General features: G+C 33.3%; 3 protein-coding genes and 2 long non-coding RNA genes across 7 annotated transcripts; 2 read left to right on the top strand and 3 right to left on the bottom strand.

The window, feature by feature from the left end:
* The first annotated feature begins 2208 nt into the window (after positions 1 to 2208).
* Positions 2209 to 2965, top strand: LOC11441535 (dirigent protein 19). Its single transcript, XM_003629094.4, has one exon. The coding sequence runs from the start codon at positions 2289 to 2291 to the stop codon at positions 2859 to 2861; it is 573 nt and encodes a 190-aa protein (XP_003629142.1). The 5' UTR covers positions 2209 to 2288; the 3' UTR covers positions 2862 to 2965.
* Positions 2966 to 7834: 4869 nt separating this feature from the next.
* On the bottom strand, positions 7835 to 8661 carry LOC11444845 (uncharacterized). Its single transcript, XR_003007436.2, has 2 exons — positions 8256 to 8661; positions 7835 to 8177 (listed from the first exon to the last, which is right to left on the bottom strand). It is a non-coding gene; the product is annotated as an uncharacterized lncRNA (long non-coding RNA).
* A 218-nt stretch (positions 8662 to 8879) lies between these two features.
* Positions 8880 to 10321, bottom strand: LOC120577727 (uncharacterized). The gene is made up of 2 exons (XR_005643681.1): positions 10239 to 10321; positions 8880 to 9055 (listed from the first exon to the last, which is right to left on the bottom strand). It is a non-coding gene; the product is annotated as an uncharacterized lncRNA (long non-coding RNA).
* A 4085-nt stretch (positions 10322 to 14406) lies between these two features.
* LOC11437611 (disease resistance protein RPV1) lies at positions 14407 to 27070 on the top strand. 3 transcript variants are annotated; one of them, XM_039828928.1, is made up of 6 exons: positions 14411 to 15058; positions 15155 to 16259; positions 16636 to 16911; positions 17027 to 17803; positions 18857 to 19484; positions 19997 to 23060. In XM_039828928.1, exons 1-5 carry the CDS (start codon positions 14589 to 14591, stop codon positions 19481 to 19483), a joined length of 3255 nt encoding a protein of 1084 aa, XP_039684862.1. In that variant the 5' UTR covers positions 14411 to 14588; the 3' UTR covers position 19484; positions 19997 to 23060. The 3 variants fall into 3 exon arrangements, with proteins under 3 accessions (XP_024628465.1, XP_039684862.1, XP_003629138.1); XM_024772697.2 differs by lacking the exons at positions 18857 to 19484; positions 19997 to 23060 and adding an exon at positions 26378 to 27070 and having other exon boundaries at positions 14407 to 15058; XM_003629090.4 differs by having other exon boundaries at positions 18857 to 23060.
* Positions 27071 to 29211: 2141 nt separating this feature from the next.
* On the bottom strand, positions 29212 to 41563 carry LOC11421754 (probable serine/threonine-protein kinase PIX13). Its single transcript, XM_024772045.2, has 6 exons — positions 41324 to 41563; positions 40886 to 41172; positions 31166 to 31298; positions 30924 to 31069; positions 30316 to 30439; positions 29212 to 29767 (listed from the first exon to the last, which is right to left on the bottom strand). The coding sequence occupies exons 1-6, from the start codon at positions 41400 to 41402 to the stop codon at positions 29394 to 29396; spliced, it is 1143 nt and encodes a 380-aa protein (XP_024627813.1). The 5' UTR covers positions 41403 to 41563; the 3' UTR covers positions 29212 to 29393.
* Positions 41564 to 55415: the final 13852 nt, after the last annotated feature.

Here is a 55415-nt window from a genome sequence, read left to right on the forward strand (position 1 = left end):
CCAACATATTTGAGTGCACCGGTACACCAAACCTTTAAATTTATAGTTTAAATGAGTTGTTTTTTGAAGAAAAATATTATTTTTTTATCAATTTATAATTATAATGATTAAATCTTATTCACCAAAAACGTCAATGAAATAAAATTGAATTTTTTTGAATTTTTAATAGAGAACTTTGATTATTTTATATGATAATATGGCAAAAATTTACTATGATTAGTATAAACAATGAATGATGTGTTTTTCTTATGAAATGATATTTTTTAAAATATAAATGCCGGCAAATAACTATTTATTTCATAAAATTAATCGTTAATTTATAGATTTAGGAAGCAAGAGTACTGATACACCTCAATTTGCGAGTGTACCGTAGAAGTTCCCTACATTTTTTTACTAAAAAAATTATTTACATGGACAAAAACAACATGGGTCTCTTTTATTTTTGATAATAAGCTATTTTGGTCTATTCATACTACCATTATCCGTATTCTTAAATGTGAAATTATATCCGACCAAAATTTATAAGCCAATTTTATAATGCACAAATGAAACATATCTTACATTCTATACAAGGTAAATTCTATCATTAGATCAATAAATCACATCATTAAATTATGATGGAATTTATTCGTCAACTGATGCAATTTAACTTTTGCAAGATAAAACCAAATTTGTAACATCATTTTCTTTTCCATGCTTTACAAGAAAATCGATGGCCTCCCACAAGATATTTCAATTGCAGGTTATAATATTACACTATGGTCTAAAAAGTAGCTAATGGTGGTAGTTTTCAAAAAGAAAACCGTGGTGTGGACAAGGTTTTTTTCCCCTCTCCTTTAACAGTAGGAAAAGAAATGGAAATTTAAGAGTCGTGGTAGAATTTGCTAGTTTCTTGGTCAAGAGATTTGAATTATAGTTCATATGTTTTAAATGAAGTGTGAAAGTATGGTAGTGATTGATAGACAGCCAAAAAAGATAGAATAAAAATAAAAGAGGTTTTCTTTTTTGACAAGAAAAATAAAAGAGGTTGTTCTGTATAGTATTGTCCATGTAATTAATTTAGAGATTTAGAGTAATTTTTTTCTGGTTCAAGGTAAAGATTACATCTACATCAAATCAGGGCAAGACAATACGCCAAACCACTCATCATACTTAATGTGTCAAGAGGCACATAAATATAACATGCCGGTGTAGTAGAAGCCAAGGTAACCAACTAACATACTAAGACCCGTTTCAGATTTAGGATATATCATCAAGATATACTCAACTGATAATGTCGGATAGCACTTGAGTGACATAAAATTGGGTGACATTGATCAATCACAATATTTTTGTTTCTCTCTCTTTCACAAGCATTGTGACATTATGATTGGCGAATGTCACCAATATCACCGAAATGCTACCCGATAATGTCAATATTAATTGTTAAATTTATCTTCTTAATATGGATTTGAACTCTGAGACATTTTAGTTGTTTATGTTAGTTTCAAATGGTTTTTATCATATATTTTTTTTTTTTTAAAATGGTGATCTCGGCTTATGTCTAGTTTCTATACATATAACAAATTTTTTAAATAATTGATTGAAGTCAAGTAGTTAAAAAGTTAGTTAAAGACGAATTACTCAACATAACCGAAATTTTAACATAGTTTTTTTTAGGAAAAATTCTAACATAGTTGTAACAATCTTTGACCAAACTTATTTATCTTTGTGATCGAATTTTAAATTGCTATAACTATTTACAATAGGAATTGAAGATATGAGTGAGAATATGCATACCGATTAACGTAGGTCCATGGTCTAACCAACGTTGACGATATATATATATATATATATATATATATATATATATATATATATTTTAAAATATATAAGGCTAAAGATTTTATAAACGTCTACTTTGCCAAAGATTTTATATTATAGTATCCACACAAATAGTTGTCCAACAACTTTAAATTTATTAGAATTTATAATTATTACAGTACTATCGTTTTCCTTGACTTAATTAGCTGCAGAGACGGTTGGTTTTCATATCACATATTTAATGTGAACAAAAAAGTCTTCCTAGGGTCTTCCACTAAAACAAAAAGAAAACAAATATATATATATATATATATATATATATATATATATATATATATATATATATATTTTTAGGAGAATAAACAAATAAGAAAAAGAAAGAAAGAAACCAGCTTTTGTACATGTATATAATGAGACACCCACACCCTCGTTTGTTCAAATCATATCATAGCTAGCTATAACAATTAACACAAGCATAGTTAATTATGGCATCCTCATTAAACAACTATGTTATTAATGTTGTTTTATTCTTAGCAATAATTCACTTTAAAACCACTTCTAGCTCTTCTCATCATCACCACCACCACAACAATAACCTCAAATCCATTCACTTTTCACTTTACCAACATGAGACAATAAACAAAACAGGTTATATTATAGTGAATGGTATAAAAGGAAATGCTGGAGTCACACAAACAACAACACCTTTTGGAACATTATTTGTGTTTCAAGATCCTTTGACTCTAACATCAAATAGATCCTCTAAACTAGTTGGAATTGCTGAAGGTACTTCCATCACCTCTAGTCTTGATGGGCTTCGAAGCATTTCGATTGCGAAGCTAACTCTTCGTTTGAAGAATCATAAGGGTTCTGTATCTATTGTTGGTGGAACAAACAATGTTAAAGCTTCGGATCATCCTATAGTTGGAGGTACTGAAGATTTCATGTTTGTTCAAGGATATGTTACATCTTCTCCGGTTGATCTTAAGGGTCTTACTGTTGTTTATAAGATTGAGTTTCATATTTATTGGCCTCCATATGCAATTCAATCCTCATAAGGATATGGAGACTTGAAATGAATTTCAATAGTTTATGTTTTTATTGTGTAAACTTAGTAGGGTCATAATTATAAGGGTTTAATTAAGTTTTTGGTCCCTATAAATATCTGCAGTTTTGTTTTTAGTCCCTATAAAAATAAATTACACTTTTTAGTCCCCACATAATTTTTCGTTAGTGTTTTTAGTCCCTCTAAAATTTTCCGTCAGCATTTTTAGTCCCTATAAAAAAATTCCATCAACATTTTTTATCCTTAAAATGCTTAAGGAAAATGTCACAGGGACTAAAAAGTGTGATTTTATTTTGTAGGGACTAAAAACAAAACTGTGCATATTTATAAGGATTAAAAACTTAATTAACCCTGATTATAACATCGAAAATATATTGGGTGTCTGGTATATGTCTCTATCAATGCTTTATATATAGCCAATAAATATTACAATTTTTATTTGAGAAAAAATGTTGAGAACTATTTTGTAAGTTTTTTTTCTTTTTGTCATGAACTATTTTGTAAGTTTTTTTTTTTTTTTTCTTTTTATCATGAACTATTTTGACTGAACTTCTACCTATTAGTTACCGTTGTGAAAGTGATTTAAAATTGGAGTTTTGAATCTGTCGAAATTCGGGCCCGAATAGTGTTGTCTGGAGCCCGAATATGCCTGTGTTTTTCAGCCTGTTGGTACGTGAAAATTCGGTGGCTGAATGGAGGAATTCGGGGCCCGAATTTGCTAGCAGAAACATATTTTTGAGCTGAGATTTGTTCCAATTTTATGAGGGATACTTTTACTATAAATATAGACCTTGTATCATAGTAAACCTTGAGAAAGAGGGGGCTAAAAACAAAGGTTTAGAAACAAGCAACAAATTAGTGTTTGTATAAAGTTTGCTCTTGGCAACAAACACTAACGTTAGGGTTGATTCACCTTGGGAAACACTATTAGGATTGAGTCTCTTGGTCACCGGAAGAGATTGGGACTTTGGGTAGAATTAGGTGGAAGACTTATTCTTGTAACTCATTGATATCTCTTTTGTAAAATTACTCATCATTATAGTGGAACAGAGGGCTGCTCTCTCCCCCCCAGACTAGGTCAGTATTGGACCGAACTGGGTAAACAAATTTCGTGTGTTCTCTTTTTTCTTTTCTCTCGTTGTTTTCTACTTTTGGCTTGTATTTATAACTTCCATACACTTTGTTTTGGTTACTTAATTATTACTTGCTCCACACATCAAGTATTTTATTGGTGTGATTTTCATGAAATTCACAAAGGTTATCAATTTGAATTTTGTTTCTTAGATGTTAATTCTTATGGTTAAACTTTTTTGTTTTATAAATATAAGGTAAAGCTTTCATTTTGTTTATTTGAAATATTACTTTAATAGAGAAATGAAGATTGGTATCAAACTTGTTATTAACTTTATCATCATAGTCACCTATAACTTTTGCAAGTATTCGTTTAGACTTCAATGTGTACCCAAGCAAGATATAGATCTCACTTTATTTCTGAAATGATCGATGCTCCAATTGATATCAAGCAAAATAACAACTACAACTTACCGTGGAAAAATGATGAAAGCAATAAGAAATGACCAAGTGTGAGATTGATTCAATTGAGACCCTCTCCATTTAATTAAATAAATAAATAAATTAAGAGTTTTATATGGAGAAACATAGACACAAAATATATAGTAGATCACACTATAAGTGTCTTTCACTATCATAAATTTTTATTTAAACATTTCAATTTTCTTTGTTTATATCTCTCTAAGTAAAGTCTTATTTTTCTTTTTGAAAACGGAGAGGATCCTGGTCTTGTATCCGTGTAACAAAAAATGATTATGAGTAAATTGAATTTAAACTGTTGTGAAAATTGAGTCATCAATTAATTTTACTGTTGAAGTTGAGCCTTCTCCTGATGTGAAGAATGGTGCCAACATCTGAGGTGGAGGTGCAACCATCACCTGATGCGATATGGAGATTGGAGATGGCTGTCTATCTAGTATATGGTCAATCAATTGCAATGGAAATTGAGCCGTCAGTTACTGTGGAAGTTGAGCCATTGCTGAAGCCATATGAAATTCACATGACTTGCTAAAAGAGTTTTGCTGGAATAGACGTTCCAACATTTTGTGGTTGGGCGTACCTTTGTCCTATGTGTTTTCCAATATATACATAGAAGAGATTATGAATTATGTGGTTATTATTTGTTTTAATTAATGTGGCAATGAAATCTTGTTGAGTTCATTTCTCATTATTCAGGACCTCAAGATTGCTTAACTAGACAAGATGTGTTGTTGTACAATTGTTAAGACTTAAGAATATATTGGTGGATGCATAGTTGTGAATTTATGGCTTTAGTTGTGAATCATGATTTTTGTCTTGTGAGAGCCAATAATGCTGAACTTAGATCTTTTGGATGGTACCTTAAATTTTATATCAGTATACTGAATTAATGTCAAGTCTAGAGAAAGGTTGTTGGCTTATAGTGCCAGTTTACTGCAGGGTTATCTGTGTGAAGTGTAGCAGGATTGAAGACTTGGACTCTGAGTGATTTTTTATGTGAATATTAATGTCAAATTTAGAGAAGTTTGTTGATTAATAGGTTTTATCTATATTGATGATTATTTCATTATGAAATTTTATTTCTTTTTATTAATCTCTAGCACAATTTTCATTCTTTTAGTTCATATCACTGTTTATTAAGATTTTGAAATACAGGTAAAAGCATATTTCAGCCTAGCACTTCTGGAAGATATGCTAGAGCACTTTTGGACATTTTGAATGGAATGGGGATGGGTTTTGGTAGAAATTCATAAAATTTACGGGACAGGATAGCAGTGCAGTGCAACCATCACCTGTTTTGGATTTTTTTTCATGTTAAACTAGTTAAAAACCCATGTTTCGCACGGGTTGAATATCCCGTTTTTTAAATTATTTGTTATATGTTTGAATGAGTTGTATTTAAAAAAAAAAAATTGTTTATTGTTAAAACTTATTAGCATTTGAACTTGAAAGGTTTATATGATAAACTGTCAAATTCACAGGTTTATAAACTAAAAAGGAGAGGATAAATAGATTTTAGTATAGAGAAATAAAAGCATAGTTGACGCTTGAGCAAATTAAGACAAAATATGACACATCAAACCAATAAACAGAAAATTACCAAACAACAGAGACAAAAACCGACAATTAATAGTCTTAGCAAGTTTTCCAAAATACCAGATGTAATTGTTAATGAGGCCTTCTCATCAAAAGAGTATTAATCCCAGATGTTTTGGGGGCAGAATTTTTCCCTTACTATGAACAGCAGAAATAGCACAATTATTTTGGGGCAAATTTCTACAAACACTTCAATAGAATTCCAAAAGAGGGATCAAGAAATGACTAATACAATGAGTTCTAAAAATTAAAGAAAAATGTAGCTCCAATAAGCCTCCTTTTTCCTTTCTTCCAATCAACCTGTCATGGACCAACTACGGTGTCTAGTGTGCTTGAAGTTGGAGTTGCTGTCCTGTGATTCGAAAAGGACCCATGTTAAAAAGGTGACAAAAAAAACAAAAACATGAGAAAAATGAATGCATAATTCTCAAAAGTGCAGCCACATTTCTTTCTAAAAAAATAAAGAAATCAGCTCCAACCATGATGCCTAAAAGCCAGTACCAGAGGTGATCACACAATTTATTCAATTAGAAAGCAGTTGGTACTCATTCCAATGCTCCGATCACTGATAAATAACAAATAAGTAGGTTAACAAACATACGTCCAACCAGCTGGTATGAATGTTAATACAATAATACAAACACACTCATTTTATATGTTATGAAGTAAATGGAACTGATATAACTTTGAAGAAGAAAAAAATTGTTTTTCTTTTTCTCATTTATGTAAAGATCTATGAATAGTAAAGCTGTCCATGTCCAAAGATACGTGCCACTTGCCCATTGACATGTTACTCGCTTTAACCTTTCACTATACAAATTTTACGTCTTTACCTTTCATTTATGTACTGGAGACCGACCAAATAATGATCATTCATGAGAGATTGAATTTTCTTTTCCATGAATCATCTTTTAGTTATAAAAACAAAAACAAAACAGATTCATTTAAGCTTGATATTGTTAAACACTTATAAATAGATAAGCACTTTGCAATATAATAACCAAACTTAAAGAGTACTCACATCAAACTATAATTATGAAATGACAAGGATTTTTAAACAACATATTGACCTACATGAATTAACATAAATTCATGCAAGTAAATCATTGAAGATGAACTAACTTTCCACTCATTGAGACCAAACTTTGAACATATTCCTTCACAAAAAACCAATTTATTCCATTGAGAATTTCAGTCGGCTCTAATCTTTTATCTCTCCAATTATAAAGATATGCTTCACCTCCTGGAATTGCCTGCCAATTTGCAAGCTTTAGTTCACATTTTTAATATCAGAAATCATGAATTATGTCATAGTCTTGGATTCCTTAAAAAAATCATATAGTCTTGGATGATTTCAAAAGGAACCAAATTGTTAGAAATAACCACATTAGTATATAGCAGAGACCAGATGTGCAGGCCTGCTACTTTAAGTAGATTCGATTGTGAAAATTGAAAATTAGATCAATTCCCTCGTTAAGAATCAATAAAATTAATAATGACTTTTAACTCATTCAAACATATAACAAAGAATTTAAAAAACGCGGTATTCAACCCCATGATAACACCTACCTATGTGATTGCAATGTAAACTTCAGAAAGTTCATATGTATTCACTGCCAAAGCGTTGTTGTCATAGAAGTTTCTGGCATCTTGCTACCTCAAAAGATTGCATGTCACCCTACGCCATTTCGTATTAATACTCTTGTGACAACAACTTAGGAAACGAAAGCATCTGAACCTTTGACGGTAAAGAATGCAGGCAGTACTACAACAGATATCAGCCTGCAACTTTCTTTTCAGCAAGAGTAATCAATTAACTGAATATAAATGAATAATTTGAATATATTTCACAAGCCCTATACTTAGTCAGAGGATGGATGTGAATCCATGCATAGATGCACCAATTTTCTTTGGTATTGCCCAAAGTATTCATCAACTGCAACTACATCTTCATTTTCAGGATATAAAGCATGCAAGTTAGTATCCTATCATTAACCGATGAACTTTATTCATCGCCAGTAATACCTAAGTCAGAAACAATCTCTGCATGGATTTCACGGCATGCAAGGATAAACATTGCACCTGTATCGGGTAGCTGAGCCTCACGAAGAGATGCCAATGCTTCTTGTAGTGCACAGCGGCAACATACAAAATCAGAGCCCTGCATTGGGTCATTTGAGTTAAAATGGAGTGAATAGTGGTAGAGTTAAGATAAAAAGGATAAATTAAACAGTGGTACCTCCAGATATTATGTTCACTGTGCAGGACATATCCAGCCCATCTTTGCAACACTCTGCAAGAATACTAAATATAGGAAGATCTCCTCGTCAAGATAGTGTACAATTCAAATAACCTTTTCATTCATATAAATGCAGATAGTAATCATCTTGGAAAGTCATTTCAAAATTATTATGTAGAACGGAAAATGGTTCAAGAAAATTGGCCACGTGCATTATGCCGTTAACTAAAAAGGAAAATTCGGCTTGATTAATATAAAAATATGGAATAAAGTATAGGCAGAAAAGGTGTAGACACACATGAAGATCATTTAACCCAGTCGAAAAACATAACTATCATAATAATGTTTCTAACAGCACAAACTCTTGCATTGATTAACATCAAGCATTCAAATACTTATAATTACACATTATCTAAAATGATTCTTAAAGGTTATAATATGTTTCGTTAAAGAACAACTTTGAACACCAAAAGCATACCAAAAGGATCAGAATATTATCAAAATGATTGAATGACCAAGTGATAAACTGGAAGTAGGTTCAAATTTGAAATTTAGTATAAAAACATATTTAATATCTAGCAGCTACATGAAAGTTCAATCAAACTGAAACACCGAAGATCGCATAACAAAAAAAAAAATCCAAAATAGACATGTAAGGCCTCCTCTTTGCTAGTTTAAGCCTTGGTCTCAAGAAGCTTGTCAATCATTTCAGTAGCTTCTTGAATGGTAATGATCGTCTAGGCACTTTCTTCTTCCACACTAATGCCAAATTCCTCCTCAAGTACCATTACAATCTCAACCTGCACAATTTGAAATGTAAATCTACATAATCGGGCAAAAGATCGTAAAATATAAACCAAACACTGTTCTGATTTTCCTGCTATGAATCAAATACATATAGCATGCCATTTGATCATATAGCTCAAGCAGTAAGGGTAGTGTGACTGTGATGTAAGGGTATATGGTAATATAGATACTTCACAAAAAAGTAACATCTTTAAAAAAAATCATGTCAAGCAGGATACAGACCAAGACTCTGTTTGGATAAACAACTTAATTAAGCACTTATCATATTTTGTAAAAAAAAAAAAAAAAAAAAAAAAAGGTGTTTAAAGCACAAATGCTCTTCGTATAGGTGTTAATGTATATGATCTTCCTATAACACGTCAGTCCATTTTCATGTAAGCTATAAGTTATTTGCATAAGGTATCTAGAAGAGCTTATGAAAGTAAGCTGAAAAAAGTTTATGAGCATGTCATAAGCTCTTTCAAACAGTCACAAGTACTTATATGCCTGTAGATAGGTTCAAATAAGTCAATCCAAACATGCCCTAAGACAACCACTGAAATAAAAAAAAAAAACTAAAATTGCTTAAACAAACTAAGATGTTTTATAATTGACACAATAATAGTAAACTGTTAACTAAACTCGATTGACAATCAGTGGCGTTTTATCTTATCATTAGACACAATAAATATAGACCGTAGATTATAAACTAAATATAGCTTGCTTGCATATAGTTAACAATGAACACATGTAGTTACTTGTATGTATTTCCAGTTTATTTCAGTACTTAAGTGCAGCTTAATTCTTTCTCTTACCAGAACATCAAATACTTATGTTAGAAGAGAAACTAATAACCACTAAAAGGATGGTCATGGATTTGAGGAGAATCCCATCACAGTATGCCACAGTTAAATATGAGGGCTTAGAAGCGCTTGTTTTTTATACAATGCATCGACACTCTCATTGTAAAAAACCTCTTGCTCCAACAAATCATGAGAAGAGAGACAAAAACAACAGGAAGGGAAAAAAATATCTAACTAACATCAAGACATATATGTATAGTTCAAATATCAAGTGGCTAGTAAATAAAATCAACAATAGCAAAAACTGAAAAAGCTAAATTTTCTTCAATGATTATGTATTAAAAATTCGCAATTTTCCACTACAGTAATTAGTAGATAATAAATATAAATATACCGTGTCAAGAGAATCAGCTCCGAGTGCGGTAAATTTTAGACTCTCCTGTAACGGTTGAACCTTCTGACACACGGCCAATAATTTTGTTTTAGTTCTCTGCATTAGAACTGTCCAGTAATTTTGTTTTAGTTCTTTGCAATTCTAAGCACGTAATCAATAATAATTATTAGGGTTAATTAAATAAATGGTCCCTATAAATATTTAGAATTTTGTTTTTAATCTCTACAAAATAAAATTACACTTATAAAATCATACTTTTTAGTCCCTGTAAAAATTTTCATCAGCATTTTTAGTCCCTATAAAATTTTTCCATCAGCATTTTTAGTCCCTATAAAAAAATTTCATCAACATTTTTGGTACCTAAAATCCTTAAAGAAATTGTCACAAAGACTAAAAAGTGTAATTTTATTTTGTAGGGACTAAAAACAAAATTGTGAATATTTATAGGGACTAAAAAACTTAAATAACAATAATTATTATAGCCATAAGGCATCATTGATAACTCCAACATAAATGAAAATCTTGAACAGATAACATTTTGACGATTAAACGTAACATTTTGACACCTGAGCTTTTAAAAGATAACGTTTTGATCCAAGTCAACAACTTAATGGTCACATCAGCATCAGTTAATTATTAACTGACATCACGGGTAACGGTGAAATATTTTATCAACTAAAATGACATATTTGAAACTTTTAAAACTTAAAGGACTAATTTGAGAATTTCGTCAAACTAAAATGATCTATTTGAAACTTTAAAACTTAAAGGACTAACTTGAGAATTTTGTCAAACTAAAATGACCAAACGTGATATTTGACATTTTTATAATAATTTTATGTTATATATGATTATAGAGATTTATTTATATCATATACAAAATAACATTTGTCTCTATTTTTTTTTTTTTTTACTTGCATTACATGTTAACATCTGTTAGCGCAATATGTTTATATTTTAACTAAACATGAAATTTTTAACAATGTTAGTAACATACTAAATTTGTTACGTGAGTTTAAAGGTGACAAATGGGTTGACCTGGACCACCTCAACCCTACCCGAGAGGCATAAATATATAAATGGGTCAGTTCGGTCCAATCCATTTATAATTAGGCTGTATATTATTGAGCTCGATCTGGCCTATGTGGGTAATAGCTCAGCCTGACCCATGTGAGTGGTCAGCCCGACCCGTTTTAGTTTTCTTTTTTTATTTATTCGCTCCTTTTTATGTATTTTTTATATATTACTTGCTCACAATTATCTTTTTGCTAAAATATGATTTGATGGACAAAGAAGTGTAAATAATTTTTTCATTAACAATGAATATTAATTAAACTCTAAATTATTCCTTCTATTGAATCAAATTAATAATTTATAAAATTTAGAATTTTAAAATTTTGAGCTAAATTCATTCATTTTTATTAAGTTTACTTATTTAAATATTTTTTTTAATAAATTTTGAATTAATTGATAATTTTTTCAAAAATAGACTTTTTCAACATAAAAATCAATTGAAAATATTGATAATGGGCCGGCCCAAAGCTCGATGAGTCAGTTCGACCCCATTTTTATATGAAAAATGATGTTTCACACTTCTTAAAATGTTGAAAATCACCAGTAAATGACTGAAATGCTCCGGCGGCAGTTAACTGCCGAGGAAAGAAACTGGCGGCAGTTAATTGTCGATGCTCTATTATGAGAACATAACAGACATTGGAGTTTTCAAAACTCCATTGTTGCAGTTTTGGGATTCTTAGGTTTTGACAAGGTTAAGTCATTCCAAGCCAATTTCAAGCACAAAATCAAGTAAGTGTTTTGAATCCTATGCCATTGGTTTTTTTTAATTTTATTGAATTGTTATATTTTTCGGAACTTTTTTTGATATATTTAGGTTTTGTTGATTTTTGATTTGATGAAGATTTTTGATTGATTTGTTGTATGTTGTTTAGAATAGAATTGATTGAATTGTGTTAGAAAATGTTAGGAATTGGTAGAAATTGTTAGGTATCATTAGAAATTGTTAAAAATAGTTAAGTATTATTAGAAATTGTAAAAATTGTTAGGAATTTGTGGTAAAATATTTGATCTAATGTTTTGACCTGATGTTTGCATTGTGTAGAAATGTCTCCGAAATAGATTGATGCTGCTCAATTACAAAAAGATGGTGAGAAGAAGAATGGAAAATCGATTGTGACATGACACCGAATCGAATGCGATGGTTCCGTTAAAAAAAGTGATTTGAAAGTGCCGGTGTACAACCAGTTCAGACTGAGGAGGAGCAGGAATACATGTTATTTCGGTCCTCAGCAAAAAGTAGGTCCCTATGGACTGTCGAGAACAACTCAATTGATTTGTGTGATGAAGAAGATAATTGAATGTAACGCCTAATTGTTTTGGATCTTTTTTTTATGTTTATTTTATATGTCGCGCATTTTAGTTTACATTTTGGTACTTCAAATAAAGTCGCGTATTGAATAAATTCAATTAAAGTCGCGTATTGAATAATTTCAATTATAGTCGCGTATTAAGTAATCTCGATTAAAGTCGCGTATTGAATAATTTTGATTAAAGTTGCATATTAAATAAATTCGAATAAAAGTTACATTACATTTACATAAAGTTCCTAAAATATGTTCTATCATTACATTACATTACATTCGGGTAAAGCCTTCCAACTACAACAATTATCTAACCTCTAAAATGAGGTTAATTCAAACTTGCTAAACGACAGCTCTCAAGCATTCGCCAAGAAGTTCCATTATTCTATTCAAAAGATTAAATTCTTGTTAGTTTGGTTTAGATGATGGTATTGAACTATCAAAAGAATGAGGTGCATTCCGTGACACTTCAATATGATCATCCAAACCAAACTAACAAGAATTTAATCTTTTGAAAGGAACAATAGAACTTCCGGGTGAATGCTTGAGAACTGTTGTTTAACAAGTTTGAATTATCTCATTTCAGAGGTAAGACAATTGTTGTAGTTGGAAGGTGCATTCCATACCTAATCACGATCTTCTGGCGGAATCAAACTGTTGATAATATTTTCAGTTGATCTCAGCAACGTCACCCACATATCGATCCACGGTAACATGCTGTGCTTCTGAAAAATGTTTGTCATGTCGTCGTCGTTCATTAATTCCACCCAACTGAATGATATTCTCCCATCGTCGAACGTTGGACGTTTATACCGAACGTATTCCACCCTCCTTGTGTCTCCGGGGTTGACTCCTTAGTTGAATTCATTAAGTTGATCCTTGAGACCTTTTAATGTGACACCAAGGTACCGAACCTTCAACCTCTGAGGTTCTCCACCTTTGAATTGTGCTTGAACGTCGAACAAATTGTCCATTGTTTCGGATCTACACCATAAGAAATTAAAAACAATAAACGAAAAAATCATTCAAACATTTCATCAAACACTTGGAGTGTAAATTATACATAAACCCTAAAAATCATAACTATAAAATAAAAGTGCAAAAAATTGAACAAAATTAATCAACTTATATCTATTCTTAAAATAAATCATATACTCTTACTTGTAAATCTACTCAAAAACTAAAATTAAAAAAAAAAAACACCAAAATCTAAAATAATCATAAAATTCAAAAGTATAACATAAACACCATGGAAACATTTTAATAAAATTAATCAACTTACATCTACTCTAAAAATGAATTATAACATGTAAATCTACTCAAAAAATAAAATAAAATAAATCAACTCAAAAACTAAAAAGGAAAAACATTTATAACAACTAAAACGTAATTTAATAGTACTATAATTACTTACTTGTGATTTTGTAGAATAAATATGGTTGGGATTTTTTGAGAGATTTTGAGAGAGACTTAGGACATTTTGTGAGATTTTGAGAGTAATAATGGATGAAAGAGTTTCTACCTGAATTTGTATTTGGATCGTATCGGCAGTTAACTGCCGATGGAATCCTTGGCACTTAACTGCCGTCGGTTCCATCGGCACTTAGCTACCGCTTCTTTAATTTATTGGCAGTTAACTGTCGCAGAAACTTTTTAGTCATTTAGATGTGTTTTTCGCCCATTGATGTTGTGTCAACAACATTTTTCTTTTTATATGTGGGTCAAATGAAAAAAAACTCCAAGTGCATTTTAGGCTAATTTGTTTAGGCCCAAATCCCATTTTTTACGGCTCTACTACTTGAGACAGCGCGACAATCAGGCTGCCTTTCAACTGCTCATCCAATTGATCCTATGCTTGAAAGTAGACTCAATACAGTAGTCAACGTGAGTCATCGTCGTGACCACATATATAAGTAAGTAAGTAAGATGGAATGATAGATCTCATTATTATTACTCTTTGATCGAAGCAATAATGCCTTCCTCCTCTGATCATCCATGGATATACGACGTGTTCATCAATTTCAGAGGAAAAGATACTCGCAACGATTTCGTTTCTCATCTCAATGCTGCACTCCAAAACCGTGGAATCAAGACTTTTCTTGATGATGAGAAACTTGGAAAGGGAGAAAAGCTGGGACCACAACTAGAGAAAGCAATTGAAGGGTCTCTGATATCTATTGTTGTTCTCTCACCGGACTATGCAGAATCTAGCTGGTGTCTTAACGAACTTGTACATATCTTGAAATGCCAAAAAACTTATGGCCAGGTGGTCATGCCAGTATTTTATCATGTTGACCCATCAGTTGTCCGTAAGCAGACGGGTGATTTTGGAAAAGCCTTGGAACTCACTGCTACAAAAAAAGAAGATAAATTGTTGTCCAACTGGAAAACCGCACTCAAACAAGTTGCAACTATAGCTGGCTGGGATTGCTACAATATCAGGTAATCAATACTTATATTCTTTAGTAAAGCTTAACTTTTTTAAATTATGTCATAATTCATGCTCATTCTTTGTCTTTGTAACTATTATTACCCAAGGAATAAAGGGGAACTAGCGAAGCAAATTGTTGAGGCCATTTTGAAAATACTAGATATCTCATTGTTGTCTATTACTAAATATCCGATTGGATTGGAATCCCGTGTGCAAAAAATTACCAAGTTTATTGATAATCAATCAAACAAAGTCTGCATGATAGGGATATGGGGAATGGGTGGATCCGGGAAAACAACCACAGCCAAAGCTATCTACAATAAAATCCATCGTAGGTTTGAAGGTAGAACAAGTTTCTTTGAAAGTATTCGAGAAGTTTGTGATAATAATTCTAGAGGGGTTATTCATTTACAACAACAACTTCTTTTAGATCTCCTGCAAATAAAACAAGAGATTCATAGCATTGCATTGGGGATGACTAAGATAGAGAAAAGACTTCGAGGACAAAAGGCTTTCATCGTACTCGATGATGTGACCACACCCGAGCAATTAAAAGCCCTGTGTGCAGATCCTAAGTTGTTCGGTTCGGGAAGTGTATTGATTATTACAACTAGAGATGCACGCCTTCTCAACTCACTTAGTGACGACCATATCTTCACAATGACGGAAATGGACAAATACCAGTCCCTTGAACTTTTCTGTTGGCATGCTTTTCAACAACCAAATCCTAGAGAAGGTTTTTGTGAACTCACTAAAAAAGTGGTTGCTTATTGCGGAGGATTACCATTGGCTCTTGAAGTCCTTGGAAGTTACTTATCAATGAGGAAAAAACTAGAATGGAAAAGTGCACTATCAAAATTAGAGAAAATTCCCAACAATCAAGTGCAACAGAAACTGAGAATCAGCTACGACGGCTTAGAAGATTATACTGAAAAGGATATATTTCTTGACATATGTTGTTTCTTCATTGGAAAGAACAGAGCTGATGTTACAGAGATACTTAATGGCTGTGGGCTTCATGCTGATATTGGAATAGTTGTCCTCATTGAGCGCAGCCTCATAAAAGTTGATAAAAATAACAAGCTTCAAATGCATGATTTGCTCAGAGACATGGGAAGAGCAATTGTTGGCGAAATTTCAGTCAAAGAGCCTGCAAAGCATAGCCGATTGTGGTTTCATGATGATGTGCTGGATGTTTTGTCAAAAAAAACCGTAAGAACTTTTGGCCCATCCCCTATAATTTTCTCAAATGTATTATTTGAATTTTCATTCTCATGTTCATTACAAATGTGCTTAGGCTGCTTCAGCTCTGCAGTTATATACTAACATATTAACATGTATTACTTTCTAGCTATGACGCACCAACACAAACACGACATTTTATGGTAAGACGTCAACAGTGGTAATCAATTGAGAAAAAAGAAACGATTGAATAAAATCACATGTGTATATTGTCTGGCACCAACTTGTGTCGGATGCAAAATACGTCCTCAATATGAAGTGTCGATGCTACCTAGCTTTCTAGCAAGCAAGGAAAATGAAAAACATTTTCCCTTACTTTTCTCAGCTTTTTTTACTTCACATGCAGGGAACAGATACTATTGAGGGAATGATTTTGAAGTGCCAAAGAACAGGCAGGATTATATTTGGTACTAATTCTTTCCAGGAGATGCAAAAGCTGAGGCTTTTAAAACTTGATGGTGTTCACCTTATGGGAGATTATGGGTTAATTTCCAAACAACTAAGATGGGTTGATTGGCAACGATCTACCTTCAAATTTATACCGAATGACTTTGATCTGGAAAATCTAGTTGTTTTTGAATTAAAACATGGCAATGTTAGACAAGTTTGGCAGGAGACCAAGGTATAACAACATTTGCTTTTAAAACTCACAGGTTGATGACATTATAATCTGTTGCAACCTTCACATTTTCCATTTTCTTTTGTTATTTTTCTTTTAAATGATCATTTTCTTGCAGCTGTTAGACAAGCTGAAAATTCTCAATCTCAGTCATTCTAAGTACTTGAAAAGCACTCCTGACTTTGCAAAATTACCAAATCTAGAAAAGCTAATTATGAAGGATTGTCAAAGTTTGTCCGAGGTGCACACGTCCATTGGAGATCTCAAGAATCTTCTTTTGATAAATTTTAAGGACTGTACAAGTCTTGGCAATCTCCCAAAAGAGGTCTATAAAGTGAGATCAGTGAAAAGTCTCATTCTTTCTGGTTGTTCAATGATTGACAAATTGGAAGAAGATATATTGCAAATGGAATCCTTGACAACTTTAATTGCAGCAAATACTGGTATCAAACAAGTGCCCTATTCAATAGCAAGATCAAAAAGCATTGCATATATATCTCTATGTGGATATGAAGGATTATCATGTGACGTTTTTCCTTCTCTCATTTGGTCTTGGATGTCACCAACCATAAATTCCCTATCCCTTATTCATCCGTTTGCAGGCAATTCATTGTCTCTAGTTTCTTTGGATGTAGAGAGTAATAATATGGACTATCAATCACCGATGCTTACCGTCCTTTCAAAGCTTCGATGTGTTTGGGTTCAATGTCACTCAGAGAATCAACTTACTCAAGAATTAAGAAGATTTATTGATGATCTATATGATGTGAATTTTACTGAGTTGGAAACAACATCATATGGACACCAAATCACAAATATTTCCTTGAAATCAATTGGGATTGGAATGGGAAGTTCCCAAATAGTCTTGGATACTCTTGACAAGAGCTTAGCACAGGTTCCTTCTCCATCCTTTCACCTTTACAGATATTTATTATTAATTTAGAGAACATGGAGTTATTTTCTTTGTTCTATATTTTATTAAATTGTAGTTTAAAATTTCTAAAAGTAACAAGAAATTTATTTAGGTATCCTTCAGATAAACTAATATCAATGCTAGGGGTTGTATGTGTAACATAGTGAAGTTTTATTTGTTTAATGTCAATATTTGACACATAAAACATCTTTTAAAAGGATAGTTGAATAATTGTTGAATCTATACGAGTTAATGTCCTTCAGATGTCAAAATAATAAAATTATGTGATTGTTGATTTGAGTTATATTTTGGATCTTCTTATTACAAAATACAAAAGCACTAATTCAGCAGTAGTTTTTAAAATGTTTATAGTATATACCTACAATCTAAGAAGAAAATAAAGCTTCAGTCTTGCAAGAACCAGGTAACTAGATAATTATTTTTACAGATACCGAGCTTAAATCTTTAGTATGTGCTGTTTCTTTTCTCTCTACGTTAGTAGGAATCCATAACGGTAAGCTCAGTGTTTCTATAATATAACCTTTGATTAGAAAACAAAAGCTTGAAGTTGTTACATACGTCTACTCATAGAGAAGTGATTTACTTGCCTGTTGTTAGAATAGACTGTTTGTGAAAAGGAAGCAAATTATTATACATAATTGACAACAGTACTGCTAATGCTTTGAAGAGAAAGTAACTGACTGGAATAAAATGAAGGTATTTTCTAAAATGTTGATTATAGGTCAGTAGATCAAGTTTACAAAAAATCATTTGCAGAGAATGATAAGATCATAATGCAGAGAGAGAACTTGTAGACAAATATGTATCTGTTACGATCGTTGCTGTAAAAATTGTCTTGTTAGAACTTGGAAAGCAGAAAAGAACTATATTGCCTGGTTTCATTGGATCAGTTTCCTTGTATACATTTTTTCTGTTTAGTACACACTATTTTGACACTGTAAATGACACAAAATGTCCAATTGCGTAGCATAATTAAAAATTACATAAATAACTAAGCATATCTTCATGATACAGGGATTGGCAACCAATTCTAGCGATTCTTTCCTTCCAGGTGACAATTATCCTTCATGGTTAGCCTATAAATGCGAAGGACCTTCGGTACTTTTCCAAGTGCCCGAGAATAGTAGTTCTTGCATGAAGGGAGTAACGTTGTGTGTTGTTTATTCATCAACACCTCAAAATCTGATAAGTGAATGTCTCACTAGTGTCTTAATCATTAATTACACAAAACTCACTATCCAGATTTACAAGCGTGACACAATAATGTCCTTTAATGATGAAGATTGGGAAGGTGTTGCCTCAAATTTTGGTGTTGGTGACAATGTGGAGGTTTTTGTAGCTATTGGGCATGGATTAACTGTTAAGGAGACAGCTGTCTATTTAGTATATGACCAGTCAAATGCTATGGAAATTGTGCCATCAAACATTATGGAAATTGAGCCATTACATGAAGTGGAAATGCAACCATCACCTAATGTGAAAACGGAGCCATCAGCTGAAGAGGACGTGCAGCCATCACTTGATGTGAAAACGGAACCATTACTTGTTGTCAAGAATGAACCAATACCGAAGACAAATAGAAAAATCTTCACAAGACTTGCAAAGAGACTGGGAGAATGTTTATGCTTGATCCAGAATTGAGATCTTTGCAAATTTTGATTGGGCACACCGGTTGTCCTAACATGGAATTTCCTTGTATGTGTTTTGTAATATTTTTCAGGGAGGGAGGATTGACAATGCTTGGGTATTAATGTGATGGAAAAAAATGCTTAAGATTATGAAAGAACCAGGCAAGAATTGCAAGAATGAATCGTGGCAAGCTTTTATTGACTATTGCATCCATGATTTCCGCTACCCACGTACTGAACAATGGCTTTATGAAAAGTTGACACGTACCTATTCTTGCATTTCATTGGAAATTCTATCGTAACATTTAGCATAGCTCTAATGTGATTGACTGCAGGATCTTGATTTTCTTCTTTATATAGAGGTGGGTGTTTGCAGAGCCGTTGTAAGGCACACGTGTGCCCGACGGTTACAAAATCATGGGAAGTGTAAACGTCGGGGAGAGAAAAGAGACGTTACAAGTTCGTTTGAACTGGTCTTTGTTACATTAGAGACTGGGAGAATGTTTATGCTTGATCCAGAATTGAGATCTTTGCAAATTTTGATTGGGCACACCGGTTGTCCTAACATGGAATTTCCTTGTATGTGTTTTGTAATATTTTTCAGGGAGGGAGGATTGACAATGCTTGGGTATTAATGTGATGGAAAAAAATGCTTAAGATTATGAAAGAACCAGGCAAGAATTGCAAGAATGAATCGTGGCAAGCTTTTATTGACTATTGCATCCATGATTTCCGCTACCCACGTACTGAACAATGGCTTTATGAAAAGTTGACACGTACCTATTCTTGCATTTCATTGGAAATTCTATCGTAACATTTAGCATAGCTCTAATGTGATTGACTGCAGGATCTTGATTTTCTTCTTTATATAGAGGTGGGTGTTTGCAGAGCCGTTGTAAGGCACACGTGTGCCCGACGGTTACAAAATCATGGGAAGTGTAAACGTCGGGGAGAGAAAAGAGACGTTACAAGTTCGTTTGAACTGGTCTTTGTTACATTAGAGACTGGGAGAATGTTTATGCTTGATCCAGAATTGAGATCTTTGCAAATTTTGATTGGGCACACCGGTTGTCCTAACATGGAATTTCCTTGTATGTGTTTTGTAATATTTTTCAGGGAGGGAGGATTGACAATGCTTGGGTATTAATGTGATGGAAAAAAATGCTTAAGATTATGAAAGAACCAGGCAAGAATTGCAAGAATGAATCGTGGCAAGCTTTTATTGACTATTGCATCCATGATTTCCGCTACCCACGTACTGAACAATGGCTTAATGAAAAGTTGACACGTACCTATTCTTGCATTTCATTGGAAATTCTATCGTAACATTTAGCATAGCTCTAATGTGATTGACTGCAGGATCTTGATTTTCTTCTTTATATAGAGGTGGGTGTTTGCAGAGCCGTTGTAAGGCACACGTGTGCCCGACGGTTACAAAATCATGGGAAGTGTAAACGTCGGGGAGAGAAAAAAGACGTTACAAGTTCGTTTGAACTGGTCTTTGTTACATTAGAGACTGGGAGAATGTTTATGCTTGATCCAGAATTGAGATCTTTGCAAATTTTGATTGGGCACACCGGTTGTCCTAACATGGAATTTCCTTGTATGTGTTTTGTAATATTTTTCAGGGAGGGAGGATTGACAATGCTTGGGTATTAATGTGATGGAAAAAAATGCTTAAGATTATGAAAGAACCAGGCAAGAATTGCAAGAATGAATCGTGGCAAGCTTTTATTGACTATTGCATCCATGATTTCCGCTACCCACGTACTGAACAATGGCTTTATGAAAAGTTGACACGTACCTATTCTTGCATTTCATTGGAAATTCTATCGTAACATTTAGCATAGCTCTAATGTGATTGACTGCAGGATCTTGATTTTCTTCTTTATATAGAGGTGGGTGTTTGCAGAGCCGTTGTAAGGCACACGTGTGCCCGACGGTTACAAAATCATGGGAAGTGTAAACGTCGGGGAGAGAAAAGAGACGTTACAAGTTCGTTTGAACTGGTCTTTGTTACTTTGTGCAACCCCCCATGGGAAGTGTAAACGTCGGGGAGAGAAAAGAGACGTTACAAGTTCGTTTGAACTGGTCTTTGTTACATTAGAGACTGGGAGAATGTTTATGCTTGATCCAGAATTGAGATCTTTGCAAATTTTGATTGGGCACACCGGTTGTCCTAACATGGAATTTCCTTGTATGTGTTTTGTAATATTTTTCAGGGAGGGAGGATTGACAATGCTTGGGTATTAATGTGATGGAAAAAAATGCTTAAGATTATGAAAGAACCAGGCAAGAATTGCAAGAATGAATCGTGGCAAGCTTTTATTGACTATTGCATCCATGATTTCCGCTACCCACGTACTGAACAATGGCTTTATGAAAAGTTGACACGTACCTATTCTTGCATTTCATTGGAAATTCTATCGTAACATTTAGCATAGCTCTAATGTGATTGACTGCAGGATCTTGATTTTCTTCTTTATATAGAGGTGGGTGTTTGCAGAGCCGTTGTAAGGCACACGTGTGCCCGACGGTTACAAAATCATGGGAAGTGTAAACGTCGGGGAGAGAAAAGAGACGTTACAAGTTCGTTTGAACTGGTCTTTGTTACTTTGTGCAACCCCCCCCCGTGTTGCGAGTAAACTTCCAAATGCAGTATTTGGGATGAATTTGTGATTGGGCCTAAGAAACAGGGCCCAAGCATTACACCAAAAGGAAAAATAAAAACACCAAAACATCCATCAACATCGAACATGCCAAAACCCTAACAACAACTCCTCAATTTTTCATCACCAACAAAGTTCAAAAAGGACCCGATAATGATTTGTTGCTTCAAACGTTCCGATTTGACACCTAAGTCAAATCGGAACTGTCGGAGGAGACACCCAAATAGCCTAAAAGGACCTAAGTCAAAAATCTGGCTCCCAATCTCAGATCAAAAGTGATCGGCCCACCAGATTCCCAACACAAATCATTAAGGCACCCTTAACTCATGAACCACTAGAGCAGACACCTAACCTGCCTAAAAACTCGGCCCACCATTATCCAAATGCCTTATTCAAAGGCAGAGAAAAGGTGGAGCAATAGCGAAAATCGAAACAGCTTGAACACAAACAAACAAAACAAGCCATGAAATCAACCTGCATCACCACCACTTGAACATCACCAAAGGCAACATCTTGACAACACCGCTCCCTACAAACATCACCCAAAAACGCCTAGGATCCAAACTCAAAACCCCCATAACCACCACAAAAACCAACACTAACCGCCACGAGCACCACCACGAGCACCGTTTCAACGCCACCCTTTGAACCACCTGTAAACCACCACGAAGCACCACACCAACACCACCAAAGATTCACATAAACACTCGCAAACACCTAAAGCACAATTATCCCAAACCAACAACAAGCTACTTATTGTACCTTCTTTCGGCGCGAAGGAGAGACACCACCAACCATCCAAAGACTGAATCCACCACAACTGCACGACCCTTTGCAGACCTTAAGAACGCCGCCGACCAAAAACCGACGACGTGGGGGAGGTTTGGAAAGCGCACAGAAGCTTGGACGACCATAAAGAAAGGTACAGTAACCAAAACCAGTATGAAGGTAACCAGATCTAGCCACTCTCAAGGAATGAAACACGGATTTTGGATCGGAAGGGATGAAAACAGGTGGTACAATAGAGTTGAGAGAGAGAGGTCAGATAGGATTTTATCATGTTGTATTTCAGAATTTATCGCCGTGTGAAAACTATAGAGAAATTGAGTTATTAATAGACTTCACCAATTTGGATCCTGAGGCTCGTCGCAAACGGTGGGAGCTTTTTCTATTATCACCAAAACAGGTTCCATATATCTCTGAGTTAAAGAAAAATAAATTAACAGATATAAATGTTTTTATGGAATGTGGTTAAATTTGTCATGTACCTTCTATATGTTGTTTCGGCTTGTTATATTTGTGATGATGAGAGTTATGACTCTTAATGTCAATTAAAATTAAAACTTAACTGATCTTTTTGGGTTGTGGTCAATGCTCGTGCTGGAAGAAGAAAAAATGAAAATAAAATTGGGAATCGATCACATGTTAATTAAAATTATTGCTAGTTTGCTACCATTTACTGATGGTTATATCTAGTGTTAATGATTGTAGTCTTTTGTTATACTGGCTTGTTTGAAACAACCTGGACACATCAGTTTTTGAACCTTCGAAACTTCAAGTGCACACCAACATAACATGATACACAGTTTTGGTTTCACACTCGTTTGACTATTGAGATGTTGATTTTTAATCATGAACTTTCTGAACATTTTAGTCATTTAATAACCCTATCTTATTGTTTTGTATTATGATCCAATATAGTGATTGAAATTATCATACCATACATGTGAGAATTTTATGATGCATGTTGGTCTAATTTTCTACTACGTGCTACTGCTTGTTGTTTCAATCTCACATTTCTCTAGCCCATTTTCATGCCACTAAAGTAGTTACTTATAATTCTGTTAGATAATATTGGTTCAATGAGATTTTACTAGTTTATGGACTTATCATGTGGTTTTTGTTTTAGAGCATGGTAGACACTGATGGTTCTTTTTTTTTTTTTTTGGTCAAGACACTGATGGTTCTTATTTGTGTGAATCAAATTAACTTTCTCCATTTGAATAGTTACGTGTTGTTTATCAATGCTTGTTGTGTCCATAAAGAAAACAATAGCATAATTTCATCTCTAGCATGATATGTGTATGTATGAATTTTGTGGAAATTTTGGAGTCAATGACCTTTATATTAATACTTTTGTCTTGAGTTTGGAATAGTGATCAGAATATAGACATCAGATAAAATTGGTTTGGTTTGTCAAAATGAAAGTATATATATAATCATTGTGTTTGACAAGATGGAAATTTTATCAAGAATTTTTCTAAATGCTTTTGTGTATGTTCTGTTTGTGTAAGGTATTTGTGGAAATGAAGATTCAAATACTCATATATTTCGTGTAATAAGATTTTATAGTATTAAATGAGTTTTATAGTGTACTCATGATATATTGACATGATAGAGCAATGCTCTTGATAAGTGGATTTGTTGATGTCACAATTTGCATGATCTATTGAATGAATTTGTAGTATAAATAATTTTGTGATTGTTTTTAACTCATGAAATATTAAATGATATATTCTGGATTATCCATTGTATTATAATAATAGAATAATACAATGATGTTTAATGAAATTAACTTTAATTTATATTACCAATTGTGGGGGTATTGTCACTTGACAATCATACAAGCATACTTGGATAATCAAATTATCAATAGATTTACGATTATGTGTGTTGATATTGTTGTCACTTGAAAATCATTCAAGTAGACCAGAATAGAAATCTACCTATTGACACAATGTGGGGTATTGTTGCTTGAAAGTTTTTCAAGTAGACGTGTATAATAAAACTAATCATAAATTTATTTTCCCCCTTTGTGATGATGTTGTCACTTAGTATTTATCTAAGTGGACATGATGAAATATATTATGTAAATTAGTTTCATAATATATGAGATATTGTTTACAGAATGGATAAATCTTTGTATTTGTATTAAAATAATACAAAGATGTTAAATAGATATGAATCCAATGAGAATAAATCAATAAGTAGATTTATCTTATTGATGAATATGTTGTCGCTTAGTAGACAACTAAGCATACCCTTATGAATTTATTATGAAGAGCAAGTTTATAATTGTTAACTTGGTAAATATGATATTAATTGACTTAGAGACGTCTTAGTTAATCTTCTTTGATGAAAGAAATTTTTGTCTTCATCAATGTGTGTAAAGTACGTACTAATAAAGCCCCTGGGATGAAATAAATTTGTGAGCATCGAGGGGATTGAGACTTAAGCCAATCGAAATTGATATGTCATAGGAACCCAACCTTTGTGATTGGAGATCCCATGAAGAAGGTTCAATGTGGTAAGAACAAGTCACATGTTAGTTCTGCTATCGCTAAATTTAATCCTAGTCTCTTTCCTATGGTGTATTTGAGTAAGTGCTAGACACATCAATATTGAGAGGATAAGTTATAATGCTTTCAACGATTATCATATCCCTTATGGGTGGTGTATGACTTGCAGCATACACTTGATGAAATCGCCTATATGAGTGTCAAGTGGGGCCGCTTGCATGAGATCTTGGCAAAATCTCTAGAGCACTCATGAATACCAGGCACGCGCATGGCCTATTCGCGCACAACCGCGTAACAGCAAGAATTGTGGGGGTGTAATGTGATTGTGAGACCTCTAACATACAACAAGTGTCTTGGGTTCCATAGCTTGCTAAACCAATTCACCGTGTGTTAAGTTTTATTAGTCTAAGACGGGTTCCATAGCTTGGTATACCGTTCTGATGCCTTACATCTATGATGTTCACCCAAAAAAACCTCTTTTTAACTTTTTATTTTAACTTTTGAAATATGTGGGGGATTGTTGTATATTTTTAATTATTATATTTCAAAAGTTAAATATAACCAAGTCTCTCCAAAATATTGTTCTTCACGTTTTTATCATTTCCAAATTAGCTACTCAGTTAAAAGTCTTGCATATACTTCTCAACTAAAATGGTTTTATCATATGGCTATTTTTATGGAATATGTGGCACTAATTTTATGCCTTTGACTTTGTCCACAACATGTGGTTAATTAACTTTGTTTCACTCACATAACAAAAGCCATATTATCTTATTGACGTATATAACGTACGTAGCATACTTGCTACAAATATAATGAACCTGCACATAGCATTCATGAATATATTGAATCCTTGGAGGATATGCGCTAATGAGGTGGATAAAATACTCAATAACAGTGATTATGTCACGCCTCATGTTACAGTGTGTTGATTTGCAGGTTTCTTCTAAGTTGATTTATGAAGATTTTGATGGAGCTGTGTCTACAACCAAATTCGATAAGTTTCTCTTCTTCTCTAATTTAATTTTAGTTGTAACTGTTTGCTATTATTACTTGAGATGATTCTATGTAATTATATTACAACAAACAGGTGGTACAATAGAGTTGAAAGAGAGGTCAGATAGGCAGCGGAAACCCACCACCACCGTGAACAAAGAGAAAGATCTGGACGCGGAAGAGCATCTAGCTCGCCGGCGGCCACTTGAAACCACCCGTGAATAGTGAATCCGACCAACCCGAAACACACAAGCGGCGGCGCACCTCTCGGGTTTTGGAAATCTTACTACTTAAAAAAAGCGACAGAAGCAACCCCACCAACCTCCAATCTTCCGGCGAGGCCAAGGCGCACACATGAATCTGAGCAACAAACCCACAAAATCGAAACCAGTGAGTACGAAGACCGAAACATGCAACACCCAAACCGGATTTGGTGACGATGAACGACGAAACAAAACCAGAGTGTCAAAGGATGGAGGAAGCAGCGGTGGTGCGGAGAGCAGCTCTCGTCGCACCACCAGTCACTAGATCTACATCGTGGTGGCTGGTTTGAAAAGGGGGGAGGAGGAAGGGAAAAGTGGTGATGGTGTGGAGTGTTTTGTTTAGCGAGAAGTCAGAGGAAAAGTTTAAAGAAAATGAAAAAGAGAATTGCTGGTTTGGCTATGCCACACGAGTAAATTACTCAAATGCCTCTCGTCAGTTAACTGCCGAGGAAAACTTCGGTCTGAAAACTTCGGCAGTTAGCTGCCGAGGAAACCTCAAATTTTTTGTTTTTTGTTTTTTTTTATTCTTTGAGAATATTCCGCGGTCTTTATCATTTTTGATTGATTTTTCTTAATAATTCGTTTTTAATTTTATTGATTTGCCTTCCTTATTTATTTTAATTGTATTACTCCTTTCAATTTTTTTTTTTTTTGTTATAACTGCTTTGATCTTCAACAATAGTGAATATTTTATTTCCAAAGAACTTTCACGGAATTTTCTTCTTTTATTTCCTTTTTACGGAAATATTCACAATTATTTTAATTGTATTACTCATTTGATCTTCTTCTTTTTTTGCCTATTTTATTTCCAAAGAACTTTCACGAAATTTTCTTCTTTTATTTCCTTTTTCTTTGTTTTAGGCTTAACATTTAAGTCCTCAAAAAACATTTCAATAAGTGTAAAAATTAAGTATTTGAATATTGTTTTGCAAATTACTTAAATAAAAAAAAATCTTTGTACACAATTATTTTAATGTAGAAAATATAACAACATATTATACCTTAAAAAAATCGTCGTGCACAATTATTTTAACGATTTTTTTATTGTTATTTGTATTTAAGTAATGTGCAAAACAATATTCAAATGCTTAATTTTTACACTGATTTAAATGTTATTCTTATTAAGATATATACACATAAGTATAATACTGCAATTGTTTAAAACGTACCAAAATAATGATTGAAACATTCAAAATCAATAAATATTATTAAAGACAATTTATGGATTTTGTCAAAAAAAAAAGGTTTGTTATTAATGACAATTTATGGATTTTGTCAAAAAAAAAAAAAAAGGTTTGAGGTTTCCTCGGCAGTTAACTGCTGAAGTTTTCAGTTTTCCTCGGTAGTTAACTGCCGAAGTTTTCCTCGGCAATTAACTGCCGAGGGGTATTTGAGTAATTTACTCGTGTGGCACAGCCAAACCAAAAGTGGGAACAACAATTCTCAATGAAAAATAGGACATCTCCCCCTTTAGGGTTATTTTATTTAGGGTTAATTATGTTTTCGGTCTCTACAAAATTGCGATCTTGTAAGTTTACTCCTTATTTAATTTTAATAGTGTTCTAAACTTGTATAAAAAGAATCTTTCAAAAATTTAAGAGTTTAAGGATAATTAAGCAAAATTTATTTTAGCAGGGACTAAAATTATAAGTAAATTTTTTTTTTGTAGGAATTAAAAAAACTATTAAAATTAAGTAAGGACTAAACTTATAAGGTCGCAATTTTATAGGGATCAAAAACATATTTAACCCTTTTATTTATTTGCTGCAATTGTCATTTGTAAATAGCAAAATGAATTGAAGAATGAAACTGAGTGTAACCACTCCTATAGAATATACTTTTTACTCAGATTAGGAGGTTGATTTTTGCATCTAATTGAAACTACATCTCTAAACGTGATGTTGTATAGACTGAACATAAAGGATGGCAATAACTTGATTTGAATGTAGTTATGTTGGTTATTACAACTGAAATTGTTTCATTATTTTTTACAAAAGAAATTATTTCCTTTTTGCTTTTTTTAATTTAAATAGATAAACAAATTGATCTATCACTCACCCTTCCATTAGAACATTAGTGCAAGGATAGAGCTTAGATGTCCCTTTTCTAATATTTTCCAACTCATTAAAAATGTGAATAATTCTACACCAAAAATTCATAGAATAGTTAAGAGACCCACTAAAATAATCTACCCCTCCACAACCAGAACAAAGAAAAAATTAAATTTTTTTATGGCTTAAATATGGAAATGGTCCCTGCAAATATCTGGCGTTTTGGTTTTAGTCCCTATAAAAATATTTTTTTGATTTTAGTCCCTGCAAATATAGAATATTTGGTTTTGGTCATTGGTATTTTGTTTTAATCTTGTAAAATCATTTCATATTAAAATCGGTCCTTATAATATTCATTTTAGTCCTCATTTTGAGGGACTAAAATCAAATATTCTACATATTATAAGGACCAAATCCAATATGAATCAATTTTACAAGGACTACAACAAAATACCAAGGACCAAAACCAAATTTTTTAGATTTACAGGGACTAAAACCAAAATGTCAGATATTTGCAGGGACTATTTTCATATTTAATCCATTTTTTATAATACAAAAAATACATGTATTAAGTGACTGATCCAGCCTATATTTTCTATTCAACCTAAGTTTCCTTTAAAGAAAAAATTATACTTTCACAACTCTCTAGTGCCTAGCAGCTTGAAGAACTGGAGGTTGATGAGAATTATTGTTGGATCTTTTGGTTTTGACCTGAATTGCTTCAATAACTTCCAATGACTCAAGTACTTCTTTCATAGAAGGACGTTGTTTAGGGTCATTTTCTAAGCACTTTAGAGAAAGTGCTGCTGCTTGTACTGCTGCCTTTGGTGAGTATTGTCCTTCTATTCTACCATCCATTATGCCTTTCAATTTTTTCTTATTGGACAGAAAAGGTTTCACCCATTCAACTAGGTTTTGTTGTCCTGTTGGCCTCTTTGTGTCCAATGCCCTCATAACTGTTAGGATTTCTAACAGCACCACACCAAAGCCATACACATCACTCTTCACATACAAGTGCCCTGTTGAATTGTAATGCAGTTCATACAACATGTTAGTTTTTTTGCTCAATAATAGATTTATAATAAACTTCACTGACACTTTTGGTAGAAGCCTTGAAAGTGTGTATGGTGTCTGACATGTATGACACTAACACATTTAGTTACCTTCGGCCACTTTCATTTTGTTAAATTATAATCACTGTGTACGTGACATACTATCGGTGTCGTGTCTGGGTCAATACTTTATAGTTAGCATTGTCTTAGAATTTAGGTCAGGACTAACTCAACCCTAAAAATAAGTGAGGATTGTTCAAGCCTATTGAGACTAATTAGGTCATATCTCTAACGTGGGATCTCAACAATTTTCAATCTCCACAAACCATTGAGAAAAGAAAACAAAGTGACATTTGTATATTGATCAGTGACATTTATTATACTACTTCCATTTTCTTCTTACTTAGTATATCAATTCAATCTTGGCTCACATTAAACAGTGTCAGTCACTAATAAAGCCAAAATATAAACTTAACGGTGGTTCAATTGCAATTTTAGTGGATATATATGATTACCTGTTGCAATGTATTCTGGAGCAGCATAACCATATGTGCCCATCAACCTGGGAGTTACATGTGATTGTCCCCCAGAAGGCCCCAATTTATCTAATCCAAAATCTGAGATTTTTGCATTGTAACTCTGCAGGATACAAGATGGGTTCTCAAAATGATCTTTGGAATTTCACATTGAGAAATATCAAATTTGTTAATTCAAAACATCATATAGTTCTAGGGGATGTAAGGTTGACTTGGTGGCAGAAATTGGAAAGTTAAGTAGTTGAGTGATAAGGGTTGTCTCAAATTCTACTCACCTTCAACAAATATTAACAATTTAACATACTAATGTTGGTTGTTTAAAAAAAAAAACATCAAATAGTTTTGCTTGGATAAACATTTTAATTAAGCGTTTATAGCATTAGCACTTATCACATTGGTTTCTACGTATAAATTATGACAAGATAAAATGAAGTTAAACTATTTTCATGTAAACTATAAGCTAGTTTTATAAACTATTCTGCAGAACTTATTTTTGGTATTAACTCTCCGGTTAGAAGAAAGGGTCCCCGGTAATCCGAAGTCTACCAAACTTATGAAAATAATTTGTATGGTAAAAAATAACTGACCCCATCAAGGAGTATATTTGAAGGCTTAAAATCTCTGTACATGGCTTGCTGTTCTGAATCATGCAAGAATGACAAACCACGAGCTGCACCAATAGCAATTTTGATTCTTGTGTTCCAAGAAAGTGGTTCAATATTGTTAGGATTTCCTGAAAAGAACACAACAGATAAACCAAATTATATTCAAAACCAAGACCAGAAAAATTCTCATTTTACTTCATTGTCTTTAGTACGACATTACATACTTCTGAAGAGATGATTCTCCAAACTTCCATTCGGTATGAACTCATACACAAGAAGAAGCTCGTCCTCATCCCAACAGTAACCTAATAGTTTCACCAAGTTTGGGTGAGAGAGCCTTCCTAAGTTAACTTCTGACTGTATTGTTCAATCAACACAAAAACATATATTACTAAATAAGAATTCATCAGATGAGGGCATTTGTTTCATGGTTTAAACAATTATTCTTGAGAATAACTTTTTCAAAAAAAATAATGATACAAATCTTAATCAATCATAATTGTCAGATCATTACAAATGTTTAACTTCAATCATAATTACTTCGAAAGTCACACATATGATCGGTTGTGACTTGTGAGTCGTTAATGGTATAAAACTTTTTACACCGTCAAAATTAATTTGTTTAGTTACTACTTGTAACATATTTGGAAAACATTTGTAAGATTGACATATCTTAATCTTAATAATATACAAACATGAAGCAACAAATAGCAAAAAATCAAAAACCAATCCAATGTGTCAATTTCTTAAGCATCCAATGCCAAATCATCAATTCTTGAAAGCTCATTTTATCATCTAAAACAGTAAGTAGGAGCAGAAAAACATGTAATCCATACTTTTTAACAATTTTTAAATTATCAAATTTCAATTTATGGAACAAAATTTAAAACAAGTTGATTTCCCTCCAAGAAAGGTTGGTATCGGGCCTTTTTTTAGCAAAACAACAAAAATTCAATTTCAAATTTGGCCCTTTTACTACCTGGCTCAGCTCTGGCACCCAACCCGTGTCAGCTTTTATCACTTTCATTAAATGCATCTTCTTATCCTCTTATCCTCTTATTATATATTAAAGTTAACCCGTAAGTCCTAATTTTAACCTAAAACATATTGCATAATTTTACAGTTTTAACCCTAATGCTCACACCTAATCTCCTATTTTCATGAACAACCCTAATGCTCAAACATAATCTTCTTATCTTCTTATATATTAAAGTTAACCTGTAAGCTCTAAATTTAACCTAAACTCTATTGCATAATTTTACTGTTTTAACTCTAATGTTCACACATAATCTCCTATTTTCGTGAACAACCCTAATGCTCACACATAATCTTCTTATCTTCTTATCTTCTTATATATTAAAGTTAACCCGTAAGCCCTAATTTTAACCTAAACCCTATTGCATAATTTTACTGTTTTAACCTTAATGTTCACACCTAATCTTCTTATATATTAAAGTTAACCCGTAAGACCTAATTTTAACCTAAACCCTATTGCATAATTTCACCGTTTTAACCTTAATGTTCACACCTAATCTCATATTTTCATGAACAACCCTAATGCTCACACCTAATCTTCTTATCTTCTTATATATTAAAGTTAACCCGTAAGCCCTAATTTTAACCTAAACACTATTGCATAATTTTACTGTTTTAACCCTAATGTTCACACCTAATCTCCTATTTTCATGAACAATCCTAATGCTCACACCTAATCTTCTTATATATTAAAGTTAACCTGTAAGCCCTAATTTTAACCTAAACCATATTGCATAATTTTACTGTTTTAACCCTAATGTTCACACCTAATCTCCTATTTTCATGAACAACCCTAATGCTCACACCTAATCTTCTTATATATTAAAGTTAACCCGTAAACCCTAATTTTAAAGGTTGGATTGTATCTACCTTCCTATGTTTACACATGGCCAGTTGTATGTTGCTGTATCAAGGGTAACTACCAAGCAAGGGTTGAAAATGCTAATTTTGGATGAATATGGGATCCCATGCAACTCTACTGTCAATGTTGTTTTTCCGGAGGTTTTTGAAAATCTGTAGGAATTAGCATATCAGGTTTGACTTCAAATATTGTTAAGAATTAGCATGTTTGACTTCAAATATTTTTAAGTTGGCTTAATTGCACTTTTGGACCCCTATCTTTCTAAAAGTTGCGGTTATAGACCCCTAACTAATTTAAATACAAAATAGCCCCCTATGTTTTGATTCTTTGACAGTTTTGGACCCCAATTCATTTTTTGACTTTCGTTGCTGACGTGGCACCCACATTCCATTAGTGACGTGCCACGTGTATTATTATTTTTTTCTTTCTTTTTTAAATTCATCCTGTTATTTTTAAATTGAAAAAATAAATTTAAAAAAAAGGAAAAGGAAAATAGAAAGTCAAGCAGTCACATGAGTTAGAAACAAAACTTAGAAACTTAGGTTTTGTTAATTTCGGACCCCTTTGTTTCATCTTCTCACCATCTTCTCCATTGTTCTCTTTTCTCCATTGTTCTCCATCTCTCTTCTTCCCCATTGTTATCTTTTTCTCCATTTCCAGAAAACGATCGATTGTTTGAGTTCGATTGTTCGAGTTCCTAATTTCAGTTATCAGGTACGTAATTCGAGTTTCGGATCTAGGGTTTGTGTTTCTATTTTCGGAGAAGATGAAGTGGGTGGATAAAGGCTTGAATGGAAAGGACACTGGTGAAAGCTCTGGTCCTCGACAAGAGAAGAAGATTCCTGACAAGAATACCTTAAAGTAAGATTCGTTTTTGTCTTTGCTTGAATATAGGGTTCTCTTTTTTGGTTGTTGTGTGATGTCTGCTGCATATAATATTGTAACTGGGGTCGTCTTTTTTGGTTGTTGTGTTATGTGATAAATGTAGCTTGAATTTAGGGTAGAAATACTTTGTACATATGCTTTGTATAAGTTGTTGTACATGATACTGTATTAATACTCTTGTTATGTAGAAATACTTTATACTTTGTACACATACTTTGTAGAAATACTCTATTTTTTTTTTTATTTTTTTTCAATTTAAAAATAACAGGATGAATTTAAAAAAGAAAGAAAAAAAATTAATACACGTGGCACCTCACTAATGGGATGTGGGTGCCACGTCAACAACGACAAGTCAAAAAACAGACTGGGAGTCCAAAACTGCCAAAGAATCAAAACATAGGGGGCTGTTTTGTATTTAAATTAGTTAGGGGTCCATAACCGCAACTTTTAAAAAGATAGAGGTCCAAAAGTGCAATTAAGCCTTTTAAGTTTCATGTTACCTTTTTATTATACAACATACATTTATAAAATGAAAAAATCTTTGCTGGTTTATGTAGTTTACTCTTCGAGCGGTATACCATTGATGCGCCGTTGTGGATGGAAGTTTTTTGGTAGATTGTTGGTGTTTCCAAGAGTTGGAAAGTGTTTGCTGTTACTTTTAATATATGTAGTTATTTGAACATATATGTTCATGGTTATGTAATTTCTTTAAATTATTTCGAACTCTCTCTCAAAGGTTGGGATATTTGTTTTCATTATGAAATTATAATATTATTTATCTAACAATCCCATTAAGTGTTTATTTTGGTTGTAATTTTAATCGACTTACCTTTTGGCAATGCCTGCCACTATAAAACTTTTTCGCCCGTGCAACGCAATATGAAAAAAATGAAAAAAATAAAAATACATTATAGCATGTTATTGATATACAAGTTCATATGAATTTTGCATTTTACATTAAAGTTTTATATAATTTATGGCTCACATGTGCCCAAAGCAAACATTGTTATCGCTCGCTACTTTCCACAAGAAATTTTGTAAGTTAGGGTACTTTCCCACGTGTATATTAATTATAACTTCAAATATAGTCCACTTTGCCAAATGTGAATGCAATGTACGATAAATGTACATTATACTCATTCAAACATAGACACAAGGAAAATAATATTGTTTTCCCTTATTCAAAGATAAAGTTAAGGAGAGTTATCACAAGTCACACAACAGCCAAAATGGATCAAAGACGTTGGAAGTGCAAAGTGCAATGGGGGACTGGGTTTCCGTGGGCTCGGCAATTTCAATAAGGCGTTCCTAGGCAAGCAGAGTTGGAGGCTTATGTCTGATGCTAACTCCTTGATGAGCCGTATTTTCAAAAGTAGGTACTATCCCTGGTGTAACGTCTTGGAGGCAACCATAGGATACCAACCAAGCTATGCTTGGAGGAGCATCATGTGTGGCAGAGAAGTACTAGAAAAGGGCACCAGATGGGTGGTGGGTAATACAAAGTATCAAAATTTGGCATGACAACTGGCTCCCTGACCAAACAAATTTCAAAGTTCATGGCCCGGTGCAAAATCTCCCCTCAACAACCATTGTTAGGGATCTTATTGATTTAGATACAAAGAAATGGAAGAGAGACCTCATTGCGTCATGGTTCAACCAGTTTGAGGCTTCCCAAATCACAAAAATCCAACTATCCTTTAGACTCCCAGATGACAGAATCATTTGGCATTAGGAGAAAGATGGAATCTACTATGTGAAGACAGCATACCACCTACTAATCGAGGAGAATATGAGACAGGTTCCGAGCTCATCATCTTTGTTGAATAGAAAACTCTGGAAAGCAATATGGAAAGCCCCGATGCCGAAAAAAATTCCAAAACTTCCTATGGAGAATAGTCAAGAATATCCTGCCTGTTCGTGTCAATTTAAGAAAAAAAGGAATCAATTTGGCCTTGAAATGCCCAATCCGTCACCTACATGGTTTTGCAGTTCTATGGGAATTCACATTCCCCCATCTATGAACCTTGGTGATTGGTTGTTACATTGGCTTTCTTGTGGTAATGTCTTTACCTCACAACTCTTCTGTTCATTGCTTTGGAAAGTTTGGGATGCAAGGAATAAGCTTATTTTCTAGGATCAGAAATTCATACCAGCAGTTATTGCCAACAATTCTACAAAATTCATTTGTGACTTCGATGAAGCCAATCGCAGACCTGTGCCTCAATATGTTCCAATTCCAGGTGCCGCGAACTGGTTTCCTCCTCAAAATAACTGGACAAAATTGAATGTAGATGCAGGTTGTTTTAATGATGGATTTACCGGTTGGGGACTAGTCATAAGAGATCATACGGGTGTAACAGCCCGATTTTTCATTAGATTTATTTTAATTGTTTTATTATGTGATTATATGTGCTTGTGTGTGATTAATTATCATTGGGTGCATTTTCATGGGTTTTCGTATTAGAATGGTAATTTAGTCATTTTGAACTCAAGGGTATTTTGGTCATTTTAGGGTAAAAGTAATTTAGTAACTTTTGGCGAGGAATATTTTTTGTGTCTTAGTGAAGACCGCTATTATACTAAGTTACTAGCATAATAATTAGTCGTTGGTATTTTACCGTTAAGTGACCGTTAGTAGTATTTTACCGTTTGGAGTGTAGAAACATTTTGGAATTGAGTTGAGTGAATTAAGTCCACTAGAGAATTGGGTTAGGCCCATCAGAGGGTTATACTACAAAACACTTGTCTTAAAGAAAAACCTCATTCATTTCATTTCATAGATATTTTGAAAGAGGTAGAGAGAGAAAGTGGGAGAAGAGAAAAACAAGGGTTAGAGAGAAGAAGAACTTGAGGATTCAAAGATTTGAAGAATCATAGGAGCAAAAGTGAAGCTTAAGCTAGTGAATTAATCTAACTAAGGTAAGGGGGTTAGTTTTCATCATAATCATTTTTAGTGCAAATTTTCAATTGTTGTATGAATAATTGCTTAATTGAGTAATTGATTAATTGTTCATGATTGTTAGAATTCGTGCTCTAATTACGATGTTCTGTTTGTATGTAAGAAATTGGTGATAATTGGTTGTTGTGGTAAAATTGAATGCATCAAAGTGTATGAAGATGATATATGTCATATTATGCTCTAAATGTCAATTGGTGTTATGTTGTTGTTGAATTATGTTGTTATCCATGTTCAATTGATGTTGTTGTTGCTAAATGATATTGTTGTTGATGATTCATAGCTTGGGTGCACATGATTCATGATTTGTTGGTGAAAAATGAGTTGTTGTTGGTGACTTTGTAAAATTGGTGAATTGGTCCAAATGTTATTTGTTTTTTAAGTTTGTTGTATCTTTGTGAATCAAATTTATTGTATTGACCTATAAACAACCTCTGGAAACACATTTGGGCATTGGGGGATCAAAATTGGGGATTTTGGGTGAAAAGGGGTTGAAACCCGTAACATTTTTGAACCTATGAAGGTTCGCTTAAGCGAACGCCAAGCGAACGCGCAAGCGAACCAGCATAGGCAGTTCTGGGTTCATCTCTCGCGCGCGAGCCAGGAGCGAGTGCCAAGCGAAATTTGGCAGTAGCTTCTGGAACAATTTCGCGCAAGCGAAATGGGCCTTCGCGCAAGCGAAATTGCTTAGTTTCAGCCACTTTGATTTTTGGTTCCGGGTCTTAGGGGGCTAATCCGAGCTTTGTAAAATGATTCTATCAACTTATTTAACATCTGTTTGAACCCCTAATCCTACTGGAACATGATTTGCTCATTCAAAATTGGAATTCTTTAATTTGGTTTGAAACTTGGAATTTTGGGAAATGTCGGATTTTGTCGAAACGAATTTTTGCAAACTATGTGAGGTTACAAGTTGAGCATACAACTCATGTAGACTTAGGTAAAACTTGTAAGGTTGGTCAAACATCTTAAGCATGTCAAATGTGATATTTCGGATGGGATGTGGAAAATGTGATTTTGGGTTTTCTTATACGAACTTAAGTTATTCTTTGGACTAATCTTTAATAGTATACAAGTGGCTTAAGCTCATGACTACATGATTGATTAAGATTGGTTGAGAGCTTTCAACTTGTCTATGTTGCTTTTCGTGGAAAATTATCAATGTTGGCCGTTTACCACTTGATACGGCTTATCGGAAATGAGTCTTCAAAATGAAATATCTTGTGACCTTTGTGACCAGTTTTACATAACTACTTGAAGTTGTATGAATGAGTTATGATATGAATGATATGATATTTATCATGAGATGTTGAATTATGTTAATGATTTTTTATGCTTATGGTGATAATGTGATGTTGACTCTTATTTGTTTTGTGACCGGAATGTTGTATGGACGTAATTTCTTGATAATGCAAATGTTGCGGAGATAATCAATATATTTGGAAGTTGTCCTTTATATTGTTGTGAAATTTGGAGGTGATTGCATTGTTGAGTCCTTACTTGTATGTCCATGCATCATAGTCATGTTGAGTCTTGTAGTTGTAAAAAGGTTGAGCTCTTTTACTTCGGAGATTATGTAAGACGGGCGTGAAATCTTACATACGATATTTTTGTTGCATCGAAGGTGACGACCTTAAGGTGATTTGGTACCACATGCATCTAGAAGAGTCTAGAACATTGCATGCATTTGAATAATTGATGAGTCGTGTCATAATTGAATATGTGACTTGGTTATTTGTGCATTGGTGAAATTCGTTGAATGTTGTGATTATGTGAATTGATGTATATGCACATTGGTAGACTTTGTTGATGGTTGAGAATAATTGAGCTATGCTCTAAATATATGTATTACTTGTTTTTGCTTACATACTTGGTGAATCAATTGATGATAATTGTTTAGATGATAATGATGAGGTGAGAATTGCATATGTATGTATATGACTTAGATATTCCTTTGATGATGATGATTGCTGGCTTATAACTTTAATATGATAATTGTATTTGTTGAGTTAAGTATGCTAAATGAAGATTAATGTGAGTAATCCTTCTTGTTTGTTGTTGATGAATGTTTAATGTGAGATATTGGAATTATGGTATGAATACGTATATGGATATCATTACTCTTGTCTGAGCATGTGATATTTGAATTGAATTATTCATGTTTAACGTTTATGTGGATTATGATGATGTAATACTTACCCTCAGTGGATCTGTGATGGATTTGTTTGTATGGATTGGGTAGACGCTGTGCAGGATTAGTTGCTCTGGTGAGTTGGTTGATGCTTGGTTGGATATCGGGAGCTATCTCCGGTATCGGTGTTTGTAGAGTCTAGGCTGGCTCTGATTTAGGTGTCTGTTAGACTTCCTAGATTTATTTGTTTGGATTATTTATTCATGTTGGAGATTTACCCATTGTTGGAATTTGGAGATTATTTGGTTGATGTATTCTTGATATCATAGCATGTATGTTTTGAATTATAAGGGTTGTATCCGCTGCGATTATTGATGAGTTTATACATGCATGTTGTTTTGGATTTTTGGATTGATGACGTGACGTCTATTTCTTGAATAAATGTATTATTCGCATGTTTTATTGCTTTAATAGAAATAGGGCGTTACATTGTCACTCTGACTGCGTGCAAAAGAGAAGAAGTGGAGTTGAGTCTTATGTTGGCAAAGGCACTTGGTTTGAGATGGTGTCTCTTAGTTGCAAAAGACTTGCCTTTAAACAAGGTGGTGGTGGAGTCCGATGATGCTACTGTTGTGGATTGTATCAATGGCAAGGCTATAATGGCTGCAATTGATCCAATTATCCAAGATTGCTCTATTTTAAATTTGTTTGAGGATATTATTGTTACTGCTATTAGTAGAAATCAAAACTCTGATGCTCGAGAGTTAGTTCAAATGTCCACAGTAGTTGGCTCTAAAAATTGGGTGGTCACTTTCCCACACCAAATTTCTCACTTGCTCTGTAATGATTCTGTTTCTACTGTTATCTAATTTAAGTATTTGAACTTGAAAAAAAAAAGTTAAAGTCAAGGAGAGTCATCACAAGTCACACAACAGCCAAAATAGATCAAAGATTTTGAAAGTGAAAGGTAAACACCCGTTTTGAATAATCTATATCTTGCGTCAAGAATTCAATAGTTTGGAAACTAAAGGCAACAATGTATTTTCAATATTTTAATAATCCTTGACTCAAGAAGGATGGAAGAAGGACATACAATTTCCTGTGCATTCCTATTCCAATTTCATGACCATCTTCCAAACTCTTGATTTTTAATTTAGCAAAAAATACTCAATATGGCAACATCATGTTCATTTTGTTAAGAGTCCTACATCAGATAGGTGATGGTCTGACAATGTGTTTATAAGTAAGGGTAATTCTCACCTCAAAAGTCGGTTTTGTAGGGTTGTGTTAGGCCCAACCAGATTTCTAAGATGGTATCAGAGCCTCTCCGAGATCCATTGGGCCACCTGCTATCAGGTTTCCGCTATCGGACCACCCACCATTTATGTCCACGAACCAAGCTCAATAGTGCTGATTGTGAGGGGGTGTTAAGAGTCCCACATCAGATAGGTGATGGCCTGACAATGTGTTTGTAAGTGGAGACAATCCTCACCTCACAAGTCAGTTTGGTGGGATTGTGTTAGGCCCGATCACAATTTTTAAGACGTTCAGCCATATTAATTAATGACAACCCTATAAATCATTAATAATCAATACTAATTCAAATTCAATTTGAAGTGAAAACACAATCTTAAACATCATTTTTTTAACCGAACACTCTTCAACGTTTTCAACCACAAATAAAAAGAACAAAATAAATAAGAGTGGAATAACTTTAGGCCTTAAAATTGTAGATTGATGTTAATTTAATCCATGAAACTAATGAAATTTGGAAATGATCTCTAAATTTAAAACCATTAATCACATTAGTCTTAGATAACAATTTCAAAGAGTAAATTTATTATCAAGAAGATTGACGCATATGCTTAGACATTCTACTCACATCCACAGTAATTTAAATTTTAGTTTAGAACTCCTCATAATTAGCTATTCTTCCCTTAATCTAAATCTAAATTTTTATTTTTCAAAAGAACTAAAATGATCAAATGTTTCTAATTTCAAATACTACTATAAAATATCAATCATTTCACGAACTATAAATTGAAATTATACCTAAGAGTTGAAATTAAACTGACCTGCCATTCTTGAAATGCTTCAGTACTTTCATAGTTAAATTTTTTGATAGCAACAACCATTCCAAAACCTGCTTTACAAGGACAAAGTGTTTTCTCATCCAACCAACCTTTATAAACTTTTCCAAAACCATATTCACCAAGTAATGTATCAGATTTGAAACTTTTTGTAGCAGCTTTCAGTTCAATAAAAGCAAAAACCTTCAAATTTGGTCTTTCAAGAATTTGGTCTTTCAAATTTCTTCCAGCACTGCTTGTAGTTGCTGAGAATCCAACAGTGCTTGTTGAACCTGAAAACAGAGGAAACAGAGGAAAGTGTTATTATGAAAAACTTTTGATGGAAATTTTTGAGAAAATGGAATGGCCCATGTTGTGATTTGAACTGGAAATGAAAATTTGTGAAGATGGGTGATTGAGAAAGTGGAAAAGTTGAAGAATTGCCTGAAGAAAGAGGTCTGTTGAAGGAAGAAGATTGAGGAGGTGCAGAGGTGGGGCGCAGAAAGGAAAAACAGAGACCCATGTGAAGTTCTCTCTGTTTCTCTTTGCAATTGTCCAATGAATTTGGACAAAGAGAGAGTATAATGGGTTTTGTTGAAAATGGTGTTAGAGAGAGAGAGAGAGGACTTCACAGACTTTCTATTAGAGATGGAGAGAGAAGTGTCTTTGTCTGTTCTGTTATGATAATTTCTAATCAAAAAATGAGTGGTCAACAAGCTTGATTGGCTCCTTACTTGTATTTATACTTTCTTAGCCCCTGTTTGTTTGGTTTTGCGATTGGAAGCTGTAAACGCACTTTTATCACCTACAAACGTGACTTTTGAAATTGGAAGGATGTTTGGCAATCAACTATAAACGTGATTCATCTTTTTAGAATCGATTCTAATCGAAGCCGCATATTGTAGCTTTTGCGTTGGGCAGAATCGAGTTTAGTTACGTCAAACAATAGTTTCCATTTTTACCCTTTTCTTCCTGCCGTGTCCTTATATGCTACAGTTCCCATTTACAGAGGTTAGCGAAGAGATCTGAGTGAATCATCAACTTAGTCCCTGAATTATCACGGGTCGGCCAAATTCGTCCCTTAATTATGAGAAATATCAATTTAATCCCTGAATTTGTTAATTGTCAATCAATTTAGTCCTTCTGGTCAAACGGGCCGTTAACGGGGCTGACGTGGACGTTAACATCTTACATGTCATACGCCACGTAGGCAGGGACTAATTTGGCCGATAATTCCAAACATTTTGAAGGACTGAATTGATTGATTTGCAGAAATTTTTTTGGTTTCTTCCCAAACAACTCTTTTCTTCCCCAACGACTTTGTCTTCCCCAATTGTATAAAATTGGAACCCTAATTACACAATCTATAATCTACATTCTAATATCACCTAAATTTCCTCCAATAATAAGTGGTCCAGTTCTTCCTCAATTCAACAAACTTAAAACCCTAATTTTTTTTGTATTGAAGCCAAAATCCACAAAATTTCTTGAAGCAAAACGCTTGAAATTGAATCTGAAATGATAGGGGGTGGGAATATGGGAAAGTCGAGCTTCATCTTCAAGCTGCAAGTTTAATGGTTATGAAAAGAGGTTGAAGATAATTCAGAAATGTAACCTTCAAATACATCCCCATATCATAATAAAAACCATCAAATAAGTCCCTGAATATTTTAATCATATATCAAATTGATCATTGAAATTACAGAACACACAAATTGAAACTAAAATTCCTCTCAATTCCACCCCTCTCATACCACCCCTCTCAATTCCTTATCCTTGCACACTCTCATACCACCCCCTCTCAATTCCTTATCCTTCCATTGTTTTGTGAAGTTCCTCCATAGATGCATTGCACAATATCTATGTGGCACCCCTGGCATCACTTCTTGCATGGCTGGAATCAAACCCTGCCAATTTTAACAATTACAGAATCAATATTCCCTGAATTATATCACTATCCATCAAAGTAGTCCCTGAATTATACTACTTACTATCAAAACAGTCCCTGAATTATATTTCTAACTACCAACATAGTGCCTGAATTATATTAATAAATATCAAAATAGTCACTGCATTATTTTACTTACTATAACATCAGTTCTAAAACTATAACATTTTCAGCTATTACTATACATCAGTATGCATGCAAAAAAGGGACATAACATGAATGAGAAAAGGACTAAGATGGTTATTCATACCTTTTGCATGTCTGAGATGAAGTTCCATCCATTATGCTCATAATTTCCAAGATCTTTATGTAGTAATTTCAAAAACCATTTCCAGTTATCTTTATTCTCCATATCCACAATGGCATAAGCAATGACATAAATCTGGTTATTTCAATCTTGTCCCACAACAGACAAAAGTTGCCCTCCATAATACCCTTTAAGAAAGCATCCATCTAACCCAATCAATGGAGATGATGATGATTTTGGAGGGGTGACAATGGAGAACGTTTTAGCGGGAAAGAGAAAAGTCAAGGATGTTTTTGAGTAAAATGTGAAGAAGGAGGAATATGTAATGCAAGGGCAAAATGGGAAAAGCACGAAAAAATTAAATTGAAAAATGAAAAGTGAACTTTTTCCAAATCAATCAAATTCGTCCCTGAACACATGACTTCCTTCTTGCCACGCATACAAGACAACACATCATGCAAGGCGACATGTCAGCATGGCTAACGGAGCCCGTTAACGGAGGGACCTTTTTGATGGACGTCTGATAAATTCAGGGATTAAATTGATATTTCGCATAATTGATGGACGAATTTGGCCGACCCGTGAAAATTCAGGGACTAAATTGATGGTTCACTCGAAAAAGAATTTGACTTTTCTTTTGACTATTAAAAATGAAATGGTTTTGAAGTCCCACTGTTTGAGTCGGTCGGTTGCTTCTATCCCTTGTTTTTTAAGTTTTTTTTTTTCTTTTTTTTTTTTCCAATTATTTTTCTTATTATTAGACTTAGATTTTTGGTGTTATTATTAGACAATAAACATTGTTCGAAAATGTTATAAATATAAATAAATAGTAAAAAATAATCCTTCCAAATTTTTTTAATAATGCCAAATAATTTTAAATGATAATCTATCAAATAAATGAAATATATAGTTTAGACAAAAATCAAAACCCATTTTAATAATTATACGTCTAACAGCAATTCTAATTCAGTTTATCCAAACACAATGAGCTTTCGAGAATCACTTTTAAGCAAATGAATCCAAACATAAATCAATTCATCTTAATTCGCTTTTAATTAAAATCAATTCTGTCAAACTCAATTTTATAAAACTCAATTTTGACTACGCCGAACCAAAGACACAAGAAAATCAACTGTTCACAAATTCAAACTTTTGGTTAAATCTTTCTTAACCCTTCCATTTGTTGGGTAATGAATGGGACAAAGATTGTTTTAGACTATAAGCAAACACACAAGTAAATTAGATATCAAATCTTCATTTCAAATCTTAAAATATTAGATATATGGTTATTGTGATTTGTATGTTGGTCAACATCTATTTTTCTATCAATAAATGCAATGAATGTTTATTTTTTCTTCAAATGGCTAGAAAATTTAGGGTTAACTAAAAATGTGAGTGATTTTAATCACCGTAAAAATAAAATAGGACTAAAGTTGAACTACACTTTTGTATGAGCTAGACTTAAAATATCATAAATTTTACAACGGCGAAAAATGATATAATCCAAAAAATTTGAAAAATAAAAAAACTCTTCGAACTATTGAATTTTTATTATTTGACTAAATGGACCAATGAAATATAACTTTTTTTTTAAAGGAGGACCAGTGAAATATAACATATAATATACTAAAAAGTAACATTTTTTAAATAACAATAGTCCTTTATTTCAATATCATGCTTTTAACAATACTTATCAGGTTAATTGAAATCTTTCTTCCTCTTTCTCTTCTATCCTTCTCAAACCCTAGCCGTCACCCCTTTCTTCTTCTTCTTCTTCTTTTTAGATGGGTGATTTAAGGTCAATTTTGACCCAAAAATCATCCATCCAAATTGTTTTTCTTTCTATTATAATTGAATAAGTGATTTCACATATTTTCTGTTTTGTTTCGTTTGTTTTTGTGATTTCGTCGTCTCTGAACAACTCTATTTGTTTTGATTTCCCGTCTTTGTACGGTGTGTTTTTGATTTCCAGTCTTAGTGCAGTGTTTATTTGATTCAGGTTGAAAGATTAACTTTGATCAAGTGCAGATCTGATCAATGACAATGACTTTGACGTCGTCAACGTCGCAGATCCAGAGACACGAGTATTCCAGAGACATAAATATAGTCCTATTTGTAGGCATAGGTACTTTGCCATTTTATACTATTAACATGGATGTTGTGAGTTTGTTCACAGATTCATCCTTTTGTTTTTAGCGAATTTGGATTTGTATTATATCGATGTACTCTATCAATTTGAATGAATGAATATCGTTTATTTTTGTCCAAAAAAAAAACAATACTTATCATGTTAATGTAATATATTATTTATTGGCTTAATTAATCTGTCGTTTCCTTAACTTATTTCTTTTATTCATTTTGGTCCCATAAATCTTAAGTTTCTCAAACACGTCCCTTAACTTATTTCTTTTATTCGATACGGAGGTCTATCAAATTTTATAATGTATCACCAACACCTAACTTATTTACTTTCATTTTCTTTTACTCTTTTTCTTCTTCTTCTTCATTCATCTTTCTATCATCTTCTTAAACCTTCACAAAAAAAAAAAAATAAACAAAAACCAATAATTAAACTCACTCTTTAATCACTACACCATAACCATGATTATTGTTCACAACAGGTGTAATCCAGAAAACATGTTCCTTCTCAATTCTTCCCCCTTCTTTCGATTCCAGATCTGAGTGCCAAGGAAGCAAAAAAAAACTTCAATGAAGAAAAAGAAAAAGATAAAGGATGTTTAAAAGAAACGGAAAATTCAAATCTTCTCCATCTTATTCCAAATCTAAATTCGTCTATGTGAACAAGAACACAAGCCAATAACAAATCTATAAGAAACAAACTTATAACTATGCTTCCCAAAAAAACGTTTGACTATGTTTCCAATTCCTATTACAAACCCAAAACCCCAATACTAATATTACAATACAATTCCAATTCCAATTACATTTCCTCAAATTCAACCACTTACTTGTTTGATGGTTATGTTTTCTCGAGGATGTTAGAGAGAATTCAATGAAATTTGGGTTAGAATATGTTCAAGACATTGTTCTTTCTAAGATATGTGGCGATGGGATATTAACTAGTGACTATGTTTCCTCATTCTATGCCATAAATTTGTGTTTCTGGGTTTTATTTTGATTATGATTTTGAGTTTTGAATTTGGGTTTTTAGGTGTTGGAATTGAATCTAGGTTTTTTTTATATATTTTATTTTAGAGTAAATAGTCAATTTCCCCCCTGAAATTGTAAGTTTCGTCAATTACCCCTCTGAAATTAAGAAAACTTCAATTACTCCCTGAAATTGCATAACGTTAATCAATTTACCTCCTCCGTCAAATTTTTCTGCTAACTGTTTACGGTTATGATCAAATACCCCCCCTGAAATTTTGCACTTATGTGCAAAATGCCCCTAAACTTGAAAATTTATATTTTTTTTTATCCTTGATTCAAAAGATATTAAAGGCAAACAAATTAACAATTATTGATCATATAAATCTGTATGGAATGTATGTTTATGCAGCAATTGATCATATAAATCTTTATGGAAAGTATGTTATTCTCATGTGTTTTACATATATACATATATAGAAGACTTTTTTTACACAAGTTGGTAATTATGTTAGAGTATGCAATCATAAAGTACACAAGTCTTTGATAATTGTGCGTCCATAAACAAAATTCATAGGTTATCTGCAGAAGGAATAAGAAACAAGGCTTGTTGATAAATATGAAATATGAATAAAAAGGCTGCACATGACAAAACCATGATTGCTTTGGCATATATTCATTCATTTTCTTGTGAATAGAATTTTTATGACAATAGGTACAATATACTACTTGAAGAACGTATGATTTTTGGTAAGAAAAAAAATCTAAATTTTTAAGTTTAGGGGGCATTTTGCACATAAGTGCAAAATTTCAGAGGGGGTATTTGATCATAACCGTAAACAGTTAACAGAAAATTTTTGACGGAGGTATATCATATCAGTTACCTTCATCTCAGATGTCTTCATCTTATCAAGGGAATATTTGGAAACAAAGTTGGCATTTGCACTCCTATTTTCTAATACTTTTGCACATGTGTGGTCCTCATACCATGTCTTTAATTTAAATGTATGGTTGTATGCCACTTTGCTGCAGTGGGCCAACCAACGACATATATTGTTTCTGCACACAACCCTACACCTTTCTTTATCATTTTTCACAAATTTTATAGGATACTCATTTAATACATTTCACTCCCTTATTGCAGCCTTAAACTCTATTAGAGACTTAAAATCCATACCTACTTTGAAAACATGATCCTTGTTGAGTTGACTCATCTTAAATACATCATAAATAGGTGTTTTCTCATCATCAGACACATCAGGACCATCAAAATTTAATTCATCACTCTCATACTCCTTCATCCAATCAGGATCAACCACATCATCATTTCTACGAACACTTTTTCCTTTATCAGTCCTTTGTGAACCTCTCTCAACGTTCAATCTATCATTGTTACCCTCATCTTCATCAACCCTTTCTTAAAACCCATCCTCAGCTCCCAGTGCTCTCTCATTTTCACTATCATCAAGCCTACCATTGTTACCCTCATCTTCATTTCTACTTACACCACCATCATCCTCTTGTTTGTTGCCACTACACACTAATATCCCTTTTCCTTTGTCAGTGTTAACCAATTGGGAACTCTCGTCATTCTCTTTGTTAATCAACTAGGAACTCTCACCCTCTTCATCACTACCAACATAACTAGGTATATCAACTAATCCCCTATTTTCATCATCATTATGTTCAACAAAAATATTTATAGTACACAATTTTATTTGCGCAGATTCTTTAATATCATTAGCATCAACATCTAATCTAAGCACCCTAAAAGTAACCTCTACATCTGACATCCACCACAATCTATAAGGTTTTTCCACTTTAAAATCGTTTTCAACCATACCAGTAATCTCAAAATAACTGAATTTATCATCTTCTATTCCTTCAACCAAAGTTTCCTCTCCACCTTTGTAACAAACAAGCCAGTCCCTAACAAAGCAACCTCCATGATGAAAATGAACAAAAATACCCGTACTGAAAACGTCGAACAAATGGAAAATAACACTAAGTTACATTCGTATAACAGGTAAACATTTAAAATGAAGAAAAAAACGATAAACAATCATCTAATAACATTATTGCGAAAATAAACAAGTATAGATGAGATTAAAGTACCTGGATTTCGTTTCGCTTCCTCTTTCAAAGTTCTTCAAACCCAAAATCATTCTTCAAGCCATCCCAGATTCGTCTCGAGTTCTATTTATTCTAATTTGTAGTGATTTTGTTTCGATTCGTCACAATATCAACTCAGATCGATTCGTCTATTCTATCAACGTTTTCCATGTATTCAGTTCTTCTACTCAATATCCACAAACCCTAGTTTCATCCTTGTAGGTTTCCAAATGAAGAGCCAGACAAAAGAAAATGATGTAAGGGACATTTTTGTCATTTCGCGTCGCTCTGATAGAATGAGGGGTATTTTTGTCACTTCAAGTCAAAATTTGATGAGTCTATGTGCCACGTCAGATGTTTAGTGATGTGGCATGATTAAATGAGTCAATGGACAATAAAATAAGGGTCTTGTTAACGAGTCCCCACGAGGTACTCTTTAAGGATTCAAAAAGTAGAAATTATTTTATAAAAAAATCAAATATTTTGATTTCCGATGCATTGATTACACATATTTTTATGATAAATTACTATTTAAAGGCCTTAACTAATGCCCCGGGAGCACTAATTAACATTTCTCATAAAATAATTAATGATTGCAGGGACCAATCTTCAAATGAGCTATATATGCAATAGTTAAAAGTATAAATAAGTGTATCGAAAATCTTTGAAAAGTTTAGCTTTTATATTGGACCTTCTTTAGATCTAAACCTTCACATGGCAACAAGAAAATGAATGACAAACATCAAACAATATAATCTTTGAAAATTTTGTTGGGTGTCATTTTACGTTTCCGTTTAAGTGTTTATTTTAACCGTCAATCCATCACCATTAAACTCTTTAAAATATTAAATAATGTGACAATACATCATCATTGGATGTGTTTTGTCAAATAAATTATTGCATGTGTAAAAATAAATTAGCATTCAAGCTACCTTTCAAAATAGTGACGTCGACTATCAAGGTGATTTGCTTCATTGCGTTTATATAGCAGCGCATGTTTTATTTATCAAAACCTAAAACATAAACTCTACCAAACGTGCATTCAACATAAACTAGAACGCCGTCCTGTGCATCGTACGGGTTATGTCGACTAAAACACAACTTGCAAAGTGATATACCATATTTAATTTTTTTTTAATCGGCAAATATTATTAAACGCCATCCTCGCAAGACGCAAGGTATGGACGAAACAAGATACAAATGGTGCCGTATATAAACGGTACACCATAACCACCTAAAAACACTCCTGAAGATAAACTCACCAAAACACATCACCACCTAAAACAGACTCAAAAAAAAAAAAGCACTGTAAACACAGTATCCACCATCGCCCATCGTCACTACTCACCCACAAAGAACACCCTCAAAATAAAACTCCCATACTCCAACACCCAAGCTGAGCCACATTTCGAAGAGCACCTAACCGAAGGGTCATTCAGCTATCACAAACCTCGCGACCTCCGATCCACCGAAAAAGCACAACACAAATCCCAAAATCCAACTTGAGTCAAAGAACTGACTCCCGATCTCGAATCAAAAGTGATCGGCCCACCAGACTATAGTACCAAATTAGCAGGGCACCCTCGCCCCTGGTACACCAGAGAAAAACCAAATCAAGTCTGTGCTCCTCGATTTTCGGATATCAAACCATTGATTGATTTGAATCGTCAATCTTTGAACTCTCAATTTTTATTCATGGGAAGGGAAAAAATGAGTAAAAACCCTTATCGAGACTTTGGATTCGGGGGTTGGTTTCGAATAGGGAAGGTGTTAAGCACCCTAAACGACTTCGGTACTCCGAAGGAACCGCTTACCTAGATTATCTTGTGCTAAATTCATTTGCTTACTTGAAAAATTATTACCTAAAAATCTATGTAAAAGAATGGAGGGGGAAGAAGTATGTTTTTGGTTATTTTTATTTGATTTGGAAGGACAAGTCCTCTGCCTACGTACCCTTTTTTGGGAAAGGGATCAAAACCGACGTAGTTCCACTAAAAAATTTCTTTGGTGGGTTAGGTTGATTTTAAGATTTTTTTGAAAATGGTTTTAAGAATAGAAAGAGGCCTCAAGGCATGAGATAAAAGAAATGAGTGAGGTTGATTAATTTTAAATTTTTGAAAATGATTGAAGTTGAATTAAAATTGATTGAGAGTTTGATTAAGAAAATAAAGGAAAAATGTTATCAAGAGAATGATTTTGAAGTTTTGCATATTTGATTTTTTTGAGAAAATGATTTTTCTAAACTAACGGTGAAAACTAACGTAGCGTCGTAAAAAAACGAGCGGAAAGCGGTAAATATATTGTGGTAGTGTCGGTGCAAGTGTCGGTGCTTGTGTTACCTACATTATTACATCAATTCCTAAATACAACCCTAAAGCCTTTATGCCAAAATAAAAATGCAAGAAATAAAAGTACATCAATTCCCTATTTATACACACTAAATCAATGACCAAACAAAATGATGAGAAAATTAAATGTGCATGCTATGATTCAAGACAAAAATTAAATCGTTAGTAACATAAGAAATATCATGGTGAATGAGACATAAGTAATAAAAAGCAAGTAATTAAGACAAGCAACAATTAAGATCATCCTATAAGAAATAAAATAAAATAAAAAATTAATTTAAAAGAAGACAAATAGGATGGATTTTTAAAATTAGAGAAAATTAAAATGGTGAGAAAAATATTTTAGAATTTTCCTAAACATAAAAATGTCAAAAAAAATGTAAAGACAATTAAAAATAAGAAATAAAAAATTGGCTCAGCAGGATCTAATCTGGACCGTTGGATGAATCCAGAGGTCCAGATCTAAATCCCAAGATCTCATCACAGCCATTGGATCAAAGATCCAAAGGTTAAGAAAACAGCACAAAATAGAAAAATACCACAGGAAACACAGTGACCGTCAGATCAAAGATCTGACGGTTTACACAAAAAACATACCAATGTTCACCCAAAGAGACACACACATAATTCAAAATCAAAACATACAATAGCCATCAGATCAAGGAACGATCCCGATCTGATGACCCACAACGCGAGGGAGCACTAAATTGAAGTATACGCGCGTGTACAGGAACGTACAAAAAATATAGTAGTATAAAAAGAGTCTTTACCAAAAAATCAACACAACTACACAAGAACTCTCTCTCTAAACTTTCTAGTGAGAGAAGGTCTGCAAGTGCAGCCTTCTTCTCCGGCGTGAGTTGCAGCTTCCGACGTGGTGGCTGCCGGCCAACAGGCGGCGCCGCCGCGTCGGAGAACGAAACACCTCCGTTCAAAAAACTTTCTACATCTTTAAAGATCCTTTTTCGCCTAGAGTTCAAATCCGGCCTCAGAATTTTCAAAACAAACTCCTACAAGTCTAGATCTAGGAACAAAGATTCAAAGAAAAATAAGCAAAAATACCTTGTTTACCTCACTATTCCGGTCCGGTTCGCTTCTCTCTTCTTCACGACCTCACGCTGATTCCGAGTTTGGATCTGCTCTCTCTTTTGTTCTTTGATTCGAATACGTGTTGCTTGCTTCTCTCCGATCCGGTTCAGGCGCGTCCCTTTTGCTCCGGTTCGGTTCGCTTTGTTTTTGTTATGTGTTGATTTGAGTTGGTTTTATGGATTTGTGGTGTTTATGTTGATTTCTGGTAAAAAGTTATGAGGATGAATGTTCATGAATATTCATGAGTGTTGTTGGTGATGTTCATCTTTTCTTTGTGATTTTTTTGTGTTTGATCTGTATTTTGTATGAGAGAGAAAGGATTAGGGTTTGTATTGATTGAGGGACTGATTTGACTCTGACGCAGCTACAGTGATTTTTCTGGACCTATTCCCAATGATTGGACAGTGTATTTATAGTGACAAAATAGGGTTGGCTCTGGTACAGATCAAAGACCAAAATACCCCTGTTGGAGACTTGGGGATAAAGACTTAACAAATAATAAAAAAAATAAGAAAAAGGAAAAGAAAAGAGGAAGGAAAGAAAGAAAGTTCACGTGACTTTCTTTTCTTTGTTTTTTTTAAAAAAAAATAATAAAAAAAATAATAATAAACAAAAAAGAAAAATAAATAAAAAAAACAAATAAAATAAAAATAAAATATTAATTAATATAAAAAAAAGTCCCTTCGAAATTTGATATGAGGTACTTCAAAGTATCCTCCCTGCCGAAATTTCGGTTGAAATGATTAAAAAGACACGACTTTGAAAATACAATTAGACCTTTTAAAAAAGACTTGACCGTTACGACTAAAACTTTTAAAAATAAAATGCGTCTAAAAGTTATAAAAAAAACGGATGAAGTGATTTTAACTGTTGTAAAAAGCGAGCAGAGACTTAAATGCAAGATGACAGTTTTTTTTTAATAATTAAAGACGACACAAAAACGAGTTTTAAATGGTAAAAGAAACGGATAAAAGATTTCAAACGGGCCAAATTTGGGGTATGACAAAGTCAAACAAAGATTGCAGCTAGACCCTGACTCCCGATCTTGAAGCCAAATGAACCGGCCCACCGAAAACCAGCGCACAAATATGTAAGACGAAAGACATGGCATGCGAAGTTTGAACAACAAACAAATCAAAAGGAAAAGGCTCAACACAACGTGACACGCACCCTCCGAACTCCGTAAACACCTCACTAAGCAACACCAACCACCACCACACATCATCACCACCACCACAACAACAACTGAATAACCTCCACCACCACTACATCACCACTGCGCATCACCACCACTGCATCACTACGCCGCCAAACATCGTCACCAAGAAACAGGCAGCAACACAAATACAGATCTCTCCGGTGTCTGGCCGCCACTTCGTAGTCTAAGAGAGTGGATCCTCTTCGGTGGAGATCCCTCCTGTTTTCTGCAGTGCCCTACTATCCATCTTTAATTATACTCTCTTGTTGTTTGATATTACAAACACATTATCTCACCTATTTAATGGAGTGCTTGGATTGCACATGAGAGAAAACCACATAAGACAATCTCCTCCCATTGTCTAAACCATGCAAATATGATAAGTGTATATGGCGTGAAAAAAATTGCCATGCTTTTTTTTATATTTTTAAATAACATATTTTCCTATACATCCTAAAATTAACTTTTATGTTTAGATGGTTATACTCCATTGTAGAAGAAATATTGCTCTATATACTACTTATAGGGATATATCTATCGAGATTTTTTTTACAGGGAAAGCAGATTGAGCAAATATATTCATTGATATTATAATTGTTTTAGTGTATGTTAGTGAATAGAACTAATATGTTTTAAGTTAATGAAAATATACTTTTCATTAGCATTTATAAACTCAAAAAAATAATCAAACATGATAACTTTAACGATAGATATTCATTGTAGACATAATCATTTGTTTAAAGATGAGTTAACACTGTCAAACGCAAAAACAAACATAAAGAATGCAATGCCTACATGATAGTTCATAGTCAACGTTGAATAAATTTTAGAAAAATTGCATAAAACTGATGAAAATAACGACATATATGTAGATGCTGGGGTTCGAACTCCAGCATTCCAATTCTTCACATTTAAAATGTGCGAGCTTCAGCCATTAGGCTACTTGACAAAAAATAGTTCTCTAATTAAGTTGCTAGATTTTGAAAACCTCAGCTTCAAATTTCACTAGGCTTATGACTGTATGTAACAGCCAAATGAGTGGTGATTACTGATTACTACCAAGAACGGAGAATCTCTGCTGTTCCAGCTTGACATTAGTTATTTTGTAGTAATAATGATGCTGGTAGAAATGCTAAATATTGTGTGCATATGTTAAAAATAATGATGTATGATTGCTTGACTTTGATAACTTCGTTGAGATTCAAAGCCTTGCTACCTAAAGTTTAGAGATAAAAAAACAGGTGATATGTTGTGCCTCCCAAAGGATGAAGCTGTCGTTTGTTAAATTTTATTTATGGCTTGTGCTCCTGGCCTCTTGGTGAGAACAATTTGGATACTTCTTATTCTCTCCGCCCATAATTACAATTTTATTTTGAGATTTTTTTCAATTATCCCCAAGTAAACCCAATTTAAATTTCTTGACACATATGTTGTTATTTTATTTTTCAAATAAACAACCAAGAACAACTTTAATGCATGATGCACTATGTCCAAATTTCTTATAGATAATGACAACTATAGAAAACTTGCATTGAAGTGAAACATGTCATGACATTGGGTGAACTAAAATTTAGCGTACATAATATAGAAGCAACCTAAAATAAAAAAACTCAAGCATTGAAATCATTGATCATTATTATTTTTTAAATAGCCAACGGCTATATCATTAAAAATAATGGCTATACTCCTTAAATTAAACAAAACTGATATGAACATTTTTATCTTCCAATTTTTTTACATACAATTGACTTTCTATAATTTTATTCTTTTGTTCTCTTTCAATCTTCAATCATATTTAATTGGGTTAAATAAGTAAATAGTCCCCTTAAATATATCAACATTTGATTTTAGTCCCCATAAAATATTCTTTAGGCTTTTGGTCCCTCTAAAAAATTCTATTTATGAAATTAGTCTCTGCTCTAGTGTAATAAATGAAAAATTTTAGAGGAAACAAAAACCTAAAGAATATTTTATGGGGACTAAAATCAAATGTTGGTATATTTAGGGAGACTATTTACTTATTTAACCCTATTTAATTTTTCATATTTGGAAGTGATTTGGTCATGAGAATAATGAAAGTTAATTTTTATCGAATTTGTATTTGGGTTAAAATGTGATTTGTTGGTTTTATCGTTTGTGAAATGATTGTTGAATTACATCTAATTTCAATAGACTAAATTTAAAAGTTGTTTCTTATACTTTGATGAATCAACTGACCTAAATATCAATGCACTTAATTTTTTTTTTTTGTTATTGACGGGTCAAACCACCAACCGCCAAATCATCAAAGAGACGGGGTGAAAGTTTCAGCCCTTCTACCTAAATTGTCCCTCCCCACGGTCGAGTTGGCTTTGTCGCCCCTAGTTCCATGCAAATATGAAAATTTCTCTAGTCCGGGTTATGTGTGCAATACCATGCCATTTAAAGTTGGGTAAACTATTTGATTGTTTAAAACAAAGTGGTAATGCCATGTCATTCAAAAAAAC

This window comes from Medicago truncatula, chromosome 8 (assembly GCF_003473485.1).
Source record: "Medicago truncatula cultivar Jemalong A17 chromosome 8, MtrunA17r5.0-ANR, whole genome shotgun sequence".
NCBI lineage: Eukaryota > Viridiplantae > Streptophyta > Magnoliopsida > Fabales > Fabaceae > Medicago > Medicago truncatula.

Bases quoted from the DNA above. Each gene is read 5' to 3' on its own strand.
- LOC11441535 (XM_003629094.4), top strand. From the start codon at position 2,289: ATGGCATCCTCATTAAACAACTATGTTATTAATGTTGTTTTATTCTTA.
- LOC11437611 (XM_003629090.4), top strand. From the start codon at position 14,589: ATGCCTTCCTCCTCTGATCATCCATGGATATACGACGTGTTCATCAAT. The intron at 16,260-16,635 runs GTAAGAACTTTT...CTTCACATGCAG, and splicing joins ATGTTTTGTCAAAAAAAACC to GGAACAGATACTATTGAGGG. The intron at 17,804-18,856 runs GTTCCTTCTCCA...TTCATGATACAG, and splicing joins TTGACAAGAGCTTAGCACAG to GGATTGGCAACCAATTCTAG.
- LOC11421754 (XM_024772045.2), bottom strand. From the start codon at position 41,402: ATGGGTCTCTGTTTTTCCTTTCTGCGCCCCACCTCTGCACCTCCTCAA. The intron at 30,440-30,923 runs GTCAGTTATTTT...TGTATCCTGCAG, and splicing joins CAAATATACTCCTTGATGGG to AGTTACAATGCAAAAATCTC. The intron at 29,768-30,315 runs GTAATCATATAT...ACAATTCAACAG, and splicing joins TCCAGAATACATTGCAACAG to GGCACTTGTATGTGAAGAGT.